Source organism: Oncorhynchus masou, unplaced genomic scaffold (assembly GCF_036934945.1).
Source record: "Oncorhynchus masou masou isolate Uvic2021 unplaced genomic scaffold, UVic_Omas_1.1 unplaced_scaffold_1197, whole genome shotgun sequence".
Taxonomy (NCBI): Eukaryota; Metazoa; Chordata; class Actinopteri; order Salmoniformes; family Salmonidae; genus Oncorhynchus; species Oncorhynchus masou.
Window position 1 is genome coordinate 115,391 of NW_027001748.1, and position 72,089 is coordinate 187,479.

A 72,089-nucleotide genomic window follows, 5' to 3' on the forward strand; every position below is an offset into this window, starting at 1 on the left:
GTATTTTTTTATAGGCAACTTTTGAACTTTTTTTTGTTTTGCAGTGACGTTGCATTTTTGGAAGCTGTTTTTTCTGGATAAAACAAATAAATGTACATTTGGATATATATGGACGGAATTAATCGAACAAAAAAGAAGAAAAAAATATCACCATCGATAAGAAACAATACTGTGCAGCCGTATTCATTGACCTGGCCAAGGCTTTCGACTCTGTCAATCACCATATCCTCATCGGCAGACTCGACAGCCTTGGTTTCTCAAATGATTGCCTCGCCTGGTTCACCAACTACTTCTCTGATAGGGTTCAGTGTGTCAAATCGGAGGGTCTGTTGTCCGGGCCTCTGGCAGTCTCTATGTGGGTGCCACAGGGTTCAATTCTTGGACCAACTCTCTTCTCTGTATACATCAATGAGGTCGCTCTTGCTGCTGGTGAGTCTCTGATCCACCTCTACGCAGACGACACCATACTGTATACTTCTTGCCCTTCTTTGGACACTCTCTTAAAACTTGTTGAGGATAGGGGCAGTATTTTCACTTTGGATGAATTGCGTGCCCAGAGTGAACTGCTCTGTCCTAGATTGCCAATATATGCATATTATTATTACTATTGGATAGAAACCACTCTGAAGTTTCTAAAACTGTTTGAATTATGTCTGTGAGTATAACAGAACTCATAGGGCAGGCAATCTTCCAAATTCTGCTTTACTGAATATAAGATCAGCGTCAACTCACCATCAGTATGACCAAGAATATGACTTTCGCGAAGTGGATCCTGTGTTCTGCCTTTCAACCAGGACAACGGAATGGATCCCAGCCGGCGACCCTAAAAAATGACTTCGTAAAAGAGTGAAACGAGGTGGTCTCCTGGTCAGACTACGGAGGCGGGCACATCGTGCCCCACTTCCTAGCATTCTTCTCGCCAATGTCCAGTCTCTTGACAACAAGGTTGATGAAATCCGAGCAAGGGTAGCATTCCAGAGGGACATCAGAGACTGTAACGTTCTTTGCTTCACGGAAACATGGCTCACTGGAGAGACGCACCTCGGATGCGGTGCAGCCAGCGGGTTTCTCCACACATCGCGCCGACAGAAACTAACACCTTTCTGGTAAGAAGAGGGGCGGGGCGTATGCCTTATGGCTAACGAGACGTGGTGTGATCACAGAAACATACAGGAACTCAAATCCTTCTGTTCACCTGATTTAGAATTCCTCACAATCAAATGTAGACCGCATTATCTACCAAGAGAATTCTCTTCGATTATAATCACAGCCTTATATATTCCCCCCCAAGCAGACACATCGATGGCTCTGAACGAACTTTATTTGACTCTTTGCAAACTGGAATCCATACATCCTGAGGCTGCATTCATTGTTGCTGGGGATTTTAACAAGGCTAATCTGAAAACAAGACCCCTAAAATGTATCAGCATATCGATTGTGCCACCAGGGCTGGCTATCAAACAAGCTAAGCGTCAGTATAGAGACAAAGTAGAATCTCAATTCAACGGCTCAGACACAAGAGGTATGTGGCAGAGTCTACAGTCAATCACGGACTACAAGATGAAATCCAGCTCAGTCACGGACCAGGATGTCTTGCTCCCAGGCAGACTAAATAACTTTTTTGCCCGCTTTGAGGACAATACAGTGGCACTGACACGGCCTGCAACGGAAACATGCGGTCTCTCCTTCACTGCAGCCGAGGTGAGTAAAACATTTAAACGTGTTAACCCTCGCAAGGCTGCAGGCCCAGACGGCATCCCCAGCCGCGCCCTCAGAGCATGCGCAGACCAGCTGGCCGGTGTGTTTACGGACATATTCAATCAATCCCTATACCAGTCTGCTGTTCCCACATGCTTCAAGAGGGCCACCATTGTTCCTGTTCCCAAGAAAGCTAAGGTAACTGAGCTAAACGACTACCGCCCCGTAGCACTCACTTCCATTATCATGAAGTGCTTTGAGAGACTAGTCAAGGACCATATCACCTCCACCCTACCTGACACCCTAGACCCACTCCAATTTGATTACCGCCCAAATAAGTCCTCAGACGACGCAATCTCAACCACACTGCACACTGCCCTAACCCATCTGGACAAGAGGAATACCTACGTGAGAATGCTGTTCATCGACTACAGCTCGGCATTTAACACCATAGTACCCTCCAAGCTCGTCATCAAGCTCGAGACCCTGGGTCTCAACCCCGCCCTGTGCAACTGGGTACTGGACTTCCTGACGGGCCGCCCCCAGGTGGTGAGGGTAGGCAACAACATCTCCACCCCGCTGATCCTCAACACTGGGGCCCCACAAGGGTGCGTTCTGAGCCCTCTCCTGTACTCCCTGTTCACCCACGACTGCGCGGCAACGCACGCCTCCAACTCAATCATCAAGTTTGCGGACGACACAACAGTGGTAGGCTTGATTACCAACAACGACGAGACGGCCTACAGGGAGGAGGTGAGGGCCCTCGGAGTGTGGTGTCAGGACAATAACCTCACACTCAACGTCAACAAAACTAAGGAGATGATTGTGGACTTCAGGAAACAGCCGAGGGAACACCCCCCTATCCACATCGATGGAACAGTAGTGGAGAGGGTAGTAAGTTTTAAGTTCCTCGGCATACACATCACAGACAAACTAAATTGGTCCACTCACACAGACAGCATCGTGAAGAAGGCGCAGCAGCGCCTCTTCAACCTCAGGAGGCTGAAGAAATTCGGCTTGTCACCAAAAATACACAAACTTCTACAGATGCACAATCGAGAGCATCCTGGCGGGCTGTATCACCGCCTGGTACGGCAACTGCTCCGCCCACAACCGTAAGGCTCTCCAGAGGGTAGTGAGGTCTGCACAACGTATCACCGGGGGTAAACTACCTGCCCTCCAGGACACCTACACCACCCGATGTTACAGGAAGGCCATAAAGATCATCAAGGACAATACCCACCCGAGCCACTGCCTGTTCACCCCGCTATCATCCAGAAGGCGAGGTCAGTACAGGTGCATCAAAGCTGGGACCGAGAGACTGAAAAACAGCTTCTATCTCAAGGCCATCAGACTGTTAAACAGCAACCACTAACATTGAGTGGCTGCTGCCAACACACTGACTCAACTCCAGCCACTTCAATAATGGGAATTAATGGGAAAGGATGTAAAATATATCACTTGCCACTTTAAACAATGCTACCTTATATAATGTTTACATACCCTACATTATTCATCTCATATGTATACGTATATGCTGTACTCTATCATCTACTGCATCCTTATGTAATACATGTATCACTAGCCACTTTAACCATGCCACTTTTACACGTTTACATACTCATCTCATATGTATATACTGTACTCGATACCATCTACTGTATCTTGCCTATGCTGCTCTGTACCATCACTCATTCATATCTTTATGTACATATTCTTTATCCCCTTACACTGTGTAAGATATTAGTTTTGGAATTGTTAGTTAGATTACTTGTTGGTTATTACTGCATTGTCGGAACTGGAAGCACAAGCATTTCGCTACACTCGCATTAACATCTGCTAACCATGTGTATGTGACAAATAAAATTTGATTTGATTTGATTATCACAGGGGACAATGTTAGGACTTATCACTGTAAAAATAGTTAAAGTAGAAAAGGGAAATTAAATAAATTTAAATATGGGTTGTATTTACAATGGTGTTTGTTCTTCACTGGTTGCCCTTTTCTTGTGGCAACAGGTCACACATCTTGCTGCTGTGATGGAACACTGTGGAATTTCACCCAGTAGATATGTGAGTTAATCAAGATCGGGTTTGTTTTTCAAATTCTTTGTGTATCTGTGTAATCTGAGGGAAATATGTCTCTCTAATATGGTCATACATTGGGCAGGAGGTTCGGAAGTGCAGCTCAGTTTCCACCTCATTTTGTGGGCAATGTGCATAATGCCTGTCTTCTCTTGAGAGCCATGTCTGCCAACGGCGGCCTTTCCCAATAACAAAGCTATGCTCACTGAGTCTGTACATAGTCAAAGTTTTCCTTAAGATTGGGTCAGTCACAGTGGTCAGTTATTCTGCCACTGTGTACTCTCTGTTTAGGGCCAAATAGCATTCTAGTTTGCTCTGTTATTTTTGTTAATTCTTTCCAAAGTGCCAAGTAATTATCTTTTTTGTTTTCTCATGACTCGGTTGGGCCTAATTGTGTTGCTGTCCTGTCACTTCCTTTTAGGTGGTTGCAGAATTTAACGTCTCTTTTCTGGATTTTGTTAATTAGTGGGTGTCGGCCTAATTCTGCTCTGCATGCATTATTTCGTGTTTTACTCAGAGGATATTTTTGCAGAATTCTGCATGCAGTCTTAATTTGGTGTTTGTCCCATTTAGTGAATTCTTGGTTGGTGAGCGGACCCCAAACTTCACAACTGTAGAGGGTAATGGGTTCTATAACTGATTCAAATACTTTTAGCAAGATTCTAATTGTGTTAGAGGAATTCTAAATTCCTATATGTTTTGTAGCCAAAACCAAAATCACACTCTATCTATTTCAGGATAAGTTGTAAGTTTATCATTTTACATGAAATAGATCGAGACCAATCTTAAAAACAAGTTCAGCGTTTATTCTCGAAGAGTACTGACCCAAAATACAAAGAACATTACATTTTAAGGAGAGAACATAAAATGATGTCATCAGTTTCTCACACTCTCTCCGATCCACACAATAGCGCAGTGTCTTTAGTTCTGGAGACCGTCTTCTACTCCCCTCATAAAACAAACATTCCAATCTGTCTAAAAGATATCATTTATTCTCCACTAATGGAACATCAAACAAACATTCCAATCTGTCTAAAAGATATCATTTATTCTCCACTAATGGAACATCAAACAAACATTCCAATCTGTCTAAAAGATATCATTTATTCTCCACTAATGGAACATCAAACAAACATTCTTACCTGTCTGGAAGGATATCATTTATTCTCCACTAATGGAACATTCTTACCTGTCTGGAAGGATACCTGCCCTCCTTCTCCCTTTTGCAAGGTACAGACAATTCATTTGTTTTACCTACATTTACCTAGTTTAACCAAGAACCCACACATTTCATACCACAACATAATAGTATTAAAACTTAATGGTTCTAAAAGAAATGTATACATAATTAATCATTTCAACTATAATTTCCTCCAACAAATTGGTATGTAGAATTTTCTGTTCCTTTTGATGCCATAGAAGGCCCTTCTTGCCTTGTCTTTCAGCTAGGTCACAGCTTTGTTACCTGTGGCGTTGATGTTTAGGCCGAGGTATGTATCGTTTTTTTGTGTGCTCAAGGGCAACGGTGTCTAGATTTTATTTGTATTTTGGAACAGCATTATTTTTGTCTTACTGAGATTTACTCTCAGGGCCCAGGTCTGACAGAATCTGTGCAGAAGATCTAGGTGCTACTGTAGGCCCTCCTTGGTTAGGGACAGCAGCACCAGATCATCAACAAACAGTAGACATTTGACTTCAGATTCTAGTAGGTTGAGGCCGGGTGCTGATAGAGGGTTGGGCTTAAGTACAGCTTAAGCTGCATCCCCCGTCTCACCCCACGGCCTTGTGGAAAGAAATGTGTTTACTGCCAATTTTAACCGCACCCTTGTTGTTTCTGTACATTTACAATGTATGTGCGCTCTACACTACTTTCTCTACTTTCTCAACATTTCTAAATTGAGTCAAAAGCTTTTTTGAAACCAACAAAGCATGAGAAGGCTTTGCCTTTGTTTTGGATTGTTTGTTTGTCAATTAGCATGTGAAGGGTGAAAATGTGGTCTGTTATATAGTAATTGGTAAGAAGCCAATTTGACAGTTGCTCAGTACATTGTTTTCACTTAGGAGAGCTACGAGTCTGCTGTTAATGATTATACAGAGCTCTCTCTCGCTCTCTCTCTATATATATATATATCTCTCTGAACCTCCCTTTCTCTCTATTTCTGCATCTCTTCTCTCCAGCCCCCCTGCTTCTGTCACACGCATGTTTCACACCTCAGTCCTTCTCAGCACAGAGGAAGTATAGATGGGTGTAGAGGAGAGGTGGGTGGGGGGGATAGACAGGCTACAAGTCACTAGACTTTAGAGAGAGTTACTGTTTGACACGCTGAGATGGAACGCACCTGTCGTCTACTCTGTGAGTTTAAATTATCTATATGCTTTAATAAATATATGGTTCAATATCTAGATATAGTTTAATATCGATACAGTTTCAAATGTATATGTTTAAATATCTGTATGGTTTAACATCTTTAGTTTAATATCTATATACCTTAATAACTATATTAATATCTATATGGTTTAATATCTATATAGTTTAATATCTATATAGTTTAAAATCTATTAGGTTTAATATCTATTAGGTTTAATATCTATATGGTTTAATATCTATATAGTTTAATATCTATATAGTTTAAAATCTATTAGGTTTAATATCTATTAGGTTTAATATCTATATGGTTTAATATATATATATGTATATATTATATATATATACACACATTAATATCTATATAGTTTAATATCGATACAGTTTAAAATGTATCGATATTTTGGTTAAGTGTGACGAGGTTGGGTATGTTCGTTTTTGTATTGTCTAGGGGTTTTTGTGTAACTGAGTTTTTGTTAGTCTAGGTAATTGTATGTCTTTGGTGGCCTGAATTGTTCCCAATCAGAGGCAGCTGTTTATCGTTGTCTCTGATTTGGGACCATATTTATGTAGCCATTTTCCATAGGGTATTTGTGGGTTCTTGTCTATGTGTAGTTGCCTGTCAGCACTCGTTTATATAGCTTCACAGTTTGTTTTATTGTTTTTGTTAGTTTGTTCAGTGTTCATTTCTCTGATAAAAGACAATGTACACATACCACGCTGCGCATTGGTCTCCTCCTTACGACAACCGTGACAGAATGGATTAATAACTATATGGTTTAATATCTATGGTTAAATATATATATGGTTTAATATCTATATGGTTAAATATGGTTAAATATATATATGGTTTAATATCTATATGGTTGAATATCTATATGGTTTAATATCTATATGGTTTAGTATCTATATGGTAAAATATCTATATGGTTAAATATCTATATGGTTAAATATGGTTAAATATATATATGGTTTAATATCTATATGGTTGAATATCTATATGGTTAAATATCTATATGGTTTAATATCTATATGGTTTAATATCTATATAGTTTAATATCTATATAGTTTAATATCTATATAGTTTAATATCTATATTGTTTAATATGTACAGTGGGGAGAACAAGTATTTGATACACTGCCGATTTTGCAGGTTTTCCAACTTACAAAGCATGTAGAGGTCTGTAATTTTTTATCATAGGTACACTTCAACTGTGAGAGATGGAATCTAAAACAAAAACCCAGAAAATCACATTGTATGATTTTTAAGTAATTAATTATCATTGTATTGCATGACATAAGTATTTGATCACCTATCAACCAGTAAGAATTACGGCTCTCACAGACCTGTTAGTTTTTCTTTAAGAAGCCCTCCAGTTCTCCACTCATTACCTGTATTAACTGCACCTGTTTGAACTCGTTACCTGTATAAAAGACACCTGTCCACACACTCAATCAAACAGACTCCAACCTCTCCACAATGGCCAAGACCAGAGAGCTGTGTAAGGACATCAGGGTAAAATTGTAGACCTGCACAAGGCTGGGATGGGCTACAGGACAATAGGCAAGCAGCTTGGTGAGAAGGCAACAACTGTTGGCGCAATTATAAGAAAATGGAAGAAGTTGAAGATGACGGTCAATCACCCTCGGTCTGGAGCTCCATGCAAGATCTCACCTCGTGGGGCATCAATGATCATGGGGAAGCTGAGGGATCAGCCCAGAACTACACGGCAGGACCTGGTCAATGACCTGAAGAGAGCTGGGACCACAGTCTCAAAGAAAACCATTAGTAATACACTACGCCATCACGGATTAAAATCCTGCATCGCACGCAAGGTCCCCCTGCTCAAGCCAGCGCATGTCCAGGGCTGTCTGAAGTTTGCCAAAGACCATCTGGATGATCCAGAGGAGGAGAAGGTCATGTTGTCTGATGAGACAAAAATAGAGCTTTTTGGTCTAAACTCGACTCGCCGTGTTTGGAGGAAGAAGAAGGATGAGTACAACCCCAAGAACACCATCCCAACCGTGAAGCATGGAGGTGGAAACATCATTCTTTGGAGATGCTTTTCTGCAAAGGGGACAGGACGACTGCACCGTATTGAGTGGAGGATGGATGGGGCCATGTATCGCGAGATCTTGGCCTACAACCTCCTTCCCTCAGTAAGAGCATTGAAGATGGGTCGTGGCTGGGTCTTTCAGCATGACAACGACCCGAAACACACAGCCAGGGCAACTAAGGTGTGGCTCCGTAGGAAGCATCTCAAGGTCCTGGAGTGGCCTAGCCAGTCTCCAGACCTGAACTCAATAGAAAATCTTTGGAGGGAGTTGAAAGTCCGTATTGCCCAGCGACAGCCCCGAAACCTGAAGGATCTGGAGAAGGTCTGTATGGAGGAGTGGGCCAAAATCCCTGCGGCAGTGTGTGCAAACCTGGTCAAGAACTACAGGAAACGTATGATCTCTGTTATTGCAAATATTAAGTTCTGCTTTTCTGATGTATCAAATACTTATGTCATGCAATAAAATGCAAATTAATTACTTAAAAATCATACAATGTGATTTTCTGGATTTTTGTTTTAGATTCCGTCTCTCAGTTGAAGTGCACCTATAAAAATTACAGACCTCTACATGCTTTTTAAGTAGGAAAACCTGCAAAATCAGCAGTGACAAAATACTTGTTCTCCCCACTGTATATGGTTTAATATCTGTATGGTTTAATATATATATATATATATATATATATATATATATATAGTTTAATATCTATATGGTTTAATATATATAAATATATATATACCTTAATATCTATATGGTTTTATATACAGTGAGACAAAAGTATTTAGTCAGCCACCAATTGTGCAAGTTCTCCCACTTAAAAAGATGAGAGAAGACTGTAATTTTCATTATAGCTACACTTTAACTATGACAGAAAATGAGATTTTTTTTCAGAAAATCACAATGTAGGATTTTTAATGAATTTATTTGCAAATTATGGTGGATAATAAGTATTTGGTCACAGACAAACAAGCAAGATTTCTGGCTCTCACAGACCTGTAACTTCTTCTTTTAAGAGGCTCCTCTGTCCTCCACTCATTACCTGTATTAATGGCACCTGTTTGAACTTGTTATCAGTATAAAAGACACCTGTCCACAAACTCAAACAGTCACACTCCACTATGGCCAAGACCAAAGAGCTTTCAAAGGACACCAGAAACAAAATTGTAGACCTGCACCAGGCAGGGAAGACTGAATCTGCAATAGGTAAGCAGCTTGGTTTGAAGAAATCAACTGTGGGAGCAATTATTAGGAAATGGAAGACATACAAGACCACTGATAATCTCCCTCGATCTGGGGCTCCACGCAAGATCTCACCCCGTGGGGTCAAAATGATCACAAGAACGGTGAGCAAAAATCCCAGAACCACACGGGGGGACCTAGTGAATAACCTGCAGAGAGCTGGGACCAAAGTAACAAAGCCTACCATCAGTAACACACTACGCCGCCAGGGACTCAAATCCCGCAGTGCCGGACATGTCCCCCTGCTTAAGCCAGTACATGTCCAGGCCTGTCTGAAGTTTGCTAGAGAACATTTGGATGATCCAGAAGAAGATTGGGAGAATGTCATATGTTCAGATGAAACTAAAATATAAAGTTTTGTTAACTCAACTCGTCATGTTTGGAGGACAAAGAATGCTGAGTTGCATCCAAAGAATCTGCATGGAGGAATTATTAATTAATTAATTATTAATTATTTATTAATTAATATATTCCACCATAATTTGCAAATAAATTCATTAAAAATCCTACAATGTGATTTTCTGGATTTGTTTTGTCTGTCACAGTTGAAGTGTACCTATGATGTCCCTATGATGAAAATTACAGGCCTCTCATCTTTTTAAGTGGGAGAACTTGCACAATTGGTGGCTGACTAAATACCTTTTTGCCCACTGTATGTATATTCATATATCTAATTGTTTTAGATTAAGCTATTTCATTTTTCATTTTGTCTTTTAAAAACATTTTCTTATATTTTCATCTTAAAAAATATTTGATAAAATAAAATATTTAATTTTGCGTGTCATACTACTACATTTAACAACACAGAAATGGCAAAAAAGACAGTCAAAAAATACATCATGAGGAATAAGGTTTTGGAGAGTCTGTTCTATATTTAGGAGATAAGAAAGCTCAGGAAATATATATTTTAGTTTTTTGGACACATATTTAACCCCTTATTTTTGTTGGCACAAAACTACCTCCATACTACCATTCATTTGTATGGGTTAGCCGAGTGCCGTCACACTTGTGGGCTTCGTAGAGAGCACCATCGTGTTTCTGTCTCCCTCTCCATAGCAGGGTTGTATTAGTTTGTAGCTGAGAGTCTCCTCTTTCCATAGTGGGGTCATATTAGTTTGAGCTGATAGTCTTCTCTTTCCATAGTGGGGTCATATTAGTTTGTAACTGAGTCTCCCCTTTCCATAGTGGGGTCATATTAGTTTGTAGCTGATAGTCTTCTCTTTTCATAGTGGGGTCATTTTAGTTTGTATCTGAGAGTCTCCCCTTTCCATAGTGGGGTCAGATTAGTTTGTAGCTGAGAGTCTCCCCTTTCCATAGTGGGGTCATATTAGTTTGTAGCTGAGAGTCTCCCCTTTCCATAGTGGGGTCATATTAGTTTGTATCTGAGAGTCTCCCCTTTCCATAGTGGGGTCATATTAGTTTGGAGCTGAGAGTCTCCTCTTTCCATAGTGGGGTCATATTAGTTTGTATCTGAGAGTCTCCCCTTTCCATAATGGGGTCATATTAGTTTGTAGCTGAGTCTCCCCTTTCCATAGTGGGGTCATATTAGTTTGTAACTAAGTCTCCTCTTTCCATAGTGGGGTCATATTAGTTTGTAGCTGAGAGTCTCCCCTTTCCATAGTGGGGTCATATTAGTTTGTAGCTGAGAGTCTCCTCTTTCCATAGTGGGGTCATATTAGTTTGTAGCTGAGAGTCTCCTCTTTCCATAGTGGGGTCATATTAGTTTGTAGCTGAGTCTCCCCTTTCCATAGTGGGGTCAGATTAGTTTGTAGCTGAGAGTCTCCTCTTTCCATAGTGGGGTCATATTAGTTTGTAGCTGAGAGTCTCCCCTTTCCATAGTGGGGTCATGTTAGTTTGTAGCCCAAACGGTTCGGACAGAAGTTGGCACATCAGCTGTACTGACTTCAGATGAGTCTCTGAGACTCGTGGGGTCGTAGTCTCCCCTTTCCGTAGATCAAAACACACTTTCCACCGCAAATGCAGAAGGCCGACAAAGACAGATGCTGTGGATTGAGATGTAGTGATAGTTTTCTCTGTGTGTTTCAGTGTTAATATTATGTACCATAGTGATAGTTATCTCTGTGTGTTTCAGTGTTTCAGTGTTTCCATCATGTACCGTAGTGATAGTTCTCTCTGTGTTTCAATGTTTACATCATGTTCCACAGTGATAGTTCTCTGTGTGTTTCAGTGCTGTTGAGTACACTGGTATACTGTCGCCTCGGACAAGGTGGAGGTGAGTACATTAATCTATATTCATCACCTGTTCTATAATAGTAACATTTCTCTTTATTTCTAAATTAATTATTTATAGCTAAAACATTGAGGAAAATGTACTTAATATGACTGTGATAATTCATTGCAAGTCGCTCTGGATGACTGAAATGTCAAATGTAAATATAACTATGTGTCTGTGTTGTGTGTTTCCGTGGCTTGTGGTTTGGTTTTCTGCATTGGCTTTGTTGTACAAACCCCATTTATCTCTCTGTTATGGCTGCATGAGTGTTTTTGTTTCCTTTCCTTTGCTTGTGGTTTTCTGTGACCCAGCAGTCTCTATCTCTGTACCCCACTACTGGCAGACCTGATGGTTTTCTGTGACCCTGCAGTCTCTAGCTCTGTACCCCACTACTGGCAGACCTGATGGTTTTCTGTGACCCTGCAGTCTCTAGCTCTGTACCCCACTACTGGCAGACCTGATGGTTTTCTGTGACCCTGCAGTCTCTAGCTCTGTACCCCACTACTGGCAGACCTGATGGTTTTCTGTGACCCTGCAGTCTCTAGCTCTGTACCCCACTACTGGCAGACCTGATGGTTTTCTGTGACCCTGCAGTCTCTAGCTCTGTACCCCACTACTGGCAGACCTGATGGTTTTCTGTGACCCTGCAGTCTCTAGCTCTGTACCCCACTACTGGCAGACCTGATGGTTTTCTGTGACCCTGCAGTCTCTAGCTCTGTACCCCACTACTGGCAGACCTGATGGTTTTCTGTGACCCTGCAGTCTCTAGCTCTGTACCCCACTACTGGCAGACCTGATGGTTTTCTGTGACCCTGCAGTCTCTATCTCTGTACCCCACTACTGGCAGACCTGATGGTTTTCTGTGACCCTGCAGTCTCTAGCTCTGTACCCCACTACTGGCAGACCTGATGGTTTTCTGTGACCCTGAAGTCTCTGACAGTCTCTATCTCTGTACCCCACTACTGGCAGACCTGATGGTTTTCTGTGACCCTGCAGTCTCTAGCTCTGTACCCCACTACTGGCAGACCTGATGGTTTTCTGTGACCCTGTAGTCTCTAGCTCTGTACCCCACTACTGGCAGACCTGATGGTTTTCTGTGACCCTGCAGTCTCTAGCTCTGTACCCCACTACTGGCAGACCTGATGGTTTTCTGTGACCCTGCAGTCTCTAGCTCTGTACCCCACTACTGGCAGACCTGATGGTTTTCTGTGACCCTGCAGTCTCTATCTCTGTACCCCACTACTGGCAGACCTGATGGTTTTCTGTGACCCTGCAGTCTCTAGCTCTGTACCCCACTACTTGCAGACCTGATGGTTTTCTGTGACCCTGCCGTCTCTAGCTCTGTACCCCACTACTGGCAGACCTGATGGTTTTCTGTGACCCTGCAGTCTCTGACAGTCTCTAGCTCTGTACCCCAATACTGGCAGACCTGATGGTTTTCTGTGACCATGCAGTCTCTGACAGTCTCTATCTCTGTTCCCCACTACTGGCAGACCTGATGGTTTTCTGTGACCCTGCAGTCTCTAGCTCTGTACCCCACTACTGGCAGACCTGATGGTTTTCTGTGACCCTGTAGTCTCTAGCTCTGTACCCCACTACTGGCAGACCTGATGGTTTTCTGTGACACTGCAGTCTCTAGCTCTGTACCCCACTACTGGCAGACCTGATGGTTTTCTGTGACCCTGCAGTCTCTAGCTCTGTACCCCACTACTGGCAGACCTGATGGTTTTCTGTGACCCTGCAGTCTCTAGCTCTGTACCCCACTACTGGCAGACCTGATGGTTTTCTGTGACCCAGCAGTCTCTATCTCTGTACCCCACTACTGGCAGACCTGATGGCTTTCTGTGACCCTGCAGTCTCTAGCTCTGTACCCCACTACTGGCAGACCAGATGGTTTTCTGTGACCCTGCAGTCTCTAGCTCTGTACCCCACTACTGGCAGACCTGATGGTTTTCTGTGACCCTGCAATCTCTATCTCTGTACCCCACTACTGGCAGACCTGATGGTTTTCTGTGACCCTGCAGTCTCTATCTCTGTACCCCACTACTGGCAGACCTGATAGTTTTCTGTGACCCTGCAGTCTCTATCTCTGTACCCCACTACTGGCAGACCTGATGGTTTTCTGTGACCCTGCAGTCTCTAGCTCTGTACCCCACTACTGGCAGACCTGATGGTTTTCTGTGACCCTGCAGTCTCTAGCTCTGTACCCCACTACTGGCAGACCTGATGGTTTTCTGTGACCCTGCAGTCTCTGACAGTCTCTAGCTCTGTACCCCACTACTGGCAGACCTGATGGTTTTCTGTGACCATGCAGTCTCTAGCTCTGTACCCCACTACTGGCAGACCTGATGGTTTTCTTTGACCCTGCAGTCTCTATCTCTGTACCCCACTACTGGCAGACCTGATGGTTTTCTGTGACCCTGCAGTCTCTAGCTCTGTACCCCACTACTGGCAGACCTGATGGTTTTCTGTGACCCAGCAGTCTCTATCTCTGTACCCCACTACTGGCAGACCTGATGGTTTTCTGTGACCCTGCAGTCTCTGACAGTCTCTATCTCTGTACCCCACTACTGGCAGACCTGATGGTTTTCTGTGACCATGCAGTCTCTAGCTCTGTAACCCTCCCCTAAATTGCACCCTGTTCATAGGCCAAAAGTGGTGAACTACATTGAGAATAGGCGGCCATTTAGGTTGGAGAACATCTGTTGTGAACTCATTTCAATGTTTCAATATTACTGTAGTCATCACTTCTGCTCTATTTTCACCCAGTGGCATCATCAGTTATATTGCTGTATTCATCAGTTATATTACTGTATTCATCACTTCTGCTCTACTTTCACCCAGTGGCATCATCAGTTATATTGCTGTATTCATCAGTTATATTACTGTATTCATCAGTTATATTACTGTATTCATCAATTCTGCTCTATTGTCATCCAGTGGCATCATCAGATATATTACTGTATCCATCAGTTGTATTACTGTATTCATCACTACTGTTCTATTTCCACCCAGTGGTATCATCAGTTATATTACTGTATTCATCAGTTATGTTACTGTATTCATTAGTTATATTACTGTATTCATCAGTTATATTACTGTATTCATCAGTTATATTACTGTATTCATCAGTTATATTACTGTATTCATCAGTTATATTACTGTATTCATCACTTCTGCTCTACTTTCACCCAGTGGCATCATCAGTTATATTACTGTATTCATCAGTTATATTACTGTATTCATCAGTTGTATTACTGTATTCATCACTACTGTTCTATTTCCACCCAGTGGTATCATCAGTTATATTACTGTATTCATCAGTTATGTTACTGTATTCATTAGTTATATTACTGAATTCATCAGTTATATTACTGTATTCAGTTATATTACTGTATTCATCAGTTATATTACTGTATTCATCACTTCTGCTCTACTTTCACCCAGTGGCATCATCAGTTATATTACTGTATTCATCAGTTATATTACTGTATTCATCAGTTATATTACTGTATTCATCAGTTGTATTACTGTATTCATCACTACTGTTCTATTTCCACCCAGTGGTATCATCAGTTATATTACTGTATTCATCAGTTATGTTACTGTATTCATTAGTTATATTACTGAATTCATCAGTTATATTACTGTATTCAGTTATATTACTGTATTCATCAGTTATATTACTGTATTAATCAATTCTGCTCTATTGTCATCCAGTGGCATCATCAGATATATTACTGTATTCATCAGTTGTATTACTGTATTCATCACTACTGTTCTATTTCCACCCAGTGGTATCATCAGTTATATTACTGTATTCATCAGTTATATTACTGTATTCATCATTTATATTACTGTATTCATCAGTTATATTACTGTATTCATCATTTCTGCTCTACTTTCACCCAGTGGCATCATCAGTTATATTACTGTATTCATCAGTGATATTACTGTATTCATCAGTTGTATTACTGTATTCATCACTACTGTTCTATTTCCACCCAGTGGTATCATCAGTTATATTACTGTATTCATCAGTTATGTTACTGTATTCATTAGTTATATTACTGTATTCATCAGTTATATTACTGTATTCAGTTATATTACTGTATTCATCAGTTATATTACTGTATTCATCATTACTTTCACCCAGTGGCATCATCAGTTATATTACTGTATTCATCAGTTATATTACTGTATTCATCAGTTATATTACTGTATTCATCAATTCTGCTTATTGTCATCCAGTGGCATCATCAGTTATTACATCATCAGTTATATTACTGTATTCATCCCTACTGTTCTATTAAAACCAAGTGGTATCATCAGTTATATTACTGTATTCATCAGTAATATTACTGTATTCATTAGTTATGTTACTGTATTAATCACTACTGCTCTATTTTCACCCAGTGGTATCAGTTATATTACTGTATTCATCAGTAATATTACGGTATTCATCAGTTATATTACTGTTTTCTGTCAGGACCCGGTTACGAACCCGGGTCTCCGGAGTGAGAAACAGTCACTTAACCAACTGAGCCACGAATAGTCAGCAGAACCCAGAAGATGAGGCAGACACAGCAGTACTTGAGACGGTGTATTTAATAAAGTAAAAAGTGAAGTCCTTCAGGAAAACATGTAACTCCACAACCTCAAAAGGAATTCCACAAGAACAAGGTAATCCACAAGGTAATCCTCCAAGACAAAAGGTAAATCCACAAGGTGGTAGGTAAAGCATAAAAAGCCTCAAAAGATACTCAAAAATAAATAAACAAGAACAAAAAACAGAATTCCACAAGAGCGTCCACCGGGATCAACAAGAGTACACAGAATACTAGGGCTGGGTGCTAACATACAAACACAGAGCAAAGAATTGAGGGAAACTAAGGGTTTAAATACAATCAGGGGCATCGAGGCACAGGTGCAAATAATAATGGGGATCAAGGGAAAGCAAAAGGTCAAAAAGCACAATAGGGGGCATCTAGTGACCAAAAACCGGAACAACCCTGGCCAAATCCTGACAGTTTTCATCAGTTATATTACTGTTTTCATTAGTTTTATTACTGTATTCATCGCTACTGTTCTATTTTCACCCAGTGGTATCATCAGTTATATTACTGTATTCATCAGTTATATTACTGTATTCATCACTACTGTTCTATTTTCACCCAGTGGTATCATCATTTATATTACTGTATCCATTAGTTATATTACTGTATTCATCACTACTGTTCTATTTCCACCCAGTGGTATCATCAGTTATATTACTGTATTCATCAGTGATATTACTGTATACATCAGTTATAATACTGTAATCATTAATTATATTACGGTATTCATCAGTAATTTTACTGTATTCATCAGTTATGTTACTGTATTCATCACTGCTGCTCTATTTTCACACAGTGATATCAGTTATATTACTGTATCCATTAGTTATACTACTGTATTCATGACTACTGCTCTATTTTCACTCAGTGGTATCAGTTATATTTCTGTATTTGCCGGCTTGTCTGAAGAGGCCTCACGTGAGGCTTGTGTTTCAGGTCATGTGGAGTGGCAGGTACGAGTGGGTCGCCAGGGCACGCATGCTCTGTCCCATCGGGAGGGAGGTAAGGGGGTACCACATCTCCCTCTCAAACTGGACGCAATTTTTGTTTCTTTCTTGTTAACGGAACTTGCTCATCCATTGATACACCCGTCCGGTTACCTCCTGCAGGTGTTCTTCTCGTATCAGGCGTAAAGCGTAATGGTGGGGTCTAACACGGGTCCTCGGGCGGAACAGCTGCCGTGGCACTTTGGCCCTGCGGCCAAGTGGCTGCGTGCACACCCTGAGGTTGAAGTTGCCCGAGTAGGTTTAGATCACAGGTACCTGTACGAGGAGGTCAGACAGGCAGGGAGTTCGGCGCCTGTAGTGGGCATCTCGGCAGTGGTCTAGGAGGGAGTGCAGGCGCGGGGCCTGGACAACAGGCTCAAGGACCTGAATTGGTTGAGCCTCCACAAGTGCTTGCCAGTACGTTCCATCATGTACCGGCATAGTTTGGCGCAATCCCCCACCTGTCCAAGATCCTCTTGTGGCAGGGAGGAGACTGTGCGCCATGTCTTTTGGGACTGTGCCTTTGCCGGAGTAGTATGGGCTAGGGCACGGGTGTTGTTAGGTTTGGTAAGAGGGGATTTTGTATTGACGTGGGCCAGGTTAGAGAGAGGTGTAGGGAGAGCGAGAGGGACGGATAGGGACAGGTTTCTGCTCTGGATTCTCATGAGTCTCTTTAAACGGGGGCTGTGGGAAGCCAGGCAGAACATGGTGAAGACAGGGAGAGATTGGGGGTGGAAGGAATAGTGAGGAGGGTGGAAGAAGATTTGAGGGGGAAGATGAAGAGGGATGAGAGGAAGTGGGGGCAGCATGCTGCCCAGGAGAGGTGGAAGGGGTGTTTAGGGCTGGGTGTCATTTAGATTTGTAAGGGGATAGATTAGGGACGGGGAGATAGGGAAAGGTAGGATGACGGGGAGTGAAGATGCTCCCCTGAGGTTTTGCTTGGGTTTTTGTTTAGTTAAATTAAAATACCATTATTGATGTATGAATGAAAACTACGAGTTGTAAAGAATGAATGGACCTCACAGCTCAGAATGTAATAAATTATTTTTTCTAAAAATAAAAAAATAGGGCTGTTTTGTTTTTTTCACGTTACGTTTAGTGGTTTGTATTGTTCGTTATTATCTTTATTAAAGATGAATCGAAATAACCACGCTGTATTTTGGTCCTCCTCTCCTTCGACGGAGGAAACAAGTGGGTATGTCATTTTAGGCAAAGAAAATGTTTTTAAAGTGGCAGATCCTTAAGAGGCTATTAGTAAACATCCTTGGTAGTAAAAATCATTGGGAGGTAGACTCCTTGGGAGGTAGACTCCTTGGGAGGTAGACTCCTTGGGGGGGGCACTTGGGGGGGGCACTGTCTCCTGCTCTTCTCGAGGGAGCCAGGAGCATTAAGCACTCAAGCATCCATCAGTCCACACACCTGCCTTCCCCCGTCACACATGGATCATTGGACTCACATGGACTCAATTACTTGAGTAATTACCTTCCCTATATCTGTCTGTTCCCAAGCTCTGTTCCCTGCTTCGGGATTAATTGTCTCATGTCCGTGTTACCTCTGTTCTGACTCTGTTCCTGTCTTGTTTCCTTGTCTGTTCCCTAATAAATGTCTGATTCCACGTACCTGCTTCTCCTGTTTGTCGTCGGTCCTCACAGAATGTTATTTTGCGGAGGGTAGTATCTTGTATGTCCTTGTAAAAACAAAACGTTTATATCATTTTTTTTAAATTAAAGCTGAAAGATTCAGGAGCTTATTAACTTTGTGACATTCTCTCTATCTCTCGTTCTAATATCTTTCTTCCAGCCTCTCTGAGTGTCATTCCTGACAGATCTCAGTTCTTTGAATATGAGTCTGTCTCTCTGAGCTGTGAGGTTCAGGGGAACTCGACTGGATGGAGAGTGATGAGGAACGCAGAGAGAGGAAACCTTTCAGAGTGTAGTACTGACTGGGGAAAACAACGGGGGTCTTCATGCAACGTGTCACTAACACCATCAGACAGTGGAGTGTACTGGTGTGAGTCTGGGTCTGGAGAACACAGCAATGCTGTCAACATCACAGTACATGGTATGTCCACAAACACCATCTACTAACATTATAGTGTTTAGTGATTCATCTGGTTTCAGATAGCTGATGTTATGTTTATATATGATGTTTATATATTATATACAGCTGGAGCTGTGATCCTGGAGAGACCTGTTTATATATGATGTTTATATATTATATACAGCTGGAGCTGTGATCCTGGAGAGACCTGTTTATATATGATGTTTATATATTATATACAGTTGGTGCTGTGATCCTGGAGAGCCCTGTTTATATATGATGTTTATATATTATATACAGCTGGAGCTGTGATCCTGGAGAGCCCTGTTTATATATGATGTTTATATATTATATACAGCTGGAGCTGTGATCCTGGAGAGCCCTGTTTATATATGATGTTTATATATTATATACAGCTGGAGCTGTGATCCTGGAGAGCCCTGTTTATATATGATGTTTATATATTATATACAGCTGGAGCTGTGATCCTGGAGAGCCCTGTTTATATATGATGTTTATATATTATATACAGCTGGAGCTGTGATCCTGGAGAGACCTGTTTATATATGATGTTTATATATTATATACAGTTGGTGCTGTGATCCTGGAGAGCCCTGTTTATATATGATGTTTATATATTATATACAGCTGGAGCTGTGATCCTGGAGAGCCCTGTTTATATATGATGTTTATATATTATATACAGCTGGAGCTGTGATCCTGGAGAGCCCTGTTTATATATGATGTTTATATATTATATACAGCTGGTGCTGTGATCCTGGAGAGACCTGTTTATATATGATGTTTATATATTATATACAGCTGGAGCTGTGATCCTGGAGAGCCCTGTTTATATATGATGTTTATATATTATATACAGTTGGAGCTGTGATCCTGGAGAGCCCTGTTTATATATGATGTTTATATATTATATACAGCTGGAGCTGTGATCCTGGAGAGCCCTGTTTATATATGATGTTTATATATTATATACAGTTGGTGCTGTGATCCTGGAAAGCCCTGCCCTTCCTGTGACTGAGGGAGATTCTGTGACTCTGCGCTGCAGATATCAGGTAACTCCCTCTGACCTCACAGCTGTTTTCTACAAAGATGGATCCTTCATCAGGGCTGAGTCTTCAGGAGAGATGACCATCCCTGCAGTATCCAAGTCAGATGAAGGACTCTACAAGTGTTCCAGCTCTAAAGGAGAATCACCAGAGAGCTGGATGACTGTGACAGGTGAGAATATGAGAAACCTTGACATTCTGATTATCTGGTTCTTCTTTACACTGTTAAGAGGTGCTGAAACCTGCATTATAAACTGGGTGGTTCTTCTTTACACTGTTAAGAGGTGCTGAAACCTGCATTATAAACTGGGTGGTTCTTCTCTACACTGTTAAGAGGTGCTGAAACCTGCATTATAAACTGGGTGGTTCTTCTCTACACTGTTAAGAGGTGCTGAAACCTGCATTATAAACTGGGTGGTTCTTCTCTACACTGTTAAGAGGTGCTGAAACCTGCATTATAAACTGGGTGGTTCTTCTTTACACTGTTAAGAGGTGCTGAAACCTGCATTATAAACTGGGTGGTTCTTCTTTACACTGTTAAGAGGCGCTGAAACCTGCATTATAAACTGGGTGGTTCTTCTTTACACTGTTAAGAGGTGCTGAAACCTGCATTATAAACTGGGTGGTTCTTCTTTACACTGTTAAGAGGTGCTGAAACCTGCCTTATAAACTGGGTGGTTCTTCTTTACACTGTTAAGAGGTGCTGAAACCTGCATTATAAACTGGGTGGTTCTTCTTTACACTGTTAAGAGGCGCTGAAACCTGCATTATAAACTGGGTGGTTCTTCTTTACACTGTTAAGAGGTGCTGAAACCTGCATTATAAACTGGGTGGTTCTTCTTTACACTGTTAAGAGGTGCTGAAACCTGCATTATAAACTGGGTGGTTCTTCTTTACACTGTTAAGAGGTGCTGAAACCTGCATTATAAACTGGGTGGTTCTTCTTTACACTGTTAAGAGGTGCTGAAACCTGCCTTATAAACTGGGTGGTTCTTCTTTACACTGTTAAGAGGTGCTGAAACCTGCATTATAAACTGGGTGGTTCTTCTTTACACTGTTAAGAGGTGCTGAAACCTGCATTATAAACTGGGTGGTTCTTCTTTACACTGTTAAGAGGTGCTGAAACCTGCATTATAAACTGGGTGGTTCTTCTTTACACTGTTAAGAGGCGCTGAAACCTGCATTATAAACTGGGTGGTTCTTCTCTACACTGTTAAGAGGCGCTGAAACCTGCATTATAAACTGGGTGGTTCTTCTTTACACTGTTAAGAGGTGCTGAAACCTGCATTATAAACTGGGTGGTTCTTCTTTACACTGTTAAGAGGTGCTGAAACCTGCATTATAAACTGGGTGGTTCTTCTCTACACTGTTAAGAGGTGCTGAAACCTGCATTATCAACTGGGTGGTTCTTCTTTACACTGTTAAGAGGTGCTGAAACCTGCATTATAAACTGGGTGGTTCTTCTTTACACTGTTAAGAGGTGCTGAAACCTGCATTATAAACTGGGTGGTTCTTCTTTACACTGTTAAGAGGTGCTGAAACCTGCATTATAAACTGGGTGGTTCTTCTTTATACTGTTAAGAGGTGCTGAAACCTGCATTATAAACTGGGTGGTTCTTCTTTACACTGTTAAGAGGTGCTGAAACCTGCATTATAAACTGGGTGGTTCTTCTTTATACTGTTAAGAGGTGCTGAAACCTGCATTATAAACTGGGTGGTTCTTCTTTACACTGTTAAGAGGTGCTGAAACCTGCATTATAAACTGGGTGGTTCTTCTTTACACTGTTAAGAGGTGCTGAAACCTGCATTATAAACTGGGTGGTTCTTCTTTACACTGTTAAGAGGTGATGAAACCTGCATTATCAACTGGGTGGTTCTTCTTTACACTGTTAAGAGGTGCTGAAACCTGCATTATAAACTGGGTGGTTCTTCTTTACATTGTTAAGAGGTGCTGAAACCTGCATTATAAACTGGGTGGTTCTTCTTTACACTGTTAAGAGGTGCTGAAACCTGCATTATAAACTGGGTGGTTCTTCTTTACACTGTTAAGAGGTGATGAAACCTGCATTATCAACTGGGTGGTTCTTCTTTACACTGTTAAGAGGTGCTGAAACCTGCATTATAAACTGGGTGGTTCTTCTTTACACTGTTAAGAGGTGCTGAAACCTGCATTATAAACTGGGTGGTTCTTCTTTACACTGTTAAGAGGTGCTGAAACCTGCATTATAAACTGGGTGGTTCTTCTTTACACTGTTAAGAGGTGCTGAAACCTGCATTATAAACTGGGTGGTTCTTCTTTACACTGTAAAGAGGTGCTGAAACCTGCATTATAAACTGGGTGGTTCTTCTTTACACTGTTAAGAGGTGCTGAAACCTGCATTATAAACTGGGTGGTTCTTCTTTACACTGTTAAGAGGTGCTGAAACCTGCATTATAAACTGGGTGGTTCTTCTTTACACTGTTAAGAGGTGCTGAAACCTGCATTATAAACTGGGTGGTTCTTCTTTACACTGTTAAGAGGTGCTGAAACCTGCATTATAAACTGGGTGGTTCTTCTCTACACTGTTAAGAGGTGCTGAAACCTGCATTATAAACTGGGTGGTTCTTCTTTACACTGTTAAGAGGTGCTGAAACCTGCATTATAAACTGGGTGGTTCTTCTTTACACTGTTAAGAGGTGCTGAAACCTGCATTATAAACTGGGTGGTTCTTCTTTACACTGTTAAGAGGTGCTGAAACCTGCATTATAAACTGGGTGGTTCTTCTTTACACTGTTAAGAGGTGCTGAAACCTGCATTATAAACTGGGTGGTTCTTCTTTACACTGTTAAGAGGTGCTGAAACCTGCATTATAAACTGGGTGGTTCTTCTTTACACTGTTAACAGGTGCTGAAACCTACATTATAAACTGGGTGGTTCTTCTTTACACTGTTAAGAGGTGCACCCGGGATCATTTTCGTCAACATCCACTGAATTGCAGAGCACCAAATTCAAATTAAATTACTAAAACTATTTAATTTCCATGAAATCACAAGTGCAATATAGCAAAACACAGCTTAGCTTGTTGTTAATCCACTTGGCATGTCAGATTTCAATAAAGCTTTTCGGTGAAAGCATACCAAGCGTTTATGTAAGGACATCTCTCTCAGTAGACAAAATATTACAAACAGCTAGCAACCAAGTTTTTTATTGGTCACGAACGTCAGAAAAGCAATAAATTAATCGCTTACCTTTGATCTTCGGATGTTTGCACTCATGAGATTCCCAGTTACACAATAAATGTTCTTTTTGTTCTATAAAGATTATTATATATCCAAAATATCTCCATTTGGTTGGCGCGTTATGTTCAGAAATCCACAGGCTCGAGCGGTCATGACATCGCAGACAAATTCCAAATAGAATCCATAATGTTCGTAGTCAAATGTTTTCTATAAACTGGGTGGTTCTTCTTTACACTGTTAAGAGGTGCTGAAACCTGCATTATAAACTGGGTGGTTCTTCTTTACACTGTTAAGAGGTGCTGAAACCTGCATTATAAACTGGGTGGTTCTTCTCTACACTGTTAAGAGGTGCTGAAACCTGCATTATCAACTGGGTGGTTCTTCTTTACACTGTTAAGAGGTGCTGAAACCTGCATTATAAACTGGGTGGTTCTTCTCTACACTGTTAAGAGGTGCTGAAACCTGCATTATAAACTGGGTGGTTCTTCTTTACACTGTTAAGAGGTGCTGAAACCTGCATTATAAACTGGGTGGTTCTTCTTTACACTATTAAGAGGTGCTGAAACCTGCATTATAAACTGGGTGGTTCTTCTTTACACTGTTAAGGGGTGCTGAAACCTGCATTATAAACTGGGTGGTTCCAGCCCTGAATGCTGATTGGCTGGAAGCAGTTGTATATCAGACCATCTACTACGGTTATGACAAAACAAAAACGTTTATGCTAAAATATTCAGGAGCTCTCTCTCGCTCTCTCTCTCTGTTGTATTTACAATGGTGTTTGTTGTTCACTGATTGCCTTTTCTTGTGGCAACAGGTCACAAATCTTGCTGCTGTGATTAAACACTGTGGTATTTCACCCAGTAGATATGTGAGTTCATCAAAATTGGATTTGTTTTCAAAATTCTTTGTGGATCTGTGTAATCTGAGGGAAATGTGTCTCTAATATGGTCCTACATTGGGCAGGAGGTTAGGAAGTGCAGCTCAGTTTCCACCTCATTTTGTGGGCAGTGTGCACATAGCCTGTCTTCTCTTGAGAGCCAGGTCTGCCTTCGGTAGCCTTTCTCAAGAGCAAGGCTATGTTCACTGAGTCTCTACATAGTCAAGGCTTTCCTTAAATTTGGGTCAGTCACAGTGGTCAGGTATTCTGCCACTGTGTACTCTCTGTTTAGGGCCAAATAGCATTTTGGTTTGCTCTGTTTTTTTGTTAAATCTTTCCAATGTATCAAGTAATTATCTTTTTATTTTCTCATAATTTGGTTGGGTCTAATTGTTTTGCTGTCCTGGGGTCTGTTTGTGTTTGTGAACAGAGCCCCATGACCAGATTGCTTAGGGGACTCTTCTCCAGGTTCATCTCTCTGTAGGTGATGGCTTTGTTAAGGAAGGTTTGAGAATCACTTCCTTTTAGGTGATTGTAGAATTTAATGGCTCTTTTCTGGATTTTGATAATTAGGTATAGGCCTAAGTCTGCTCTGCATGCATTATATAGTGTTTTACGTTGTCAATTTGGTGTTTGTCCCATTTTGTGAATTATTTGTTGGTGAGCTGACCCCAGACCTCACAACCATAAAGGGTTCTATAACTGATTCAAGTATTTTTAGCGAGATCCTAATTGGTATGTCAAATTTGATGTTCCTTTTGATGGCATTGTCTCTCGGATTGTTCACTGCTTTGTGGAACGTACCTGTGGCATTGATGTTTAGGCCGAGGTGTGTATAGTTTTTTTGTGTGATCTGGGGATGTGGTTCCCAAACCTTTTTTTTCTTGATTGTTTTCACCTGTTGCTTATTTGTTGTTAATTATGGCCTATTTAAGCGCCCAGGGCCCGCCTGCTTTTGGGCGGGCTTATTCTCACTGTCAGTGGGGAAATTGTTTTGCTGATATGTATTTTGCTGACGGTTATTTTTCCCTGGTTTGAGGACATATGTTTATTCGTCTTTTTAACTGTTTGTTGGCATAGTAAACATATGCATTGGAAGCATTGCTCTCTGCGCTCACTCCACACCCACCACTCCTCGCTATCCGTGACAATATCATTGCATAATGCAGAAAATACACGAGAGTTCAGGGGCCTTGCTTTAACAAAGTTAATCATTTTCACTGTAGTGTCCATATTCTTTCAAGTTCAGGCATTCCCTTGGCAGCAAGAGGATGGATGCTGCAGTGTACCCAAGTGGCATCGGGGGCAACTGCTTGCTCCACTCCACTATGTCTCCCTGTCATGGCTTTTGCGCCATCAGTACAGATACTAGCACATCTTGACCACAAAAGTCCATTTGATGACACAATGATGTCCAGTACTTTAAAAAATATCCTCTCCTGTTGTCCTGGTTTCCAGTGGTTTGCAGAAAGAGGATGTCATCCTTAATTGAGCCCCCCATAAACGTAACGCACATATACCAGGAGCTGTGCCAGGCTCGCCACGTCTGTTGACTGATCCAGCTGCAACACATAGAATTCACTGGCTTGTATGTGAAGCAGTAATTGTTTCAAAACATCTCCTGCCATGTCACTGATACGTCATGAAACAGTGTTTGATGAAGGTATTGTCTACATAGTTTTTTGTCCTTTTCCCAGCCTTGTCCCAGCTATATCCGTGGCAGCAGCAAGAATTAAGTCCTCTACAATAGTATGGGGCTTGTCTGTCCTAGTCACTCCTCCACAATAGTATGGGGCTTGTCTGTCCTAGCCACTCCTCCACAATAGTATGGGGCTTGCCTGTCCTAGCCACTCTTCCACAATAGTATGGGGCTTGCCTGTCCTAGCCACCCCTCCACAATAGTATGGGGCTTGCCTGTCCTAGCCACTCCTCTACAATAGTATGGGGCTTGCCTGTCCTAGCCAGTCCTCCACAATAGTATGGGGCTTGCCTGTCCTAGCCACTCCTCTACAATAGTATGGGGCTTGCCTGTCCTAGCCAGTCCTCCACAATAGTATGGGGCTTGCCTGTCCTAGCCACTCCTCTACAATAGTATGGGGCTTGCCTGTCCTAGCCACTCCTCCACAATAGTATGGGGCTTGCCTGTCCTAGCCACTCCTCTACAATAGTATGGGGCATGCCTGTCCTAGCAACTCCTCTACAATAGTATGGGGCTTGCCTGTCCTAGCCACTCCTCTACAATAGTATGGGGCTTGCCTGTCCTAGCCACTCCTCTACAATAGTATGGGGCTTGCCTGTCCTAGCCACTCCTCTACAATAGTATGGGGCTTGCCTGTCCTAGCCACTCCTCTACAATAGTATGGGGCTTGCCTGTCCTAGCCACTCCTCTACAATAGTATGGGGCTTGCCTGTCCTAGCCACTCCTCTACAATAGTATGGGGCTGCCTGTCCTAGCCACTCCTCTACAATAGTATGGGGCTTGCCTGTCCTAGCCACTCCTCTACAATAGTATGGGGCTGCCTGTCCTAGCCACTCCTCTACAATAGTATGGGGCTTGCCTGTCCTAGCCACTCCTCTACAATAGTATGGGGCTTGCCTGTCCTAGCCACTCCTCTACAATAGTATGGGGCTTGCCTGTCCTAGCCACTCCTCTACAATAGTATGGGGCTTGCCTGTCCTAGCCACTCCTCTACAATAGTATGGGGCTGCCTGTCCTAGCCACTCCTCTACAATAGTATGGGGCTTGCCTGTCCTAGCCACTCCTCTACAATAGTATGGGGCTTGCCTGTCCTAGCCACTCCTCTACAATAGTATGGGGCTTGCCTGTCCTAGCCACTCCTCTACAATAGTATGGGGCTTGCCTGTCCTAGCCACTCCTCTACAATAGTATGGGGCTTGCCTGTCCTAGCCACTTCTCTACAATAGTATGGGGCTGCCTGTCCTAGCCACTCCTCTACAATAGTATGGGGCTTGCCTGTCCTAGCCACTCCTCTACAATAGTATGGGGCTTGCCTGTCCTAGCCACTCCTCTACAATAGTATGGGGCTTGCCTGTCCTAGCCACTCCTCTACAATAGTATGGGGCTTGCCTGTCCTAGCCACTCCTCTACAATAGTATGGGGCTTGCCTGTCCTAGCCACTCCTCTACAATAGTATGGGGCTGCCTGTCCTAGCCACTCCTCTACAATAGTATGGGGCTTGCCTGTCCTAGCCACTCCTCTACAATAGTATGGGGCTTGCCTGTCCTAGCCACTCCTCTACAATAGTATGGGGCTTGCCTGTCCTAGCCACTCCTCTACAATAGTATGGGGCTTGCCTGTCCTAGCCACTCCTCTACAATAGTATGGGGCTTGCCTGTCCTAGCCACTCCTCTACAATAGTATGGGGCTTGCCTGTCCTAGCCACTCCTCTACAATAGTATGGGGCTTGCCTGTCCTAGCCACTCCTCTACAATAGTATGGGGCTTGCCTGTCCTAGCCACTCCTCTACAATAGTATGGGGCTTGCCTGTCCTAGCCACTCCTCTACAATAGTATGGGGCTTGCCTGTCCTAGCCACTCCTCTACAATAGTATGGGGCTTGCCTGTCCTAGCCACTCCTCTACAATAGTATGGGGCTTGCCTGTCCTAGCCACTCCTCTACAATAGTATGGGGCTTGCCTGTCCTAGCCACTCCTCTACAATAGTATGGGGCTTGCCTGTCCTAGCCACTCCTCTACAATAGTATGGGGCTTGCCTGTCCTAGCCACTCCTCTACAATAGTATGGGGCTTGCCTGTCCTAGCCACTCCTCTACAATAGTATGGGGCTTGCCTGTCCTAGCCACTCCTCTACAATAGTATGGGGCTGCCTGTCCTAGCCACTCCTCTACAATAGTATGGGGCTTGCCTGTCCTAGCCACTCCTCTACAATAGTATGGGGCTTGCCTGTCCTAGCCACTCCTCTACAATAGTATGGGGCTTGCCTGTCCTAGCCACTCCTCTACAATAGTATGGGGCTTGCCTGTCCTAGCCACTCCTCTACAATAGTATGGGGCTTGCCTGTCCTAGCCACTCCTCTACAATAGTATGGGGCTGCCTGTCCTAGCCACTCCTCTACAATAGTATGGGGCTTGCCTGTCCTAGCCACTCCTCTACAATAGTATGGGGCTTGCCTGTCCTAGCCACTCCTCTACAATAGTATGGGGCTTGCCTGTCCTAGCCACTCCTCTACAATAGTATGGGGCTTGCCTGTCCTAGCCACTCCTCTACAATAGTATGGGGCTTGCCTGTCCTAGCCACTCCTCTACAATAGTATGGGGCTGCCTGTCCTAGCCACTCCTCTACAATAGTATGGGGCTTGCCTGTCCTAGCCACTCCTCTACAATAGTATGGGGCTTGCCTGTCCTAGCCACTCCTCTACAATAGTATGGGGCTTGCCTGTCCTAGCCACTCCTCTACAATAGTATGGGGCTTGCCTGTCCTAGCCACTCCTCTACAATAGTATGGGGCTTGCCTGTCCTAGCCACTCCTCTACAATAGTATGGGGCTGCCTGTCCTAGCCACTCCTCTACAATAGTATGGGGCTTGCCTGTCCTAGCCACTCCTCTACAATAGTATGGGGCTTGCCTGTCCTAGCCACTCCTCTACAATAGTATGGGGCTTGCCTGTCCTAGCCACTCCTCTACAATAGTATGGGGCTTGCCTGTCCTAGCCACTCCTCTACAATAGTATGGGGCTTGCCTGTCCTAGCCACTCCTCTACAATAGTATGGGGCTTGCCTGTCCTAGCCACTCCTCTACAATAGTATGGGGCTGCCTGTCCTAGCCACTCCTCTACAATAGTATGGGGCTTGCCTGTCCTAGCCACTCCTCTACAATAGTATGGGGCTTGCCTGTCCTAGCCACTCCTCTACAATAGTATGGGGCTTGCCTGTCCTAGCCACTCCTCTACAATAGTATGGGGCTTGCCTGTCCTAGCCACTCCTCTACAATAGTATGGGGCTTGCCTGTCCTAGCCACTCCTCTACAATAGTATGGGGCTTGCCTGTCCTAGCCACTCCTCTACAATAGTATGGGGCTTGTCTGTCCTAGCCACTCCTCTACAATAGTATGGGGCTTGCCTGTCCTAGCCACTCCTCCACAATAGTATGGGGCTTGTCTGTCCTAGCCACTCCTCTACAATAGTATGGGGCTTGCCTGTCCTAGCCACTCCTCTACAATAGTATAGTATAGTAACATCCTGTGGCTTATTTTTCAAATTGGCATGTTTTGTTTCTAAATGTCTGCGCAAGAGTGAAGGTTTCATCAAGTTGTGAGATAGTACTTTTGAACATATAACACACCGTGCCTGAGGAAAGGCACTACTCCCAATATAAGTGAACCCCAAATTAATGTAGTTCTCATCATATTTGCGCCTCTTCGATGGTCCAACTTCACTGTCTGTTGTTCGGTGCTTTCCCGGGTAAGAGGGCAGTAGATCTTTGGTTGCGTCAGATTCACAACTGTCAGTGTCCATGCTAACTGGGCTAACAACATGATGCATTACTGTGCTAGCATTGGATGTGCTCGTGGAAACATAACAACTTGTTTCGTCGACAGGTGCAGGTGTAGTCCTGCTGGTAGTAGCAGTACTAGTAGCAGTACTACCAGTAGAGCTGGTATGTGTCTCTATGGACGCGGGCCTTACTTTTTTTAAACCATTTATCCATTTTCGAGCAAACAGAATGAGCAGCAGCTACATATGGACCGTTAGTGGAATTTCCCACGAGAGAGTAATGGTTAATGTGATTGGATGTAAATTATTTGACATTGTGATGTTCAGCGAAATAACAGCACAATGTCAAAATGGTTTCATTTTATTTTTGGCAGGAAAACAAGGGCGAGAAAAAAAGTTTGAAAATATACATGTTTGAACATTTGAAAATGTGGAAAGAATCAAATTATTTATAATTTTTTATAAAAATGTTTTTTAATTCTGAATTACATTTTTATTTGGTGTGAAAATGTGAAGGGAAAAAAAGTATACAGTTGAAGTGGGAAGTTTACATACACTTAGGTTGGAGTCATTAAAACTCATTTTCAACCACTCCACAAATTTCATGTTAAGAATGAGATGAGTAATGCAGTGGCTAGTGAGTAATGCAGTGGCTAGTGATACATGTATTAGATAAAGATGCAGTAGATGATATAGAGTACAGTATATACATATACATATGAGATGAGTAATGTAGGGTATGTAAACATTATATTAAGTAGCTTTGTTTAAAGTGGTAAGTGATACATTTTTACATCAATTTCCATCAACTTCCATTATTAAAGCGGCTGGAGTTGAGTCAGTGTGTTGTTAGCAGCCACTCAATGTTAGTTGGGGCTGTTAAACAGGCTGATGGCCTTGAGATAGAAGCTGTTTTTCAGTCTCTCGGTCCCTTCTTTGATGCACCTGTACTGACCTCTCCTTCTGGATGATAGCGGGGTGAACAGGCAGTGGCTCGGGTGGTTGTTGTCCTTGATGATCTTTATGGCCTTCCTGTGACATCGGGTGGTGTAGGTGTCCTGGCGGGCAGGTAGTTTGCCCCGGTGATGCGTTGTGCAGACCTCACTACCCTGTGGAGAGCCTTACGGTTGTGGGCGGAGCAGTTGCCGTACCAGGCGGTGATACAGCCCGCCAGGATGCTCTCGATTGTGCATCTGTAGAAGTTTGTGTGCTTTTGGTGAAAAGCCAAATTTCTTCATCCTCCTGAGGTTGAAGAGGCGCTGCTGTGCCTTCTTCACGACGCTGTCGTGTGGGTGGATCAATTCAGTTTGTCCGTGATGTGTACGCCGAGGAACTTAACTTACTACCCTCTCCACTACTGTCCCATCGATGTAGATAGGTGGGTGCTCCCTCTGCTGTTTCCTGAAGTCCACAATCATCTCCTTTGTTTTGTTGACGTTGAGTGTGAGGTTATTTTCCTGACACCACACTCCGAGGGTCCTCACCTCCTCCCTGTAGGCCGTCTCGTCGTTGTTGGTAATCAAGCCTACCACTGTTGTGTCGTCCGCAAACTTGATGATTGAGTTGGAGGCGTGCGTGGCCACGCAGTCGTGGGTGAACAGGGAGTACAGGAGAGGGCTCAGAACGCACCCTTGTGGGGCCCCAGTGTTGAGGATCAGCGGGGTGGAGATGTTGTTACCTACCCTCACCACCTGGGGGCAGGCCGTCAGGAAGTGCAGTACCCAGCTCGATGACTAGTTTGGAGGGTACTATGGCGTTAAATGCTGAGCTGTCGTCGATGAACAGCATTCTCACATAGGTATTCCTCTTTACCAGATGGGTTAGGGCAGTGTGCAGTGTGGTTGCGATTGCGTCGTCTGTGGATCTATTTGGGCGGTAAGCAAATTGACGGAAGTGAGTGCTACGGGGCGGCAGTCATTTAGCTCAGTTACCTTAGCTTTCTTGGGAACAGGGACAATGGTGGCCCTCTTGAAGCATGTGGGAACAGCAGACTGGGATAAGAATTGATTGAATATGTCCGTAAACACACCAGCCAGCTGGTCTGTACATTCTCTGAGGATGCGGCTGGGGATGCCGTCTGGGCCTGCAGCCTTGCGAGGGTTTAAATGTTTTACTCACGTCAGCTGCAGTGAAGGAGAGTCCGCAGGTTTTGGTAGCGGGTCGTGTCAGTGGCACTGTATTGTCCTCAATTTTTTTCTCATTTTGTCTGTCATAGTTGAAGTGTACCTATGATTGAAATTACAGGCCTCTCTCATCTTTTTAAGTGGGAGAACTTGCACAATTGGTGGCTGACTAAATAGTTTTTTCCCCACTGTTTATAAAGCTGGAGCTGTGATCCTGGAGCGACCTGTTTATATATTATATACAGCTGGAGCTGTGATCCTGGAGCGACCTGTTGATATATGATGTTTATATATTATATACAGCTGGAGCTGTGATCCTGGAGAGACCTGTTTATATATGATGTTTATATATTATATACAGCTGGAGCTGTGATCCTGGAGAGACCTGTTTATATATGATGTTTATATATTATATACAGCTGGAGCTGTGATACTGGAGAGCCCTGTTTATATATGATGTTTATATATTATATACAGCTGGAGCTGTGATCCTGGAGAGACCTGTTTATATATGATGTTTATATATTATATACAGCTGGAGCTGTGATCCTGGAGAGACCTGTTTATATATGATGTTTATATATTATATACAGTTGGTGCTGTGATACTGGAGAGCCCTGTTTATATATGATGTTTATATATTATATACAGCTGGAGCTGTGATCCTGGAGCGACCTGTTTATATATGATGTTTATATATTATATACAGCTGGAGCTGTGACCCTGGAGAGCCCTGTTTATATATGATGTTTATATATTATATACAGCTGGAGCTGTGATCCTGGAGAGCCCTGTTTATATATGATGTTTATATATTATATACAGCTGGTGCTGTGATCCTGGAGAGCCCTGTTTATATATGATGTTTATATATTATATACAGCTGGAGCTGTGATCCTGGAGAGCCCTGTTTATATATGATGTTTATATATTATATACAGCTGGTGCTGTGATCCTGGAGAGACCTGTTTATATATGATGTTTATATATTATATACAGCTGGAGCTGTGATCCTGGAGAGCCCTGTTTATATATGATGTTTATATATTATATACAGCTGGAGCTGTGATCCTGGAGAGCCCTGTTTATATATGATGTTTATATATTATATACAGTTGGTGCTGTGATCCTGGAGAGACCTGTTTATATATGATGTTTATATATTATATATAGCTGGAGCTGTGATCCTGGAGAGCCCTGTTTATATATGATGTTTATATATTATATACAGCTGGAGCTGTGATCCTGAGAGCCCTGTTTATATATGATGTTTATATATTATATACAGCTGGAGCTGTGATCCTGGAGAGACCTGTTTATATATGATGTTTATATATTATATACAGCTGGAGCTGTGATCCTGGAGAGACCTGTTTATATATGATGTTTATATATTATATACAGCTGGAGATGTGATCCTGGAGGGACCTGTTTATATATGATGTTTATATATTATATACAGCTGGAGCTGTGATCCTGGAGAGACCTGTTTATATATGATGTTTATATATTATATACAGCTGGAGCTGTGATCCTGGAGAGCCCTGTTTATATATGATGTTTATATATTATATACAGCTGGAGCTGTGATCCTGGAGCGACCTGTTTATATATGATGCTTATATATTATATACAGTTGGTGCTGTGATACTGGAGAGCCCTGTTTATATATGATGTTTATATATTATATACAGTTGGTGCTGTGATACTGGAGAGCCCTGTTTATATATGATGTTTATATATTATATACAGTTGGAGCTGTGACCCTGGAGAGCCCTGTTTATATATGATGTTTATATATTATATACAGCTGGAGCTGTGATCCTGGAGAGCCCTGTTTATATATGATGCTTATATATTATATACAGTTGGTGCTGTGATACTGGAGAGCCCTGTTTATATATGATGTTTATATATTATATACAGTTGGTGCTGTGATCCTGGAGAGCCCTGTTTATATATTATATACAGCTGGTGCTGTGATCCTGGAGAGCCCTGTTTATATATTATATACAGCTGGAGCTGTGATCCTGGAGAGCCCTGTTTATATATGATGTTTATATATTATATACAGTTGGTGCTGTGATCCTGGAGAGACCTGTTTATATATGATGTTTATATATTATATACAGTTGGTGCTGTGATCCTGGAGAGCCCTGTTTATATATTATATACAGCTGGTGCTGTGATCCTGGAGAGCCCTGTTTATATATTATATACAGCTGGTGCTGTGATCCTGGAGAGACCTGTTTATATATGATGTTTATGTATTATATACAGCTGGAGCTGTGATCCTGGAGAGACCTGTTTATATATGATGTTTATATATTATATACAGCTGGAGCTGTGATCCTGGAGAGCCCTGTTTATATATGATGTTTATATATTATATACAGTTGGTGCTGTGATCCTGGAGAGACCTGTTTATATATGATGTTTATATATTATATACAGTTGGTGCTGTGATCCTGGAGAGACCTGTTTATATATGATGTTTATATATTATATACAGCTGGAGCTGTGATCCTGGAGAGACCTGTTTATATATGATGTTTATATATTATATACAGCTGGAGCTGTGACCCTGGAGAGACCTGTTTATATATGATGTTTATATATTATATACAGCTGGAGCTGTGATCCTGGAGAGACCTGTTTATATATGATGTTTATATATTATATACAGCTGGAGCTGTGATCCTGGAGAGACCTGTTTATATATGATGTTTATATATTATATACAGCTGGAGCTGTGATCCTGGAGAGCCCTGTTTATATATGATGTTTATATATTATATACAGTTGGTGCTGTGATCCTGGAGAGACCTATTTATATATGATGTTTATATATTATATACAGCTGGAGCTGTGATCCTGGAGAGACCTGTTTATATATGATGTTTATATATTATATACAGCTGGAGCTGTGATCCTGGAGAGGCCTGTTTATATATGATGTTTATATATTATATACAGCTGGAGCTGTGATCCTGGAGAGCCCTGTTTATATATGATGTTTATATATTATATACAGTTGGTGCTGTGATCCTGGAGAGACCTGTTTATATATGATGTTTATATATTATATACAGCTGGAGCTGTGATCCTGGAGAGACCTGTTTATATATGATGTTTATATATTATATACAGCTGGAGCTGTGATCCTGGAGAGACCTGTTTATATATGATGTTTATATATTATATACAGCTGGAGCTGTGATCCTGGAGAGCCCTGTTTATATATGATGTTTATATATTATATACAGCTGGAGCTGTGATCCTGGAGAGACCTGTTTATATATGATGTTTATATATTATATACAGCTGGAGCTGTGATCCCGGAGAGACCTGTTTATATATGATGTTTATATATTATATACAGCTGGAGCTGTGATCCTGGAGAGACCTGTTTATATATTATATACAGCTGGAGCTGTGATCCTGGAGAGACCTGTTTATATATTATATACAGCTGGAGCTGTGATCCTGGAGAGACCTGTTTATATATTATATACAGCTTTAGCTGTGATCCTGGAGAGACCTGTTTATATATTATATACAGCTGGAGCTGTGATCCCGGAGAGACCTGTTTATATATGATGTTTATATATTATATACAGTTGGAGCTGTGATCCTGGAGAGCCCTGTTTATATATGATGTTTATATATTATATACAGCTGGAGCTGTGATCCCGGAGAGACCTGTTTATATATGATGTTTATATATTATATACAGCTGGAGCTGTGATCCTGGAGAGACCTGTTTATATATGATGTTTATATATTATATACAGCTGGAGCTGTGATCCTGGAGAGACCTGTTTATATATGATGTTTATATATTATATACAGTTGGAGCTGTGATCCTGGAGAGACCTGTTTATATTTGATGTTTATATATTATATACAGCTGGAGCTGTGACCCTGGAGAGCCCTGTTTATATATGATGTTTATATATTATATACAGTTGGTGATCCTGGAGAGACCTGTTTATATATGATGTTTATATATTATAAACAGCTGGAGCTGTGATCCTGGAGAGACCTGTTTATATGTGATGTTTATATATTATATATAGCTGGAGCTGTGATCCTGGAGAGCCCTGTTTATATATGATGTTTATATATTATATACAGCTGGTGCTGTGATCCTGGAGAGACCTGTTTATATATGATGTTTATATATTATATACAGCTGGTGCTGTGATCCTGGAGAGACCTGTTTATATATGATGTTTATATATTATATACAGCTGGAGCTGTGATCCTGGAGAGCCCTGTTTATATATGATGTTTATATATTATATACAGCTGGAGCTGTGATCCTGGAGAGCCCTGTTTATATATGATGTTTATATATTATATACAGCTGGTGCTGTGATCCTGGAGAGACCTGTTTATATATGATGTTTATATATTATATACAGCTGGAGCTGTGATCCTGGAGCGACCTGTTTATATATGATGTTTATATATTATATACAGCTGGAGCTGTGATCCTGGAGAGCCCTGTTTATATATGATGTTTATATATTATATACAGCTGGTGCTGTGATCCTGGAGCGACCTGTTTATATATGATGTTTATATATTATATACAGCTGGAGCTGTGATCCTGGAGAGCCCTGTTTATATATGATGTTTATATATTATATACAGCTGGAGCTGTGATCCTGGAGAGACCTGTTTATATATGATGTTTATATATTATATACAGCTGGAGCTGTGATCCTGGAGAGCCCTGTTTATATATGATGTTTATATATTATATACAGCTGGAGCTGTGATCCTGGAGAGCCCTGTTTATATATGATGTTTATATATTATATACAGCTGGAGCTGTGATCCTGGAGCGACCTGTTTATATATGATGTTTATATATTATATACAGCTGGTGCTGTGATCCTGGAGAGCCCTGTTTATATATGATGTTTATATATTATATACAGCTGGTGCTGTGATCCTGGAGAGACCTGTTTATATATGATGTTTATATATTATATACAGCTGGAGCTGTGATCCTGGAGCGACCTGTTTATATATGATGTTTACATATTATATACAGCTGGAGCTGTGATCCTGGAGAGCCCTGTTTATATATGATGTTTATATATTATATACAGCTGGTGCTGTGATCCTGGAGAGACCTGTTTATATATGATGTTTATATATTATATACAGCTGGTGCTGTGATCCTGGAGAGCCCTGTTTATATATGATGTTTATATATTATATACAGTTGGTGCTGTGATCCTGGAGCGACCTGTTTATATATGATGTTTATATATTATATACAGCTGGAGCTGTGATCCTGGAGAGACCTGTTTATATATGATGTTTATATATTATATACAGCTGGAGCTGTGACCCTGGAGAGACCTGTTTATATATTATATACAGCTGGAGCTGTGACCCTGGAGAGACCTGTTTATGTATTATATACAGCTGTTGCTGTGATCCTGGAGAGCCCTGTTTATATATGATGTTTATATATTATATACAGCTGGAGCTGTGATCCTGGAGAGCCCTGTTTATATATGATGTTTATATATTATATACAGCTGGTGATCCTGGAGAGACCTGTTTATATATTATATACAGTTGGTGCTGTGATCCTGGAGAGACCTGTTTATATATGATGTTTATATATTATATACAGCTGGAGCTGTGATCCTGGAGAGACCTGTTTATATATGATGTTTATATATTATATACAGCTGGAGCTGTGATCCTGGAGAGACCTGTTTATATATGATGTTTATATATTATATACAGCTGGAGCTGTGATCCTGGAGAGCCCTGTTTATATATGATGTTTATATATTATATACAGCTGGAGCTGTGATCCTGGAGAGTCCTGTTTATATATGATGTTTATATATTATATACAGCTGGAGCTGTGATCCTGGAGAGCCCTGTTTATATATGATGTTTATATATTATATACAGCTGGATCTGTGATCCTGGAGAGACCTGTTTATATATGATGTTTATATATTATATACAGCTGGAGCTGTGATCCTGGAGAGCCCTGTTTATATATGATGTTTATATATTATATACAGCTGGAGCTGTGATCCTGGAGAGGCCTGTTTATATATGATGTTTATATATTATATACAGCTGGAGCTGTGATCCTGGAGAGACCTGTTTATATAATGTTTATATATTATATACAGCTGGTGCTGTGATCCTGGAGAGCCCTGTTTATATATGATGTTTATATATTATATAAGCTGGATCTGTGATCCTGGAGAGACCTGTTTATATATGATGTTTATATATTATATACAGCTGGAGCTGTGATCCTGGAGAGACCTGTTTATATATGATGTTTATATATTATATACAGCTGGAGCTGTGATCCTGGAGAGCCCTGTTTATATATGATGTTTATATATTATATACAGCTGGTGCTGTGATCCTGGAGAGCCCTGTTTATATATGATGTTTATATATTATATACAGCTGGAGCTGTGATCCTGGAGAGCCCTGTTTATATATGATGTTTATATATTATATACAGCTGGAGCTGTGATCCTGGAGAGCCCTGTTTATATATGATGTTTATATATTATATACAGTTGGTGCTGTGATCCTGGAGAGCCCTGTTTATATATGATGTTTATATATTATATACAGCTGGAGCTGTGATCCTGGAGAGCCCTGTTTATATATGATGTTTATATATTATATACAGCTGGTGCTGTGATCCTGGAGAGACCTGTTTATATATGATGTTTATATATTATATACAGCTGGAGCTGTGATCCTGGAGAGCCCTGTTTATATATGATGTTTATATATTATATACAGCTGGTGCTGTGATCCTGGAGAGCCCTGTTTATATATGATGTTTATATATTATATACAGTTGGTGCTGTGATCCTGGAGAGCCCTGTTTATATATGATGTTTATATATTATATACAGCTGGAGCTGTGATCCTGGAGAGCCCTGTTTATATATGATGTTTATATATTATATACAGCTGGTGCTGTGATCCTGGAGAGCCCTGTTTATATATGATGTTTATATATTATATACAGCTGGAGCTGTGATCCTGGAGAGCCCTGTTTATATATGATGTTTATATATTATATACAGCTGGAGCTGTGATCCTGGAGAGCCCTGTTTATATATGATGTTTATATATTATATACAGCTGGAGCTGTGATCCTGGAGAGCCCTGTTTATATATGATGTTTATATATTATATACAGCTGGAGCTGTGATCCTGGAGAGACCTGTTTATATATGATGTTTATATATTATATACAGTTGGAGCTGTGATCCTGGAGAGCCCTGTTTATATATGATGTTTATATATTATATACAGTTGGTGCTGTGATCCTGGAGAGCCCTGTTTATATATGATGTTTATATATTATATACAGCTGGAGCTGTGATCCTGGAGAGACATGTTTATATATGATGTTTATATATTATATACAGCTGGAGCTGTGATCCTGGAGAGCCCTGTTTATATATGATGTTTATATATTATATACAGCTGGAGCTGTGATCCTGGAGAGCCCTGTTTATATGTGATGTTTATATATTATATACAGCTGGTGCTGTGATCCTGGAGAGCCCTGCCCTTCCTGTGACTGAGGGAGATTCTGTGACTCTGCGCTGCATATATCAGGGAACTCCCTCTGACCTCACAGCTGATTTCTACAAAGACGGATCCCTCATCAGGACTGAGACTACAGGAGAGATGACCATCCCTGCAGTATCCAAGTCAGATGAAGGACTCTACAAGTGTTCCAACTCTAAAGGAGAATCACCAGAGAGCTGGATGACTGTGACGATTGAGAATATGACAAACCATATGAACAGCCCTTAGCCGTGGTATATTGGCCATATACCACACCCCCTGAGAATATGACAAACCATATGAACAGCCCTTAGCCGTGGTATATTGGCCATATACCACACCTCCTCCTCCTTATTACTTAGATGGTTACTGATTTTTGCGCTGAATACAACAGGTGTAGAACTTGAAATGCTTACGAGTCCCTATCCAACAGTGAAGTTTCAACAAAATACGGATAAGAAAAAGAGATAAAAGTAACAAGTAATTAAGGAGAAGAAGTAAAAAATAACAATATATACAGGGGGGGTGCCGGTACAGAGTCAAGGGGCACCGGTTAGTTGAGGAAATATGTACATGTAGGTAGAGTTATTAAAGAGACGATGCATAGATGACACAGACAGTATGGTGTGTGGGGGGGTGCAAATAGTCTGGGTCGCCATTTGACTAGATGTTCAGGAGTCTTATGGCTTGGGGGTAGAAGCTGTTTAGATGCCTCTTGGACCTAGACTTGGCGCTCCGGTACCGCTTGCCGTGCAGTAGCAGAGAGAACAGTCTATGACTAGGGTGGCTGGAGTCTGACAATATTTAGGGCCATCCTCTGACACCGCCTGGTACAGAGGTCCTGGATGGCAGGAAGCTTGGCCCCAGCAATGTACTGGGCCGTACGCACTACTCTCTGTAGTGCCGTGCGGTCGGAGGACGAGCAGTTGTCATACACGGCAGTGATGCAACCAGTGCTCTCGATGGTGCAGCTGTAGAACCTTTTGAGGATCTGAGGACCCATGACACATCTGTTCAGTCTCCAGTATATACTGCACATTTTACATTTATGAACACAATTATCAATCTGTGTGTCTGTGTACTTGTGTGTATATTTGTGTGTTTGTATATACATGTATGTGTGTGTCTGTGTGTATTTTCATGTCTCTACCAGCACCATCTCCAGTGCTATCCATGTCTCTACCCAGGCTGCTGTCTAGTCTCCTGATGGGGTCTCCTACCTACTGGTGGGGTCTCCTATCTAGTGGTGGGGTCTCCTACCCATAAATGTGCTCATAATACAGGTCTCATTCTTTCTCCATGTGCAGGTCCAACTCCCATTCCGTCTCCAGCAGTCCCAGTGTTGTCCATGTCTCTACCCAGGCTGCTGTGTAGTCTACTGGTGGGGTCTCCTACCTGCTGGTGACCATCATACTGCTGGTGAAAGGCTGCAGGAGCAGGACTCAAGGTGAGAACCTGAGTTTATACAGGATCATCTCATTCCAACAGAATACCTGTTGTAAATCAGAATTATATCACAAGGACCATGTTTTAAAACCTCTACGGGATCTGTGTCCCTCCACCGGGACGGTTGAGCTAACGTGCGCTAATGTGATTAGCATGACGTTGTAAGCATGGGCGGAAATCCCAGGGGGGACGGGGGGGACACGACCCCCCCATTCTGGGAAAAATATGATTTGTCGCCCTCAATATATCACTGTAAACATAACTATGTAATTTCAATACTATTAATAATACCCAATGAAAGCACTTGTGCTGATTATAGACACTTAATAGCTCGTTTTTAAGTTTCAATAGATTGCGACCCCCCCCCCCCGCCCTCTGCCTCACAATGGTTTGAGCCACTGCCAGTTCTTTAGCTGGAAAGGTAATAGAGGGTTCGTATCTACTGTCCGAAAGGCACTCAATGCACGTAACTGACGTGAGGTTAATCCAGTCTATCGTTCCATATGTTTTTTTTATGTTGGCAGGGTTCACACACTAGCTGAATTTGCAGAGCTAGCGCGCAAACTAAAGCAAACATTGACTACCAAGCGAGCTCGTACCTATTCCATTTGTGGCGTCGTCAAAGATGGAATCTTTGCTATCGTCAGTTTATTCCAAGATCAGCATGCAGCTGTAGTGCTTCAAAGTCCCAGTGATAAGGTTAGCAGAACTACACCCTCTTCTACCATTGTCTAAAATATATTTAATGGTCTCGTTGCAAAAGCTAAATTGTCACCAGGGAACTTTTTAAAATGTTATTTCACCTTTATTTAACCAGGTACATACTGGACTGAGAAGGAACAGTGCTATAACTATTATTAGTAGTGGTATTATAAGGATTTAAACATTTGAACAAGTTGGGACAACCCTTCAGTTAACTACTGTACCTATCAATTGTCCAGTAGTAGTGATTATGGTTCCTCTATATACATTTAACATATTACAACGTAGGCTGTGTTACAGCACTACTTTTGGTGTGCCCCTCAGGAATTGCTCTTGAGAAATTGTAATGTAATTGTCCAAAGTTGATATGATATTTTCGTGCCTGTGTAACGGCTTTCTTCTGTTGAAGGAGAGGCGGACCAAAATGCAGCGTGGTTAGTTTTGTGCATCTTTAATAAAGAATGGAAAAACACGAACAATACAAAAACAACAAACAGAACGAGAAAACCTAAACAGTCCTATTTTTTTTATAAAAAATAATTTATCTTCAATACCATTCATTCTTTACAACTCATAATTTACATACATACTCAAATAATGGTATTTTTAATTAAACTAATTAAACTAAACATAAACCCCAAACAAAACCTCAGGGGAGCATCTTCCCTCCCCGTCACCCTACAAAATACCTTTCCCTATCTCCCCGTCCCTAATCTATCCTCTTACAAATCTAAATGACACCCAGCCCTAAACCCCCCTTCCACCTCTCCCGAGCAGCATGCTGCCCCCACTTCCTCTCCTCCCTCTTCATCCTCCCCCTCAAATCTCCTTCCACTCTCCTCACTATCCCTTCCACCCCCCCAATCTCTCCCTGTCTTCACCTTGTTCTGCCTTGCTTCCCACAGCCCCCGTTTAAAGAGACTCATGAGAAGCCAGAGCAGAAACCTGTCCCTATCCGTCCCTCTCGCTCTCCCTACACCCCTCTCTAACCAGGCCCACGTCAATACAAAATCCCCCTTTACCAAACCTAACAACACCCGTGCCCTAGCCCATACTACTCCGGCAAAGGCACAGTCCCAAAAGACATGGCGCACAGTCTCCTCCCTGCCACAAGAGGATCTTGGACAGGTGGGGGATTGCACTAAACTATACCGGTACAAGATGGAACGTACCGGCAAACACTTATGAAGGCTCAACCAATTCAGGTCCTTGAGCCTGTTGTCCAGACCCCGCACCTGCACTCCCTCCCAGACCACTTCCGAGATGCCTACTACAGGCGCCGGACTCTCTGCCTTTCTGACCTCCTCGTACAGGTGCCTAAAATCTAAACCTACTCGGGCAACTTCAACCTCAAGGGTGCGCACGCAGCCACTTGGCCGCATGACCAAAGTGCCACGGCAGCTGTTCCGCCCGAGGACCTGTGTTAGACCACACCATTATTCTTCTCGCCTGATACGAGAAAAATACCCGCAGGAGGTAACTGGACGGGTGTATCACTGGCTGAGCAAGCTCCGTTAACTTCTTGAAACTCCCCAACCCGGATCCGGGTTTGTGACTAAAGCCTCAGGCTCATTAACATAACGCAACGTTAACGATTTCTGAAAATCGCAAATAAAATTAAAATAATGCGTTTGCTCTCAAGCTTAGCCTTTTCTTAACAACACTGTCATCTCAGATTTTCAATATATGCTTTTGAACCATAGAAATTGACTAATTTGTGTAAGAGTATGCAAAGCTAGCATAGCATTTTGTGTAGCATGTAGCACGCAACATTTTCACAAAAACCAGATAACCAAATAAATAAAATCATTTACCTTTGAAGAGCTTCTGATGTTTTCAATGAGGAGAGTCTCAGTCACATACCAAATGCGCAGTGTTTCCTGAAAGCGTCTGTGTGTAGGAGAAATCGTTCCATTTTCTACATTGCGTCTGGCTACCGAAACGAACCGAAAATGCAGTCACCTACAACGTGAAACTTTTTCCGGATTAACTACATAATATCGACCGAAACATGGCAAACGTTGTTTGGAATCAATCCTCAAGGTGTTTTTTCACATATCTCTTCATTGACATGCAGTTCGTGGAAGCTTGCTTTCCTCTCTGTGTCCCATGGAAAAATACTGGCAGGTGACTTTTGCGCACCAATTTCGGCGCAGGACACCGGGCGGACACGTGGTAAATGTGGTCTGTTATGGTCAATCTTCCAATGATCTGCCCACAAATACGTCACAATGCTGCAGACACCTTGGGGAAACGACAGAAAGGGCAGGCTCGTTCCTCTTGCTTTCACAGCCATATAAGGAGATCTTGAAAAACAGAGCCTCAAAAATCCTTGTCATTTCCTGGATGCCATCTCATCTTGGTTTTGCCTGAAGCTCACGTTTTAGGGCACGCACAGAGAAGATCTTTGTATTTCTGGACACGTCAGAGTGTTTTCTTTCGAACGGTAGCAATTATATGCATAGTCGAGCATCTTTTTGTGACAAAATATCTTGTTTAAAACGGGAACGTTTTTCATCCAAAAATGAAATTGCGCCCCCAGAGCATCAACAGGTTAACAAGAAAGAAACAAAAATTGTGTCCAGCTTGAGGGGGAAATGTGGTACCCCCCTACCTCCCTCCCCGATGGGACAGATCATGCGTGCCCTGGCGACCCACTCGCACCTGCCACTCCACATAAACTGAAACACAAGCCTCACTAGAGGCCTCCTCAGACAAGCCGGTAATGGGTAGATGTATGCCAAATACAAAAGCGATGGCAACACATCCACCTTTAGGACCAGGACTTTGCCCATAAAAGACAAATACCTAGCTTTCCACATTGCTAGCTTCCTCTGTTGCTAGCTTCCTCTAGCTTCCTCCGAGAATCCTCAGGGCCCCCTCACAGAGAGATAACCCCCAGGCACATCCGTTCTAACGCGCCATCTTCCAAAAAACTTGACGGAAGACTTTGCATGGTTCAGAACTGCTCCCGACGCTCGAGTGAAATCCCCAAAGATGGCAAGGGACTTTGTCAGGCACGAGTCCTTGCACAACAGCAAGGAAGTGTCGTCGGCGTACTGCGTCATCTTAACACACAGTCCACCACTTCCAGGGATCAGCAAACCTTCCACCCCTGTCTGCCCTAATGGCAGCCCCCAGAGGCTCCATGTACAGAACGAAGAGGAGAGCCGAGAGTGGGCACCCCTGCCTGACCCCAGACGAGAGGTCAAAAACGTCACCCAAGTGACTATTTACACTAACTCGGCACCCCGCTCCGACATATAATGTACGAATCCATCCTATAAACTTCTCCCCAAATCCTAATCGACCTAATCCTAATAAAAAGGATCTATTCACGCGATCGAAGGCTTTCGCCTGATCTAGCGCTGCTACCATAAAAGGCACCTTATGACATCACCTTATGACATCCCCTTCTTATATAAAAGTGACAGCACACCAACAGCCATTGATCCCCCCGGGACCCCCGTCTCAAGGATGGCCTTCAAGACTTTGAGGACCACTGGTCCAAGTATACCCCAAAACTTGAGATAAAACTCAGCCGGCAGCCCATCCATCCCAGGCACCTTCCCTTTTCCCATCCTCCTAAGAGCGCTCTCAACCTCTTCTAGTGAGATCTGGGCCTCCATCACTTCTCTAATGTCCTCCGGCAACCGCCTGGACAAGTGTTCTAAAAACACATTTCCCTGCTCTACATCTATTTCCCTTTCCTTAAATAAACCTTGGAAATGATCAGTTGTCACCCTGACCATATCCTCTGGTTCTCTAACTATACTACCATTTTCTTCCCTAACACCATGCATTACCTTCCTACTCTGTCTTGCCCTAACCAACTTAAAGAACATAGCAGAACAAGTCTCATTATGTTCTAGAAAGCCACTATGCGCACGCTCCAGGAAAGCTCGAGCCTTCCGCTCCTGCAAATCCCTGAGCTGCGCCTTTAGGGTTGCGGATCTCTCCCAGTCAAACGACGCGCCGAGGTTGCCTGCCTCGTATTCGAGTTCAATTAACCTTTGGATACGATCCACCTCCCTCCTCTCCTCCCTTTTTTTCCTCTTGCAATACCCTATTATAAAAGCCCTAATCCTCACCTTAACTAATTCCCACCACTCTAACACCCCCTCGCACATGGACCGGAGGCCCTCAAGCCTCCTAAAGAAAACAAAAAACCTGTCAACAAAAGCCTGCTCCTCCAGCACATCCCGATCTAGCTTCCAGTACCCCCTACCAAAGAGGCAGACTGGCGACCCCACCTGCAGGAGCACCCCGTCGTGATCCGAAAAGAAAACAGGCAACAGCCGCCCAGACAACCTAAAGACCTGGGTACAAAAATATAATCGAGCCTCCGCTCAACCACCCTGGAGTTACGCCATGTAGGACCGTCCATTTTCGGAGTAGTGTGCATACCACCATCTACCAGACCATGGCAAACCATTAGCCTGGCAATGGCGCCTGCACTGCTATCCTCCCCCCTTCCTAAATCTGTATTAAAATCCCCCCATCACTAATTTCCTATTTGTGACACACAGGGGCTTCAGACAGTCCACCATCTCCCTCCTGTCTGCCACCACCTGTGGCCCATACACCACCACTAATCTAAATGTACAATCCCTTATCGTGACATCCACCCCTATAACCCTCCCCTGCATTACCACAAAAGAATCCTCCACTTTTACCTCCCTGTGCCCACACAAAATCCCTACCCCTGATGAGTGCACCCCCCTACACCCTAAACTGACTCCCCCTTGTCCCACTCCCTCTTAAATCTACTAACATCCCCTCCATCCCTCAGGTGAACCTCCTGTAAAAAACAAAAATCAAACCCCACACCCTCCAAATAACTAAAAACCGCCCTCCTCTTAACAATAACTCTTAAACCCCTTACATTTAAACTAACAAAAATAAAATTAGACTCCATGAAAAAATAAAACATGTAAGGGAATACCCCCCTGAAATGGACAAAAATGAATGGGAAACCATTGGCATAGTACAAACTACGTACACAATGGACAATACCACCCAAATCGGCGTTGATTCATGCAAAATAGTTTGCAAATGCCATATGGCAATTGCCAGTTGTAACACTTCAAAAATCCAACAGGTGGCGTGTGCGCTCCACCGCACCGTCGTTTTTCATATTGAAAATGGACCCCAAGTCAACATCCAAAAGCCAAATTTTGAAAAATGGATTTTTTGACCGTTTTTCGAAATTCATTCGCTTTTTTGTCAATTACACATGTGTAAGAACTGTATGAATATACTTTTGTCCAATTTTATTATCATAATTTTTATTTTTTTTACTTGCGCATTATTGCATATGTTTTCTCCATTTGCAATATGATTTCATAGGAAGTCAGAAGTCAAAAGTCAATAATTGCAAAATTTCATAAAAAACTTCACACACCCCTAAAAAAGTGCTTTCTGGACCGTTTTTCGAAATTCTTTAGAATTTTGTGTCAATTACACACGTATAAGAACTGTATCAACATACTTTAGTCATATTTTATTATCATAATTTTTTTTTTTTTTTACTTGTGCATAAGGCATATGTTTTGTGGGGGCCAAATGTCATAAGAAATTTGACATGCTCAAAAATCCTGCAGAAATGCAAAATTGACTGGCCTGATGAACTCGGGATGGCCGGGCAGTGATTGTTGTTCCTTTCAATCACTCGTGGTGTTGATTTCATCATGTCCATTTGTTTATGTTTTCTCACTTTTGCAAAGTCACTGTGCATTTGCAATATGGTTAACTGGGCATTCACCATCACCAATTTGTCATGCCATAAAAATCGTGCAGGAATGCCAAATTGACTGGCCCGATGACCTCGGGATGGCTAGGCAGTGATTCTGGTACCTCTCCATCGCTCGTTTGGGTTGATTTCAGAATGTCACTTTTGGTGATGGTACCTCACTGTTAAAACATATTGCAAATGTTTTCTCACTTTTGCAAAGTCACTGAAAATTCGTGCAGGAATGCCAAATTGACTGGCCCGATGAACTCGGGATGGCTGGGCAGTGATACTGGTACCTCTCCATCGCTCGTTAGGGTTGATTTCAGAATGTCATTTTGGTGATGGTACCTCACTCTTGCAAAGTCACTGTGCATTTGCAATATGGTTAACTGGGCATTCACCATCACCAATTTGTCATGCTATAAAAATCGTGCAGGAATGGCAAATTGACTGGCCCGATGAACTCGGGATGGCTGGGCAGTGATACTGGTACCTCTCCATCGCTCGTTAGGGTTGATTTCAGAATGTCGCTTTTGGTGATGGTACCTCACCGCTTAAACATATTGCAAATGGACAAGAGTCACCTGCAATTCACCGTCCATCAGTCAATTTGATATCATTCTGACACCAAACTGATACAAACTGACACCAAACCCACTTTTCCCAACTCGTTTAGGAGCCAAGTATCACATACTTCAGAGCTGGCCCAAAATTCACAACGCCTTCGGTTCAAACCATAAAAAAACATAAAACACGTAGTTACGTTCTAGCTGCGGGTCCATTTCTTGTGTTATGTGTAGGGCTAGCTGAGGCGACCCCGAATCCCAAGTTTCGGCTCGATAGGTCATTTGGTGTCCGAGTAAAACCCTAATTGGTGATGAAAATCCACTTTTTTCAATTACTTGCTACGGGGTCCTTGAATGAGCTATCGGACAGAGACGTTGGGTTCTGTCTCTATGGGCCGAGACGGTCACAATGCACCTAGTCTTGTGACTCTGGGACATTTCTAAATGTCGCCATTTTCGTAATGGTCAAAATGAATTGAAGTCATTGCAAATGTACGAGGCTGTTTCTCGGTCCGAGAACCTTCTAGAGCGCCGTAACTCAACACGCACTATCGACCTGAGGTCTAGAACAGGATTCTAAAGTTTTGGAACTCTAGGTCTGACGGTTCTTTAAAAGTTCCAACAAGGTTAACTAATGCAGGGAGTGCATGTCTCTACGCACCCCAATGGGTCCCTACTTCCAAGCTGTGTGTGTATGTGATATAGTTTTCCTTTGAAATTTTATGGGACAAATGACTGATTTACAGTTCATGGGGGTTGCCTAATCACATATATGAAGTTTTGGAAAGATCTGATTTTTTTAACCTCTCGAAACAGCCCATGAGACACATATTATGGCACTTCCGGTTGGCACAGGAAGCTGTAACTCAACATACATCCTCATTGGGGTATTCTATTACAGAATCCTGAGTTTTAAGTCTTTACCATAAAAACTGACTGATTTACACAGGGTTGAATGCACTATGTCTATCAAACTGCAGGCAGTTTATGGGTAAACACTTTTAGGGCGATTGTAACCAATTCCGGTTGGTCCAGGAAGCTTAGAATCGACACAGGTAGACCTTATAGTGGCCTGATGGACTGGCACCGAAGACAGGTTCATACAGCATTCATAACCCATATAGACTCCAGGTTGTATTTAGGGGAGCAGGCAATGTATTCCTATGGGGAGAGAAGTCAATGCAAACTTTTTGATGTAAACACCTTCTTTTGACTGTGAAAGGTTAATGCCACACAGTCAAGGTTAGGCTTGCACAGATCGGGAGGACCTTAGGAACATTCCTGTGGTTGAATTGTCTTTCTAAACCTAACGGTTCCGCCGCTGTCACCCAAAATCAAATGACGTGGTGCAGGCTTCATTTTGGGCCTACTTTTCTCATGGTCGCTGCGCTCAGACCGAGCGAGCTAAGGTCAAGCGGGGCGCCTCGTTGGACTCGGCACAGTCTGGACACTATGGTGATGCCATTTTTTGTGTTGATTTCAGAATGCCATTTTGGTGATGGTCCCTCTCCGCTTAAACATATTGCAAATTGACAAAAGTCAACTAGCAAGTCAGTGTCCATCAGTCAATTAGATGTCATTCTGACACCAAACTGATATCAATTGACACCAAACCCACTTTTTCCAACTCATTTAGAAGCCAACTATCACATATGTCAGAGCAGGCCCATAATTCACAGCGCCTTTAGATGAAAACATAATAAAAACGTAAAACACATAGTTACGTTCTAGCTGCGGGTCCAGTTCGGACATTATGTGTAGGCGTATGTGATGCGACCCCGAAACCCGAGTTTCGGCTCAATAGGTTATTCGGTGCCCGAGTAAAACCCTAATTGGTGCTGAAAATCCACTTTTTTCAATTACTTGCTACGGGGTCCTTGAATGAGCTATCGGATAGAAACGTTGGGGACCGTGTCTATGGGCCGAGCCGGTTTCAATGCACCTAGTCTTGTGTCTCTGAGACTTTTCTAAATGTCGCCATTTTTGTAATGGTCAAAATGAATTGAAGTCATTGCAAATGTACGAGGCTGTTTCTCGGTCCGAGAACCTTCTAGAGCCACCTAACTCACCACGCACTATCGACCTGAGGTCTAGAACAGGTTTCTAAAGTTTCGGAACTCTAGGTCGGACGGTTCTTTGTAGCTCGAACAAAGCTAACTATTGGAGGCACTGTCAGCCTCTACGCACCCCAATACGTCCCTCCATCCAAGTTGTGTATCTGTGTGATTTAGTTTTCCTTTGAATTTTTATGGGAAAAATGACTGATTTACAGTTCATGGGGTTGCCTAATCACATATATGAAGTTTTGGACAGATCTGATTTTTAAACCCTTCCAAACAGCCCCTGAGACACCAATTATGGCACTTCCGGTTGACACAGGAAGCTATAAGTCAACACATATCCTCAGTGGGCTATGCTTTTACTGAATCCTTAGTTTTAAGTCTCTACGTTAAGAATTGACTGATTTACACAGGGTTCAATGCACTATGTCCATCAAATTGCAGGCAGGGTATGGATATACACTTTTAGGGTGATTTTAAGCACTTCCGGTTGGCCCAGGAAGCCTAGAATCGACACAGGTAGACCTTATAGTGGCCTGATGGACTGGTACCGAAGACAGGTTCATACAGCATTCATAACCCATATAGACTCCAGGTTGTATTTAGGGGAGCAGGCAATGTATTCCTATGGGGAGAGAAGTCAATGCAAACTGTTTTTATGTAAACACCTTCTTTTAACTGTGAAGGGTTAATGTCACACGGTCAAGGTTAGGCTTGCACAGATCGGGAGGACCTTAGGAACAGTCCTGTGTTTGAATTGTCCTTCTAAACCTAAAGGTTCCGCCGCTGTCACCCAAAATCAAATGACATTGTGGTGCAGGCTTCATTTTGGGCCTACTCTCCTCATGGTCGCTGCGCTCAGACCGAGCGAGCTACGGTCAAGCGGGATATCTCGTTGAACTCGGCACGGCCTTGGGATTATGTTTATGCCATTGCCTGCTCTCTGTGTCTTTAAACACCGCGCTTTGTCACTCCATCCTTGCTGTGTGTGTGTGTTAGAGCTTTTCTTTGACATATGTTGGGAGAAATGACTGATTTTACAGTTCAGGAGGGTTGCCTAATCACATATTAAGTTTTGAAAAGATCTGACCTTTTTAACCCTTGGATACAGCCACTATGGCACCATTTAAGGCACTTCCTGTTGGCACAGGAAGCTATAAATCAACTCATATCCTCATTGGGGTATGCCTTTACAGAATCCTGAGTTTTAAGTCTTTACGTTAAGAACTGAGTTATTTACGGAGGGTTTAGTGAGTGTGTGTTATTTCAGAAAATCATAGAAAATCACAGAAATCTCGCTGAGCTCCGCAGCACACTTTAAAAATATTCGTATGAACACCCTGCAACTGGATCTGTAACTGTTGAAAAAAAACACCTATATTTGAACATCACAAATCTGTCATTGTACGATTTCTCTTAAATGACGATAGATAAATGGCTGATTTTTTTTTTATTGACACCGGAGGCTCCTTGACTTTGACGTGAAGTGAAAAAATAATTTCTCTATTTTCATTTTGGACCTTTAATCCCAGAAAAATGGCCATAACTCAAAAAACGTTGAGGCCTAGACGCCATCTTGGTTGGGGCCAACTGCCCATTATGCCAAACCTATGCTCACCAAGTTTCGGCTTCGAAATATTTTCAGTTTTCGAGATATGGCCCGTCGTGATTCGTGATGTTTTGTCAAATTGCAGTGGGATTTTCCGGCATAGCGGAAAAATTACCAAAATTTGATTATTTTATAAAACGAAAACCGAATGTCCGACAAAGTTCATTTGATGACTTCCCGGTAGGTCTGGCCCTGCCGCTCGCCCGACGCCGTCCCGAATTTTAAAAATGTTTTCGGACGTCTAGTAAGGGAAGGTACATTTGCAATATGGACTTTTTCACTAACCATACAGAAAATGTCAAAATGTTCCCTTAAGGTATGTAATACACTCAAATTCTAATCCCAGACAGAAAAAAAAAAAAAACAGGAGACTCACCCGATGCTCCCCTGCTCCATATCTACCGGTGAGAACACCATCCGTAATCCCGACACCCCCCCCCCTCTTCCTCCATCACACCATCCCAGGATGCAGGAATAGTGTTTGGCTCCGGGGTGCCCTGCACCCTGGGTCTACCCCCACAATCCTCCCCCTCCCCAGTGTTGCAGCTGGTTTGGAAAAAAATCCTCCTGTACCCAGTCCTGAGTCTTGTTAGGTGTGTCCCCACCCAAACGAAGTTGAGAGCCTGGGGAAACCAGCAGCAACCCAGAGGTTTCTCCCACCCCCATCACTCTCTTGACCATCCCCTCCCCCTCACTGTCGGCCAATCGCACCCTCCTCTTCATTCTCTTCTTTGGTGATGGCGGCAGTGGAGAGATACCACCCTCCCCCCGCCAGCTCCTCCACCATACCCCTCATCTCTTCCACCATGTCACTTTCCCCCCAGTCCACTTGCTCTTCCACCGTCTCCTTCTCCACCACTCCTCCCTCGCTTTCTTCTCTCTCATGCTCCTCCACTCGGTTGCCTTCTTCCGCCGCTTTTCCTGGTTCTCCTACTCCCGTGCCTTCCGTTTCCTTCTCTCTTCCATCCACCGCTTCTTGCTCCTCTTCCTTCCTTGTGGCCTTCCCCTCTGGACTTGTACTCTTGTCATGAGGCTTGCTTCCTTCCCCTCCTCTTCTTCCCCCATCCCCCGCTCCTGCTCCCCCCCCAGCCGCAGACGCATATGACCTCTGACGGGCCGGGCACCCCCGCCACAGGTGTGCTGACGAGCCACACCCATGGCATGTCTTAGGCTTGTCACAATCCTCGCCTCGTGATCCTCAGATCCACAAAATCTGCATTTTCTCATGCTGCACGAGGCGAAAATGTGACCGTAGGCCATACAGCGCCTGCAAAATGGGGGCTGACGTGCATAAAACAACGTCCCCCTCTCAGCCCCAAGGGAGAACATAGCAGGAAGAGAAGAGAAAGAGCGCCATTCTCCTTGCGGAGATGGTGCTAAATACATCAACACGGTCGGTCCCTGGGATTGGGCTGGCCAACACGATTCGTTTTGCTTGGAAGGAAAAGGAGTTGGAGCCTTTAGGACGAGAATCTTTTGGAAGGATAATATTGATGGGGATTCTAAAGCTGACGGTGAAGGACGTGTTTTGTTTCCAAGGCAACTCGTTGGAGGGAGCATACGACGTTGCGCTATATACAGAAGAAAAACACGATGATATCCTGAGAAGGGCAAGAGCAGTGGGAGGTGAGAGGCCGATGTACGAAATATCAAGCCTGGCGAAGAAGGGAGAATGATGATCAGACGTGCCGGGGTAGAGCTCTATTATTGGAACCTTAATCAGGGACTCGCTTGGGTTGAAGATAGAGGACTGCCTTTAATGGTAGCAGCGCTAGATCAGGCGAAAGCCTTCGATCGCGTGAATAGATCCTTTTTATTCAGAGTGTTAGGTCGCGGGGTGCCGAGTTAGTGTAAATAGTCACTTGGGTGACGTTTTGACCTCTCGTCTGGGTTCAGGCAGGGGTTCCCACTCTCGGCTCTCCTCTTCGTTCTGTACATGGAGCCTCTGGGGGCTGCCATTAGGGCAGACACAGGGGTGGAAGGTTTGCTGATCCCTGGAAGTGGTAGACTGCATGTTAAGATGACGCAGTACGCCGACGACACTTCCTTGCTGTTGTGCAAGGACTCGTGCCTGACAAAGTCCCTTGCCATCTTTAGGGATTTCACTCGAGCGTTGGGAGCAGTTCTGAACCATGCAAAGTCTTCCGTCAAGTTTTTTGGAAGATGGCGCGGTAGAACGGATGTGCCTGTGGGGTTATCTCTCTGTGAGGGGGCCCTGAGGATTCTCGGGGTCCATTTTGAGACCGCCCGGCTCAGCGACGCTAAACTGGAACATGCGTATCACAGTGGTACAGAGGAAGCTAGCAATGTGGAAAGCTAGGTATTTGTCTTTTATGGGCAAAGTCCTGGTCCTAAAGGTGGATGTGTTGCCGTCGCTTTTGTATTTGGCATATGAGGTAGGTGGGTACCACATTTCCCTCTCAAGCTGGACACAATTTTGTTTCTTTCTTGTTAACGGAGCTTGCTTAGCCAGTGATACACCCGTCCGGTTACCTCCTGCGGGTATTTTTCTCGTATCAGGCGAAGCATAATGGTGTGGTCTAACACAGGTCCTCGGGCGGAACAGCTGCCGTGTCACTTTGGTCATGCGGCCAAGTGGCTGCGTGCGCACCCTGAGGTTGAAGTTGCCCGAGTAGGTTTAGATCATAGGCACCTGTACGAGGATGTCAGAAAGGCAGTGAGTCCGGCGCCTGTAGTGTGCATCTCGGAAGTGGTCTGGGAGGGAGTGCAGGTGCGGGGTCTGTACAACAGGCTCAAGGATTTGAATTGGTTGAGCCTTCATAAGTGTTTGCCGGTACGTTCCATCTTGTACCGGTATAGTTTGGTGCAATCCCCCACCTGTCCAAGATCCTCTTGTGGCAGGGAGGTGACTGTGCGCCATGTCTTTTGGGACTGTGCCTTTGCCGAAGTAGTATGGGCTAGGGCACGGGTGTTGTTAGGTTTGGTAAAGGGGGATTTTGTATTGACGTGGGCCAGGTTAGAGAGGGGTGTAGGGAGAGTGAGAGGGACGGATAGGGACAGGTTTCTGCTCTGGCTTCTCATGAGTCTCTTTAAACAGGGGGCTGTGGGAAGCAAGGCTGAACATGGAGAAGACAGGGAGAGATTGGGGGGTGGAAGGGATAGTGAGGAGAGTGGAAGGAGATTTGAGGGGGAGGATGAAGAGGGAGGAGAGGAAGTGGGGGCAGCATGCTGCTCGGGAGAGGTGGAAGGGGGGTTTAGGGCTGGGTGTCATTTAGATTTGTAAGAGGATAGATTAGGGACGGGGAGATAGGGAAAGGTATTTTGTAGGGTGACGGGGAGGGAAGATGCTCCCCTGAGGTTTTGTTTGGGGTTTATGTTTAGTTTAATTAGTTTAATTAAAAATACCATTATTTGAATATGTATGTAAATTATGAGTTGTAAAGAATGAATGGTATTGAAGATAATAAATTATTTTTTATAAAAAAAATAAAAAAAACAGGCTGTATAGTTTTTTTCACGTTCCGTTTGTTGTTTTTATATTTATAAGTTATTTCATGTATCGTCATTTGTTTTCTCTAAAAACATGAGTGACCAACACGCTTCATTTCGGTCCGACTTTCTTTCGACAAAGGAAGAACGCCGTTACAAATGTAGCATAGTTTTGTTTCATAAAATCCATTTTTATATTAGAATATAGTAACTGGGTTCTAGAGTTTGAACCCCTGCTGTGTCGGAAAATTGAAGGTTTTAGATAACTGTTCTGATTCAACCATGTTTAACCTATCTAGGGTAAAAAAAAAGCTACTGAGGTTTGAAAGCGCGTTCTATATAGTTTATTATCAATATAGTTGAATATCTGTATGTATATATGTGTATGTATATATGTGTATATATATACATACATACATACATATATGTATATGTATATGTATGTATGTATATGTATATGTATGTATGTGTATATATATATGTATATGTATATATGTGTATGTATGCGTGTGTATATATATGTGTATATGTATATGTGTGTGTATATATATATGTGTATATGTATATATGTGTGTATATATATGTATATATATGTATGTATATATATATGTGTATATATATATATGTATACATATATGTGTATACATATATATGTGTATATATATATATACATATATACGTATATACATATACATATACATATATACGTATATATGTATGTATATGTATGTATGTGTATATATTATTATCAATATAGTTGAATATCTGTATGTATATGTATATATATGTATGTGTATATTTATACACATGTATATGTGTGGATTATAATCTATATAGTTTAATATCTAACCCCTCTTTAGTAGATGCCTACTGGAGAACTTATATGTATTGCTTTTAATCTTTTTAATGAATTTATCTTATTAACACTGTTCTAGCTAGCTATTTGTGTCGGTAGCTATCAAGTAAACGCAACGTTAGCGTCCCACCTCTTCAACAGTGAAACTGCTGGGCGCCAAATTCAAATACAGAAATACTCATGACAAAAATTCAGAAAACAAAACATATTTTACATAGGTTTAAAGATTAACTTATTGTGAATCTAACCACGGTGTCAGATTTAAAAAATGCTTTATGGCAAAAGCATCCCTTTACGATTATTTGAGAACATAGTCCAGCAGACAAAACATTACAAACAGTAACCAGCCAAGTAGAAGAGTTACACAAGTCAGAAATAGAGCTAAAAATCATCCCTTACCTTTGATGATCTTCATATGGTTGCACTCAGCAGACATTAATTTACTCAATAAATGTTACTTTTGTTCGATAATTGACCAGTGCGGTTTATAATTATATTATATTCTCCTCTGAAAGACAGAGAGGTATAAATGGAACCTTCCGGTCATTGTGTGTGACCTGTCTACCTACCTGGTTGTTAAAGATCTTCAGACTGCAGCCACTTACACACCATATATATGTATGGGCACAGTTCGATAAAGTCTTTATTTCCAAAAACCTCAGTTTTGTTTGTGCATTTTCTTCAGTAATCCACAGGCTCAAATGCAGTCAAAACAGGCAGACAAAAAAATCAAAATTGTATCCATAAATTTCATAGAAACATGTCAAACAATGTTTATATTAAATCCTCAGGTTGTTTTTAGCCTAAATAATAGATAATATTTCAACCGGACAATAACGTTGTCAATATATAAGGTAAACAAGAAAGGCACTCTCTTGGTCGCGCACATGAAAAAGCTCTGTGACACGGCAGGGTCCACTCATTCAGACTGCTCTTACTCCCTAATTTTTCAGAATACAGGCCTGAAACCATTTCTAAAGACTGTTGACATCTAGTGGAAGGCATAGGAACTGCAATTTGAGTCCTAAGTCACTGGATACTGTAATGGCATTGATAGAACTACAAAACAAAAAAACTACTTCCCGAATAGATTTTTCTAAGGTTTGTTATACACAGACACTACTTTAACAGTTTTGGAAACGTTAGAGTGGGTTCTATCCAAATCTACCAGTTATATGTATATCATATATTCTGGGCCCAAGAAGCAGGCAGTTTAATTTGGGCATACTTTTCATCAAAAATTCCAAATGCTGCCCCCTACCCTAAAGAAGTTAAAGTGCTGATAACGGTATCTCTGATTGAACCATGTTGTAATGTGTTGATAACTGTGGCTCTGATTGAACCGTGTTTTAAAGTGTTGATAACTGTAGCTCTGATTGAACCATGTTGTAAAGTGTTGATAACTGTAGCTCTGAATGAACCATGTTGTAAAGTGTTGATAACTGTAGCTCTGATTGAACCGTGTTTTAAAGTGTTGATAACTGTAGATCTGATTGAACCATGTTTAAAGTGAGGATAACTGTAGCTCTGATTGAACCATGTTTAAAGTGTGGATAACTGTAGCTCCGATTGAACCATGTTGTAAAGTGTTGATAACTGTGGCTCTGATTGAACCATGTTTAAAGCATTGATAACTGTGGCTCTGATTGAACCATGTTTTAAGTGTTGATAACTCTCTGTTTAGGTGAAACCAGGGTACCCAGGAAGACCCACCAAGACCAGTTAGGTGAGCTTCTACCTTACAACACAACAGCTGCAGGGGCACAATATGGTATTCTGTCCAGTGTGTACTATATTATATAACCTCTTAGTAGAAGTAGTAAGTACGATGGATTAGAGTCAACGACCACAATATGTCACTGATATGAATAAATGCATTTAGGAGTAAGTAGGCCAGGTATTGATAAGGAGCAAATAGCCCAGGTATTGATATGGGAGAGCTGGACATAATTAGTTAATAGCCCTGGTATTGATCAGGAGTAAATAGCCCAGGTATTGATAATGAATAGAAAGCCCTGGTATTGATATGGGAGAGCTGGACATAAGTAGTTAATAGCCCTGGTATTGATGAGGAGTTAATAGCCCTGGTATTGATGAGGAGTAAATAGCCCTGGTATTGATGAGGTATAAATAGCCCTGGTATTGATGAGTAAATAGCCCTGGTATTGATGAGGAGTAAATAGCCCTGGTATTGATGAGGAGTAAATAGCCCAGGTATTGATATGGGAGAGCTGGACATAATTAGTTAATAGCCCTGGTATTGATGAGGAGTAAATAGCCCAGGTATTGACAAGGAGTAATTAGCCCAGGTATTGATAACGAGTAAATAGCCCTGGTATTGATATGGGAGAGCTGGACATAAGTAGTTTAGCCCTGGTATTGACGAGGAGTAAATAGCCCTGGTATTGACGAGGAGTAAATAGCCCAGGTATTGGCGAGGGAGTAAATAGCCCTGGTATTGACGAGGAGTAAATAGCCCAGGTATTGGCGAGGGAGTAAATAGCCCTATTTATTTTTTACCTTTATTTAACTAGGCAAGTCAGTTAAGAACAAATTCTTATTTCCAATGACGGTCTAGGAACAGTGGGTTAACTGCCTTGTTCAGGGGCAGAACAACAAATTTGTACATTGTCAGCTCAGGGATTCGAACTTCCAACATTTCGGTTACTAGTCCAACACTCTAACCACTAGGCTACCCTGGGAGAGCTGGACATTATGAGTAAATAGCCCTGGTATTGATAAGGAGTAAATAGGAGAGCTGGACATAAGCAGGAGCCTCATTGGAAGTCATTTGATAGGATTCTAAGTAGCACAGTATTGACTAGTAAATCATCTGATATGATTTACATTTCTAAGTGGTTCTGTATTGGATAAGTAAATACATGGCCACACTGATGAACTACTTGGGGCGGCAGGGTAGCCTTGTGGTTAGAGTGTTGGACTAGTAACCAGAAGGTTGCGAGTTCAAACCCCTGAGCTGACAAGGTACAAATCTGTCATTCTGCCCCTGAACAGGCAGTTAACCCACTGTTCCCAGGCCGTCATTGAAAATAAGAATTTGTTCTTAACTGACTTGCCTGGTTAAATAAAGGTAAAATAAAATAAAAACTTCTGTGTTGAACAGGTGATCGTGTTGAAGAAGAGTGAGGCTGAGATCACCTGATCACCATAACAACCATCAGAATGGAACTCATGGAATTCTAATATAGAACTGTGAGTCACAATGCTGTATGTTGTTACATTGTAGCTCCACCTGCTGGAACAATAGTGGCATTTGATCTAATGTGATCTATTAACTCATACATGTATTATTCTGATTGGAATGTGTTTTAATATAATGTGTGTTGTATTATTCATTCAGCAGCTGTCCATTAACATCAGTCATATACTGGTCATATACTGTGTAGCATTATGGTTGATACATTGTAAATGCCTTCACTTCTCATGTCTATACAGATCAACTGATAGGTGTTGTGGTTCAGGCATTATTGTCACAGGTTCAGTATAATGTTATACCGTTACATGTTACAGAGATAGAAACATACAGGAGAGGATAATTCAATTATTACAATTATTTACTTTATTTTCCTATTTTGGTCTCCTTATGTTATTTTGTTTAAACATAACTAATGTAGTCCTTTAGTTTTATTGTGTTTTTGTGGAAAACCATTATTTTTCTTTGAATCATCCTGGTAAGATATTGCTTTTGTCTTTGTAGCATATAGAATTAAATAAATGAATTTTCCTCAATCATGTGGCCTGTTATTGTTACGGTTTTCTTCTGGTGAAAGAGAGGCAGACAAATGCAGCGTAGTTATTTTTATACATCTTTAATAAAGATGAAAATACAACAATCTACAAAACAAGAAACGTGAAAAAACCGAAACAGTCCTATCTGGTGCCACAAACACAAAGACGGGAACAATCACCCACGAAACACTCAAAGAATATGGCTGATTTTCAGATTTTCAAAATATGCTTTACAGCCAAAGCTAGACAAGCATTTGTGTAAGTTTATCGATAGCCTAGCATAGCATTTTGTCCAGCTAGCAGCAGGTAACTTGGTCACGGAAATCAGAAAAGCAATCAAATTAAATTGTTTACCTTTGATGAGCTTCAGATGTTTTCACTCACGAGACTCCCAGTTAGATAGCAAATGTTCCTTTTTTCCAAAAATATTATTATTGTAGGCGAAATAGCTTCGTTTGTTCTTCACGTTTGGCTGAGAAATTGTCCGGAAATTGCAGTCACGAAAACAGCGAAAAATATTCCAAATTAGCTCCATAATATCGACAGAAACATGGCAAACGTTGTTTATAATTAATCCTCAAGGTGTTTTTCAAATATCTATTCGATAATATATCCATCGGGACAATTAGTTTATCAGTAGGACCGATTGGAGTAATGGCTACCTCTGTATTTTACGGGAGAATCTCTCTGGGAGCATCATGTGACCACTTGCGCAATGTAGCCGCCTACGGGTATTCTTCAACATAAATGCATAAAACTACACAATGCTGTAGACACCTTGGGGAATACGGAGAAAGAGTAATCTGGTTGATAGCCCATTCACTGCTCAATAGGGACTCAGCGCTTTTCAAAACATGAGGCATTTCCGGCTGCAACATCAGTTCTGTTATACTCACAGACAATATTTTTACAGTTTTGGAAACTTTAGAGTTTTCTATCCTAAGCTGTCAATTATATGCATATTCTAGCATCTTGTCCTGACAAAATATCCCGTTTAAAACGGGAATGTTTTTCTTCTCCAAAAAATGAAAATACCGCCCGAGTCACAACAGGTTTAATTAATCAGTTCTGAATGACATCAAAACCACTCTGTTTTTAATTTCACTCACTCCCCTTTATGTATCTTCTAAATGCTCCATTCCAGGTTCCCCTAGAGCCCCCAGGTCCTTGAGTATCTTCTAAATACTCCATTCCAGGTTTTCCCTACAGCCCCCAGGGCCTTGAGTATCTTCTAAATACTCCATTCCAGGTTCCCCTACAGCCCCCAGGGCCTTGAGTATCTTCTAAATACTCCATTCCAGGTTCCCCCTACAGCCCCCAGGTCCTTGAATATCTTCTAAATACTCCATTCCAGGTTCCCCTACAGCCCCCAGGGCCTTGAGTATCTTCTAAATGCTCCATTCCAGGTCCCCCTAGAGCCCCCAGGTCCTTGAATATCTTCTAAATACTCCATTCCAGGTTCCCCCTACAGCCCCCAGGTCCTTGAGTATCTTCTAAATACTCCATTCCAGGTTCCCCCTACAGCCCCCAGGTCCTTGAGTATCTTCTAAATACTCCATTCCAGGTTCCCCCTAGAGCCCCCAGGTCCTTGAATATCTTCTAAATACTCCATTCCAGGTTCCCCCTACAGCCCCCAGGTCCTTGAGTATCTTCTAAATACTCCATTCCAGGTTTTCCCTACAGCCCCCAGGGCCTTGAGTATCTTCTAAATACTCCATTCCAGGTTCCCCCTACAGCCCCCAGGGCCTTGAGTATCTTCTAAATACTCCATTCCAGGTTCCCCCTAGAGCCCCCAGGTCCTTGAATATCTTCTAAATACTCCATTCCAGGTTCCCCCTACAGCCCCCAGGTCCTTGAGTATCTTCTAAATACTCCATTCCAGGTTTTCCCTACAGCCCCCAGGGCCTTGAGTATCTTCTAAATACTCCATTCCAGGTTCCCCTACAGCCCCCAGGGCCTTGAGTATCTTCTAAATACTCCATTCCAGGTTCCCCTAGAGTCCCCAGGTCCTTGAGTATATTCTAAATGCTCCATTCCAGGTTCCCTCTACAGCCCCCAGGGTCTTGAGTATACAGCACATTCATTCCCTTCACTTTTTCCACATTTGTTACGTTACTTATGCTAAAATGGATTAAATACTGTTTTTCCTCGTCAACCTACATTTAAACTCAGTTTTTCACAATCCCTGACATTTAATAAACATTCCATATTTTAGATTCGGTTGAGATCACCACTTTATTTAGTTTTATTTCATTTATCACATTCCCAGTTGGTCAGAAGTTAGTATTTGGTAGCATTGCCTTTAAACTGTTTAACTTGGGTCTAACAGTTTGTGTAGCTTCCCACAATAAGTTGGGTGCATTTTGGCCCATTCCTCCTGACAGAGCTGGTGTAACTGAGTTAGGTTTGTAGGCCTCCTTGCTCTCACACACTTTTTTCAGTTCTGCCCACAAATGTTCTATAGGATTGAAGTCAGGGCTTTGTGATGGCCACTCCAATACCTTGACTTTGTTGTCCTGAAGCCATTTTACCACAACTTTGGAAGTGTGCTTGGGGTCATTGTACATTTTGAAGACCCATTTGCAACCAAACTTTGACTTCCTGACTGACGTCTTAAGATGTTGCTTCAATATATCCACAATTTTCCTTCCGCATAATGCCATCTATTTTGTGAAGTGAACCAGTCCTTCCTGCAGCAGAGCACCCCCACAAGATGATGCTGCCCACCCATGTGCTTCACGGTCGGGATGGTGTTCTTCGGCTTGCAAGCCTCCCCCTTTTTCCCTCCAAACATAACATTTACATTTAAGTCATTTAGCAGACGCTCTTATCCAGAGCGACTTACAAATTGGTGAATTCACCTTCTGACATCCAGTGGAACAGCCACTTTACAATAGTGCATCTAAATCATTAAGGGGGGTGAGAAGGATTACTTATCCTATCCTAGGTATTCCTTGAAGAGGTGGGGTTTCAGGTGTCTCCGGAAGGTGGTGATTGACTCCGCTGTCCTGGCGTCGTGAGGGAGTTTGTTCCACCATTGGGGGGCCAGAGCAGCGAACAGTTTTGACTGGGCTGAGCGGGAACTGTACTTCCTCAGTGGTAGGGAGGCGAGCAGGCCAGAGGTGGATGAACGCAGTGCCCTTGCTTGGGTGTAGGGCCTGATCAGAGCCTGGAGGTACTGCGGTGCCGTTCCCCTCACAGCTCCGTAGGCAAGCACCATGGTCTTGTAGCGGGTGCGAGCTTCAACTGGAAGCCAGTGGAGAGAGCGGAGGAGCGGGGTGACGTGAGAGAACTTGGGAAGGTTGAACACCAGACGGGCTGCGGCGTTCTGGATGAGTTGTAGGGGTTTAATGGCACAGGCAGGGAGCCCAGCCAACAGCGAGTTGCAGTAATCCAGACGGGAGATGACAAGTGCCTGGATTAGGACCTGCGCCGCTTCCTGTGTGAGGCAGGGTCGTACTCTGCGGATGTTGTAGAGCATGAACCTACAGGAACGGGCCACCGCCATGATGTTGGTTGAGAACGACAGGGTGTTGTCCAGGATCACGCCAAGGTTCTTAGCGCTCTGGGAGGAGGACACAATGGAGTTGTCAACCGTGATGGCGAGATCATGGAACGGGCAGTCCTTCCCCGGGAGGAAGAGCAGCTCCGTCTTGCCGAGGTTCAGCTTGAGGTGGTGATCCGTCATCCACACTGATATGTCTGCCAGACATGCAGAGATGCGATTCGCCACCTGGTCATCAGAAGGGGGAAAGGAGAAGATTAATTGTGTGTCGTCTGCATAGCAATGATAGGAGAGACCATGTGAGGTTATGACAGAGCCAAGTGACTTGGTGTATAGCGAGAATAGGAGAGGGCCTAGAACAGAGCCCTGGGGGACACCAGTGGTGAGAGCGCGTGGCGAGGAGACAGATTCTCGCCACGCCACCTGGTAGGAGCGACCTGTCAGGTAGGACGCAATCCAAGCGTGGGCCGCGCCGGAGATGCCCAACTCGGAGAGGGTGGAGAGGAGGATCTGATGGTTCACAGTATCGAAGGCAGCCGATAGGTCTAGAAGGATGAGAGCAGAGGAGAGAGAGTTAGCTTTAGCAGTGCGGAGCACCTCCGTGATACAGAGAAGAGCAGTCTCAGTTGAATGACTAGTCTTGAAACCTGACTGATTTGGATCAAGAAGGTCATTCTGAGAGAGATAGCGGGAGAGCTGGCCAAGGACGGCACGTTCAAGAGTTTTGGAGAGAAAAGAAAGAAGGGATACTGGTCTGTAGTTGTTGACATCGGAGGGATCGAGTGTAGGTTTTTTCAGAAGGGGTGCAACTCTCGCTCTCTTGAAGACGGAAGGGACGTAGCCAGCGGTCAGGGATGAGTTGATGAGCGAGGTGAGGTAAGGGAGAAGGTCTCCGGAAATGGTCTGGAGAAGAGAGGAGGGGATAGGGTCAAGCGGGCAGGTTGTTGGGCGGCCGGCCGTCACAAGAAGCGAGATTTCATCTGGAGAGAGAGGGGAGAAAGAGGTCAGAGCACAGGGTAGGGCAGTGTGAGCAGAACCAGCGGTGTCGTTTGACTTAGCAAACGAGGATCGGATGTCGTCGACCTTCTTTTCAAAATGGTTGTCGAAGTCATCTGCAGAGAGGGAGGAGGGGGGGGGGGGGAGGATTCAGGAGGGAGGAGAAGGTGGCAAAGAGCTTCCTAGGGTTAGAGGCAGATGCTTGGAATTTAGAGTGGTAGAAAGTGGCTTTAGCAGCAGAGACAGAGGAGGAAAATGTAGAGAGGAGGGAGTGAAAGGATGCCAGGTCCGCAGGGAGGCGAGTTTTCCTCCATTTCCGCTCGGCTGCCCGGAGCTCTGTTCTGTGAGCTCGCAATGAGTCATCGAGCCACGGAGCGGGAGGGGAGGACCGAGCCGGCCTGGAGGATAGGGGACATAGAGAGTCAAAGGATGCAGAAAGGGAAGAGAGGAGGGTTGAGGAGGCAGAATCAGGAGATAGGTTGGAGAAGGTATGAGCAGAGGGAAGAGATGATAGGATGGAAGAGGAGAGAGTAGCGGGGGGAGAGAGAGCGAAGGTTGGGACGGCGCGATACCATCCGAGTAGGGGCAGTGTGGGAAGTGTTGGATGAGAGCGAGAGGGAAAAGGATACAAGGTAGTGGTCGGAGACTTGGAGGGGAGTTGCAATGAGGTTAGTGGAAGAACAGCATCTAGTAAAGATGAGGTCGAGCGTATTGCCTGCCTTGTGAGTAGGGGGGAAGGTGAGAGGGTGAGGTCAAAAGAGGAGAGGAGTGGAAAGAAGGAGGCAGAGAGGAATGAGTCAAAGGTAGACGTGGGGAGGTTAAAGTCGCCCAGGACTGTGAGAGGTGAGCCGTCCTCAGGAAAGGAGCTTATCAAGGCATCAAGCTCATTGATGAACTCTCCGAGGGAACCTGGAGGGCGATAAATGATAAGGATGTTAAGCTTGAAAGGGCTGGTAACTGTGACAGCATGGAATTCAAAGGAGGCGATAGACAGATGGGTAAGGGGAGAGAGAGAATGACCACTTGGGAGAGATGAGGATCCCGGTGCCACCACCCCGCTGACCAGAAGCTCTCGGGGTGTGCGAGAACACGTGGGCGGACGAAGAGAGAGCAGTAGGAGTAGCAGTGTTATCTGTGGTGATCCATGTTTCCGTCAGTGCCAAGAAGTCGAGGGACTGGAGGGAGGCATAGGCTGAGATGAACTCTGCCTTGTTGGCCGCAGATCGGCAGTTCCAGAGGCTACCGGAGACCTGGAACTCCACGTGGGTCGTGCGCGCTGGGACCACCAGATTAGGGTGGCCGCGGCCACGCGGTGTGGAGCGTTTGTATGGTCTGTGCAGAGAGGAGAGAACAGGGATAGATAGACACATAGTTGACAGGCTACAGAAGAGGGATTGGAATGACAAGTGGACTACACGTCTCGAATGTTCAGAAAGTTAAGCTTACGTAGCAAGAATCTTATTGACTAAAATGATTGAAATGCTACAGTACTGCTGGAGTAGGCTAGCTGGCAGTGGCTGCGTTGTTGACTTTGTAGGCTAGCTGGTAGTGGCTGCGATGTTGACACTACACTAATCAAGTCGTTCCGTCGAGTGTAATAGTTTCTACAGTGCTGGACATTTCTCCAAAAAGTATGATCTTTGTCTCCATGTGCAGTTGCAAACCGTAGTCTGGCTTTTTTATAGCTGTTTTGGAGCAGTGGCTTCTTCCTTGCTGAGCAGCTTTTCAGGTTATTTCGATATAGAACTCGTTTTACTGTGGATATAGATACTTTTGTACCTGTTCCCTCCAGCAACTTCCCAAGGTCCATTGCTGTTGTTCTGGGATTGAGTTGCACTTTTCGCGTCAAAGTACGTTCATCTCTAGGAGACAGAACGCGTCTCCTTCCTAAAGCGGTATGATGGCGGTGTGGTCCCATGGTGTTCATACTTGCGTACTATTGTTTGTACAGATGAACATGTGTTTGGAAATTGCTCCCGAGGATGAACCAGACTTGTGGAGGTCTCCAATTGTTTTCTGAGGTCTTGGCTGATTTCTTTTGATTTTCCCATGATGTCAAGCAAAGAGGCACTGAGTTTGAAGGTAGGCCTTGAAATACATTCACAGGTACACCTCCAATTGACTCAAATTATGTCAATTAGCCTATCAGAAGCTTCTAAAGCCATGAGATAATTTTCTGGAAACCCACTGGCTCCATGTCATCTACAAGACCCTGCTGGGTAAAGTCCCCCTTATCTCAGCTCGCTGGTCACCATAGCATCACCCACCTGTAGCACGCACTCCAGCAGGTATACTGTATCTCTCTGGTCACCCCCAAAATCAATTCTTTCTTTGGCTGCCTCTCCTTCCAATTCTCTGCCGCCAATGACTGGAATGAACTACAAAAATCTCTGAAACTGTAAACACTTATCTCCCTCACTAGCTTTAAGCACCAGCTGTCAGAGCAGCTCACAGATTACTGCACCTGTACATAGCCCACCTATATTTTAGCCCAAACCACTACCTCTTTCCCTACTGTATTTATTTTATTTTGCTCCTTTGCACCCCATTTTTATTTCTACATTGCACATTCTTCCACTGCAAAACTACCATTCCAGTGTTTTACTTGCTATATTGTATTTACTTTGTCACCATGGCCTTTTTTTTGCCTTTACCTCCCTTATCTCACCTCATTTGCTCACATCGTATATAGACTTGTTTATACTGCATTATTGACTGTATGTTTGTTTTACTCCATGTGTAACTGTGTGTCGTTGTGCGTCGAACTGCTTTGCTTTATCTTAGCCAGGTCGCAATTGTAAATGAGAACTTGTTCTCAACTTGCCTACCTGGTTAAATAAAGGTGAAATAAAAAAAAAGTAGGATCAATTTATATGCAGATGATAGTCTTATACTCAGCTGGCCACTCCCCAGATCTTGTGTTAAATGCTCTACAACAAGCTTTCTCTACCCTTAACCTTGTTCTGAACACCTCCCAAGCAAAGGTCATATGGTTTGGTAAGAAGAATGCCCCTCTCCCCACAGGTGTGAATAATACCTCTGAGGGTTTAGAGCTTGACGTAGTCACCTCATACAAGTACTTGGGAGTATGGCTCGATGGTGCACTGTCCTTCTCTCAGCACATATCAAAGCTGCAGGCTAAAGTTAAATCTAGACTTGGTTTCCTCTATCGTAATCGATCCTCTTTCATCCCAGCTGCCAAACTAAAACTGATTTAGATGACCATCCTGTCAGGACCCGGTTACAAACTCGGTTCTCCGGTGTGAGAAACAGTCACTTAGCAAACTGAGCCACTAATAGTTGGCAGAACCCAGAAGATGAGGCAGACACAGCAGTACTTGAGATGGTGTTTTAATAAAGTAAAAAGGAAGGTTCTTCAGGCAAAAATATAAATCCACAACGTCAAAAGGAATTCCAAGAGGAAAAAGGTAATCCTCCAAGTCAAAAGGTAAATCCACAAGGTGGTAGGTACAGCAGGAAAAAGCCTCAAAAGATAATCAAAAATAAATGAGAACAAAAACAGAATACCACAAGAGAGTCCAACTGGCGTAACAAATGTTCACAGCATCGCTGGGGCTGGGTGCCAACATTCAAACACAGAGCAAAGAACTGAGGAAAACTAAGGGTTTAAATACAGTCAAGGGAAACGAGGCACAGGTGTGTAGTGAAACGCCAAATGGATCTCCCCCTTGCCCCCCTGGCCCCATTGTCCCCTTTACCAATAGCCCAATCTGCAAAAAATGGAACTACCGGATTGGACTCAAGCACCAGAAGATGGCGCCATCCAACCATCCACCCCACTAGACTGGTATCATCAAACACCAACCCCGCCCACTGAGGACACTCCTGACGAATGAGAAACTGTTAGAAACACTGCTATTAGAGTAAAGCTCTGCCTTAAGCAGAAGCGCTTATATGGACTGTTGTGATATGTTTCCTGCAAAGTATTATCTAGTGTAAACGCTGCAGTGATGTGTCATTGATGTCTGACAGAGGGAACACCAACGCAGAATCAAAAGGTATATAAAGAGACAGTTGCCATTACTTTGGCGCTGACTTCTTGAATTCTGAATTCATTTAGACAACCATTTGACTTCGGATGATTGCCACCTGACTCAAATTACTTAAAGATTCTAACTTACTGGAACTTGGGCTCTTGCCATTTAGCTATTGAACAGTTGTTCTAGTCGCCATCTGACCCGTTGCTTGGATGCAATAATATCTTAACCGATTGAGCTCAACCTTCCGGCAGGGACTTATAGCCACTGACACTGCGGTAGCTCAGCGGAGAGTCTCTCGTCCCTCCAGACTAACTTGAATCTAGAAATTTTGTTGAACCACACAAATTATCTATAGATTCTAACTTGCTGGAACTCAGGTTCGTGCCGCTTGCCTATTGAACAGTTGCTCCTGTCGTCATTTGACTTGTGCCCGGCTTATCTTGATGCAACAATATCTTAACTGATTGAGCTCAACATTCCGGCCATGGCTTATTGCCACAGACACTGCAGTAGACCAACGGTGAACCACTTGCCTAAGGAACCAGGAGATTATCATAGACTGATCCTGCCGCCAGTTGACCTGGAGCCTGTTTTGTCTTGTTGCCACCGAGCACAATACTACAGCCCGGTCGAGTGCCGCAGCCAGCCTCGGATATATCCTCTGGGGCGAGAAGGGTCTCTCCAGACTAACTTGAATCTCGAAATTTAAGTGAACCACTGATCTCTCATAGGAGGAATCGATACCGAAACTAAATACTCAGAACTCTGACCGATTGAAACTCTGCTCCTGATCTTGTGGGTCTTCCTGTCAACTATTAAGGGTAATTAAGTTAAACTATTACAGTTAATTAGAAATAATTGTTATCATTGTACCAGGCATTAAGGCATTTGCATGTTTTTGATTAATGCTGTGTGTGACCAAGTAACAAATTGTGTATTTTGAAGTGTGTTTGATTGTAAAAGACAAAAAAACTGAGTGTTTCCACAAATAAACAGTCTTGCTTTGTTGCGAGTACACGCCCTCCAAAGACAGTTAACGGCACGGGAGATAACAACTTTGACACTCCCCTCTACCGGGACACTGGAAACGGAGACCAATACTCTGTGATTGAGTGAGTTACCATTAAAAGACAAAGAGGAAGGTGTGTCCAGTAATGATTCATTAATTGTCTTATCGATCTATCTAAGTTTTATTATCCAAGCGTTACATAGCCGACGGGCAGAGTAGTGAGACTAAGTTGACTAAAGGTCTTCACACTTTAATCTAGATACATCACAGAAGGGAAATACTAAGGGAAGTCTAGAGGATAAACGTGGGGTTCACACATCCCAGCTAGAGCTAGACCGTTGAGTGACAAGGCAAAAGACTCTCTACGCGGACAACGTATCGATACAGAAAGAGAGGCAGGGCTACGCGAGCGGTCCTGGTTATACCGAGATAACCTGAAGTATCTATAGTGCCCTGTCCAATCCAGGGAACGGGACGCTAACCACCTCTAGCACCCCGCTGCCGGCCAAGGGGCGGGGCTGAAGGTTTCGTGATCGCGACTGGTGCAAATAATAACTGGGAACAAAGGAAAACAAAAGGGTCAAAAAGCACAATGGGAGCATCTAGTGACCAAAACCAGAACAATCCTGGCAAAATCCTGACGCATCCTACACATGCTAGACTACAGAGACATAATTTATAGATCGTCTCTCGAGTGGCTCGATGTTCTTTACCATTCGGCCATCAGACTTGCCACCAATGCTCATTATAGGAAACATCACTGCACTCTACACTCCTCTGTAAACTGGTCATCTCTGTCGACCCGTGGTTGATGCTTATTTATAAAACCCTCTTAGGCCTCACTCCATCTGAGATATATCTGCTGCAGCCCTCATCCTCCACATACAACACCCGTTCTGCCAGTCACATTTTGTTTAAGGTCCTTAAAGCACACACACCCCTGGGTCGCTCGTCTTTTCAGTTCACTGCAGCTAGCGACTGGAACGAGCTGCAATAAACACTCAAACTGGACAGTTTTATCTCAATCTCTTCATTCAAAGACTCAATCATGGACAGTCTTACTGACAGTTGTGGCTGCTTTGTGTGATGTATTGTTGTGTCTACCTTCTTTCCCTTTGTGCTGTTGTCTGTGCCCAATAATGTTTGTACCATGTTTTGTGCTGCTACCATGTTGTGTTGCTACCATGTTGTTATGTTGTGTTGCTGCCATGCTGTGTTGTCATGTGTTGATGCCTTGCTATGTTGTTGTCTTAGGTCTCTCTTTATGTAGTGTTGTGTTGTGTGTTTTGTCCTATATTTATATTGTATTTATTTCTCAGACCATAAGAAACAAGATTCTCTGGTCTGATGAAACCAAGATTGAACTCTTTTGCCTAAAGGCCAACTGTCCATGTCTGACAAAAACCTGGCACCATCCCTACAGTGAAGCATGGTGGTGGCAGCATCATGTTGTGGGGATGATTTCAGCGACAGGGACTTTGAGACTAGTCAGGATCAAGGGAAAGATGAACAGAACAAAGTACAGAGAGATCCTTGATGAAAACCTGCTCCAGAGTGCTCAGGCCCTCAAACTTGGGCGAAGGTTAACCATCCAACAGGACAACGACTCTAAGCACACAGGAAAGACAATGCAGGAGTGGCTTCGGGACAAGTCTCTGAATGTCCTTGAGTGTCCCAGCCAGAGCCCAGTCTTGAACCCAATCGAACATCTCTGGAGAGACCTGAAAATAGCTGTGCAGCGACGCTCCCCATGTAACCTGACAGAGCTTGAGAAGATCCCGTCCAAGCAGTATAGAGAGAGAGTTTCACAGTAGAACAAAGGAATTTCTTCAACATCACAGAACTTGAGAACTGAACAATGCCCATGTGTTGGAGAATGTGTAAACAGTTGGTGGAGAAGCCAGCTATGACCGGTCCATGTTGTTTCATGTTTGTGATCTCATGGTAAGACCATACAGCCACATTACCATAACTCTGTTTATACAGGAGCCTCCTTTATGAGGTTTGCATCTAATTATTGTATAAAATGAATGAGTGAAGATTAAACTATTTGTGAAATGATGTGATGTTGAACCATTAATGTGAGAGAATTGTATTCCCTTCAAAGTTTAACCTGTTGAGTGTAGGGGGCAGTATTCTGATGTTTGGATGAAAAACGTACCCAAATTAAACTGCCTATTTCTCAGGCCCCCTAGAAGCTAGAATATGCATATACTTGTCAGATTGGGATAGAAAACACTCTAAAGTTTCCAAAACCGTCAAAATATTGTCTGTGAGTATAACAGAACTGATATTGCAGGCGAAAACCTGAGGAAAATCCAACCAGGAAGTGCCTCTTATTTTGAATTCTCCCTGTTCCATTGCATATGCCTTCCCTCCATTTAAAGGGATATCAACACATGGTGTGAACAGTTTTTAGACATAGTTTCAGCCTTTTATTCTGAAAAATGAGCGAGAACGATCACATAGCGTCAGTGGATGGCTGGGTGCCAGCAGAGTTTTGCATGCGCCAACAGCTTGGAGCAGACATGTTCTCTCTCTCCTATTGAAAAAGCTACGGTCCCGTTGAAATTTTCTTGATTAGTTATTGTAAAAACAACCTGAGAATTGATTCTAAAAAACGTTTTACATGTTCCTACGAACTTTGCGGATACTATTTGGAATTTTTCGTCTGCCCGTCGTGACGAGCCTGTGGATTACTAAACATAACACCCCAAACAAATTGAGGTTTTT

At 42.9% G+C, this 72,089-nt stretch overlaps 1 protein-coding gene across 2 annotated transcripts; it reads left to right on the forward strand.

Annotated features, from left to right (window-relative positions):
- The first annotated feature begins 6,050 nt into the window (after window positions 1-6,050).
- Window positions 6,051-59,837, forward strand: LOC135529656 (Fc receptor-like protein 5). Of its 2 annotated transcripts, XM_064958275.1 has the most exons (7): window positions 6,051-6,136; window positions 11,631-11,675; window positions 19,078-19,338; window positions 20,314-20,556; window positions 40,980-41,119; window positions 57,780-57,821; window positions 59,220-59,837. In XM_064958275.1, exons 1-5 carry the CDS (start codon window positions 6,112-6,114, stop codon window positions 41,075-41,077), a joined length of 672 nt encoding a protein of 223 aa, XP_064814347.1. In that variant the 5' UTR covers window positions 6,051-6,111; the 3' UTR covers window positions 41,078-41,119; window positions 57,780-57,821; window positions 59,220-59,837. The 2 variants fall into 2 exon arrangements, with proteins under 2 accessions (XP_064814347.1, XP_064814349.1); XM_064958277.1 differs by lacking the exons at window positions 20,314-20,556; window positions 40,980-41,119; window positions 57,780-57,821; window positions 59,220-59,837 and adding an exon at window positions 39,644-40,280.
- The last annotated feature ends 12,252 nt before the right edge of the window (window positions 59,838-72,089 follow it).

Coding starts and splice junctions, on each gene's coding strand:
- LOC135529656 (XM_064958275.1), top strand. CDS start 6,112: ATGGAACGCACCTGTCGTCTACTCT. Junction 19,339..20,313: donor TGTCAACATCACAGTACATG/GTATGTCCACAA, acceptor TATTATATACAG/TTGGTGCTGTGATCCTGGAA. Junction 20,557..40,979: donor GAGCTGGATGACTGTGACAG/GTGAGAATATGA, acceptor CTCCATGTGCAG/GTCCAACTCCCATTCCGTCT.